Raw genomic sequence first — 72089 nt, 5'->3', positions numbered from 1 at the left:
GCTGAAGTAGGAAGAGTGACTGTCTCTTCTGAATCCTCCTTAAAAGCCTTCTGGTGATTAGATTAAGCATCACTCATTGCAGAAGACACTCCTCTTAGCTGATTACAAGTGCAATCAGCTATGAATGCAGCCAAGGTGGTCATGATTTAAGTCCGTGAATGTCCTCATAGCAACAGATAGGCCAGCACTTGCCCAAACAGAAAACTGGGCACCACTACCTGGCCAAGTTGACACATAAACCTTATCATGACATATGCTTATGGATAAGCTAACTTAGATATCCATTTTAGGCAGCTAAGATTTCCATAGGTTAATTGTAAAAATATTTGTATCTTTATATTTTCCTGAAATCAGGAAAATATTTAATAACATTGGTCATTACTATAGCAATGCAGATATTTGTAAGAACTTTCTACTTGATATTTTGAGAACACAGTTTTGACAGCTGATCAAATGGTATCTAAGTTACTATTTAACAATTAGAATTTATGAACTTTGCTCTCTGAATATGTAGATTTTTTCCTTGTTGTCTTAATTTTAAATTGGTTTATGAAACTTACCGTGTGAGCACCAGCTTTCCAATGATTATATGGATACTTTATTTAAATATGCCTATGGTTAAGCTAACTAAGATGTCCATTGTTGGTGGTTCTAAATGTACTGTTAGTTTTCTTAAATTAAAAAAAATTAACAACAGCAACAAAAAAGAATCAATATACAGATGATGCAAGGCAAAATGTTGTCCTGAAGCAAACCTAAGGATATAGTAAGAATAACATCACAAATCAATCAGAAGAGAGATGATTCTTTTATATCCTGTCCTAAGACTCTTATCCTATTTGGATCATCTTTCCTTGAGTTTGGTTTTATATTGGTCACTTAAAGTTTTATGTGAGAAACAAGAAATACAGACAAATTGGTTGTCCAGGCTCCTATCAAGTAACTTGATAAAGTTTTAATAGTTATTTAAATTTGCACATAACAGTTTTATTTTTTTAGATGAATTAATAAGCAAATAGTTTAATTAGTATTAATTTCTTATATAAGAAATATAGATAAATAAACTCTCCATAACCAATATTTTTCAAGTCCTAAATAATTTTGAAGAGCATAAGGAGTCCAGAGCCCATAAAGTTTGAGATTCTCTTAATTAGATTGATGTACCTCTGTTTTCAACCTCTTTTTGGTGCACATTGTCAGTAGTAAATCATGCATCCATTGATCCCCTTTCTTTTTAGTTAAGCACCATGATTTCTTTTACATATTTCTGATATGAGATCAGTTACAACAGGATCAGCAATATCACCATCAAACAGATTTTAGTGAGGGTCACTTTATTAACTTCAGTGTCTCACAAAATGTCTTTAATTAATACCACATGGTTATATGTTTTAGGGAACAAATCTCCCCACAGAAATAAAATGATGGCAATGCATGTAAACTCCTTTAGGATTTGATGGAAAATATATTTTGCATTGAAAAGAATGTAATATTATCACTGGCCTAATAGTCATCTTCTGGATGCTCATTGTTTAATCCCAGATGTTTTGGAGAACCACATATTTATTTTCAAATTCTGTAAATACAAACACCTTAAAGCAACTAACAAGCTATTGCTAAACCCTTCTCTATGAAATCTTGGTAAGAAAACATTCTCTTTATTTTTGAGTTTCATAATAACATCCATAAATATTTATTTCTCTACATTTATTTATCATTTTTCATTTTTCTTAAATTTCAATTCCGTATTTATCTTCAGGGTAATTTTCTCTAAGTTGAAGACTGTTGAGACTCAGATAAGACACAGTACTGAAATCATTTTTTCTGATTATAAAGTAGACTATCAAAGCATACAGTAAAAGCATTTAGGAACTATTTTAAATAATACATTAATATGCACTGAATGTTATTTCTAATTTATATGAATATTACATGGTTCATATTTAATGATTTAAAAAATGAAGAAAATTTCATCAAAATCCTTTACATTGATGTTGTCATCATATAGAATCAACCAGTTTTTTCTTAAAAGCCTATGTTTTACATCTTCAGATACCTTCTAACACATCACATAATAAAGAGGAAGATAGTATTGAAGAGCAAAACAAAATGTGTTCTCTAAAATCCTAGTAACTTTAAAGAATTGCATATTTTGTAAGAATTGGAAAACTAAAAGCATGTATAAGTTTTGTATTAATTTATAAGTATAGATATTTACTCTCAAAAATTGTACAAGGAAGAAAAAAATAGTAGCAATGAGTCAATTCAGATAAAGTAAAAACACATTTTACAAGATGATTTATTTTAAATAACTTCTTTTTTAGTGTCTTCTTCCATGTTATGAATCTAAATCTGCAGATGTGAAGAAGGTAAGTTACTGTTATATAGTAACTTTATTGTTCGGGTACTAAATACAAGTTCATTTGTCACCAGTGAGCAGATGGAGAAGACATTTGTGTCAGTCTACATTTTTCATAGCATTTTCAAAGAACTATGTCACTATTTTTCTCAAATGCTGCAATCTAATAAACAAATTGTACTTAAAGTATAAAAAAGCAATATATATCAGCCTAGATTGTCTGGGGTATATGAAACATGGTTGAATGGTGAGAATATTGATCACTGCAGTCTGAATTAAACAATTAAAATTTTAGTAAGTAGGATTATATATTAACTGTTTTTAAATAATGGATGGAAACAATTTTAAAATTTTAGCAGGAATAAAGGACTCAAAGCATGGGCATACTGTTTGCTGAAATGAGTGTGGCACTCGAGGTGGAGGGAGATGTAGGTGAGCAATGGTTGGATAGTGACAAAGGTGGAAGAGCAGTTGATAAATGTAGGAAATGAAGATGGAAGTGGATAATGTTGGAGAGAAATTTAAAAGACATTCAAGGAATTAGAATCTATATTAGAGATAACAAAATGCAATGTTTTTCTGGAAGTAGACTGTTGGTTCTGTCAATATCAGTGAATGATGTCCACTGTATTCCAAGAAATATAAATCGATCTGAAAACAATCATGGGAAAGTGAGCTTAAATGAGCAAGCAAATAATAGGGAGCTCTTATGTGATAAGCTGAAAATGCTAGGTGGAATCTCTACAGAGCAAGTCGATAGGGTTAACGATGGGTATTTTTTTTTAAATCTTTTTAAACATAACAACATCCAAACACAAACATTCTTACCATATGATCATTCTATTCTTGATATATAATCAATAACTCATAATGTCATCACATTGTTGTATATTCATCATCACAATCATTTCTTAGAACATTTGCATCAATTCAGAAAAAGAAAAAAAATAATACATACCATTCCCCTTACCCCTCCCTTTCATTGGTCACTAGCATTTCAATCTACTAAATTTATTTTAACATTTGTTCCCCTTATTATTTATTTATTTTTAATCCCTATGTTTTAGTCATCTGTCCATAAGGTATCTAAAATGAGCAAATGATAGGTATTTTTAAACTTCATAATTTGTTCATCATTATGAGGGTATGCTCAGAAGCCTAATAATATCATAACATCAAGGAGAGCCTTAAAGCAAGGAATGGATGTATTCAGGTAAATGGAGAAAAAATGATATTTTAATTATAAATAGTCTTAGATAAATTGTTCTGTACAAGCAGGCATATGTTTCACACTGAGTTGATATAAATATGAAGGTGAAATATACAAACTAACTATTAAATATGTGAATATTTATTTCCCAATATTCTGGGAATGTTTCATAAAAGATGAACTGTCCCCACCCTCATACTTAGTGATGAAATACACTTCCTAAATGCATAAGGAATTTAGGAAATGTGCCATTTTTAAATATAATTCTGAAAGGACAGTATAAAAATGTTTATATGGTGGGAAAAAATACATGTACAAGATCATTGTTTTTAAGGACACTATAAGGATAGTCAATATAAAAACTAACATTGAGATTATGTAAAAATACTCACCACAAATGGATATCCTAGATTTATACACTAACCTTTCATGAATTTATACAGAAAACCTACTACTCTAAAAACTCTCTTTGAAATTATGAAAATATTCCTATGAATCCTGACCAAATTCCTTGAAATCAAACATCAGAACATTAAGGGAAATAATATCTCCTAGAATATATGTGAAATATATTGAATGTATTTTAAAGCCTACAGAAAATGATTGCAGAAACTTGTCTGCCTGTTGTATACACAAACGGAAATTTGAAGGGAAATTAAGATATTCTAAATTAAAATCTCATTTTTCCATTATTTCTATCTCAACAGAGAAGGTGGAGATGACAGAAAGTAACCATTCCATGACAATTGAATTTATCCTCACAGGATTTACAGATGAACCTGATCTAAAACACCTCCTATTTGTGGTGTTCTTTGCCATCTATCTGATCATAATGATTGGGAATCTTGGTTTGGTGGTGTTGATCTATATGGAACATCGTCTTCATACACCAATGTACCTCTTTCTGGGCAACTTGGCTCTAATGGATTCCTTCTGTTCCTGTTCTGTTACCCCCAAGATGTTAGAGAACTTCATTTCAAAAGACAGAACAATTTCCCTCTATGAGTGCATGGCACAATTTTATTTTTTCTGCTTTGCTGAAACTGTGGACTGCTTTCTTCTGGCAGCAATGGCCTATGACAGGTATGTGGCCATATGCAGTCCACTGCAGTACCACACCAGGATGTCGGTGAAACTCTGTGTTCAGATGACTGCAGGGGCCTACATAGTTGGGAATGTGCATTCCATGATTCATGTGGGGTTACTGTTCAGGTTAACTTTCTGTGGCTCTCATCAAATCAATCACTTTTTTTGTGATATGTTTCCATTGTACAGACTTTCTTGTGTTGACACCTACATCAATGAACTGGTGCTACACATCTTTACAGGGGAAGTTCTAAGCTTCACTATCACTATAGTCCTAATCTCTTATTTTTACATCCTCTTCACTGTTTTCAAAATGAAATCCAAAGAAGGACGGAGCAAAGCACTATCGACTTGTGCATCCCACTTTCTCTCTGTCTCAATATTCTATGGCTCTCTACTTTTTGTGTACGTTCAACCAAGTTCAGTCAAAGAAGAAGATAGAGATATACCTGTTGCTGTTTTTTATACTCAAGTAATTCCTTTGATAAATCCTTTTATTTATAGTCTAAGAAATAAGGAAGTAATAAATGCTGTTAAAAGAATTGTAAAAAATAAATCTCAGAACACTCTGAAACAAATATCAGCCCCTGTAAAAAACTGATTTTAATATGGTAACTTTTTTAAAAGGCTAGGGATATTCAGAAGATGTAAAGTAGCTGTTGCATATGAAAATTATTAAATCAGCAAAATTAGATGATATGAAAGCCAGGGAGTCTTGAAATGGATATATACGTTCAAAAAGGAGGGTTCTGGGGGGGTGCATGGGCGGTTCAGTGGTAGAATGCTCACCTTTCATGAGGGAGACCAGGGTTCAATTTCTGGACCAATGAACCCCCTCAAAAAAGGAGTTTTTATACTAAGATATATTGCAAACTTTAACCCAATACAATTCATCAAGTATAAATAAATGATTACTCCTGAATTCACAAATTGTCAGACTGTAATTAGTTTCCCATACTAAGTAAGATGGCATTGTATAAATGTAATATTGTTGGTAAATGTATGGAATCCCTTAACATACAAACTCAAATCCAAGTTCTCAAATGTTAATCTCTTCTTAACCAACATCATCTATCAAATGGAAACTGTGCTTTTGAATTTGATTTTCATTGATTTTGCTCCAGAGATTATGCTTGAATATGGATTCATGCAGAACATGTATTCTCAAGTAAGAACATTATCATCTCTTCTCTTATTTATTTTATTTTCTCAAACTTTCTGAAATAGAGCAACTTTAAAAGGGAGATTTGTCACACTGTTGTGGAAAATGATGTGATATATTGAAATCCCTATAGATTTTAATCTTTTCAGGTAGTTTGATTAGTTGTTTATGGGTGGATGACACTGTGACTCTTGAATGTATCAATTGAGTCAATTATTTGATCCTCTGATGTCATTAACAGTCTTGTTTGCTGTTAGTAATATCATAAGCCTGCAGTGTTTTCAAAGTAAATTGTTATAGTTACACCAGCAGCAGAAAGAGGGAGCTGCTCTGCAATCATCTGAACAAAAAATATTAATTGATCACTTAGAAGTATGAAATGAAAGAGCAGGGGGTGCTGGCACAGTGGCAGAGTTCTCACTTGTCATGCTGGAGACCTGTGTTTGATTCCCAGCACCTGCCCATACAAAAAAAAATTTTTTTAAGTGTGAAATGAAAGAAAAAATAGCTTACTCAGAACCTACTATCTGCTAAGCACTAAACTAAAATATGCACGTGTATTTCCTACCCATGACTTAGTCATAATTTCTTATGCTTTTCCAGAGTAAAACTCACACTATTAAATATTTTGTAGTTTACCTACATCGCCCTTGATAGGGTTGAGATTTGGGTCAATAGTGCCTTTATCCAACCATTTTACAGAAGAAGTCACAGTAGCTTTAATCAAAGTTAATTTCAAATGTTTGCAATATATAAAGTATATTGAATGCACATATATTAATAAAAAACAATGCAGATCATATACAAGCAATTCTTGATTGTGTAAGGTATATATCAAATATTGGAGGTTCAGACATTGGAGACTAGTCTTGCCCAGGGTACTTAGTTAAAATAGCATTAGAGGGCAGGCCATAGTGGCTCAGCAGACAGAGTTCTCTCTTGCCATGCCAGAGACCCGGCTTGAATACCCAGTGCCTGTCCAAGCAAAAAGGAAATAGCATTAGAAAGATGCACAGATGGTTCTGTGGTAGAATGCTTGCCTTCCTGTGCAGGAGACCGGGTTCAATTCTTGGACCATGCACCCCCCCCCAAAAAAATAGTGTTAGAAGTAAATGTATTTGAAGAATGTAAAGCTTTTTGATATTTGTGGAAAGCAAGAATAATAGCATGAGCAAAATTTATGGAAATAAGTCTTGCCTTGGATCATGGAGGTGCACAATGTGGCAGAGTCTTACTGAGAATGTTAGTGAATGGAGGGAAAAAGAAGGAAGTAGATTAGATTAATTAAAATCTTAATGGCACCCTTAGGTATCTTAATTCATCTATGAATCATCAAACATTGAGGTCTTCCTGGCAGCAGAGTAATATGACTGCAATTTCAAAGATTTGATCTGGCAGTCTATTGGAAAGTCGGGCCATAATCAATGAGATTAACTACAATACTTTCCATATATGTAAATAAAGATGAAATTGGAGGAGGCCCTACAAAAGAAGAAGGGTGCATAGATACAACCATGTTTTAAAGAAGGAAAAATAGTAAATTGAAATTTAGTTTTTGTTAATAAAATGAAGTCTTATTTTGTTCTTGTGAGTATCGATTATGTTGTATTTAATATTATGTTACCATTATTTAATGTAGAACCTGATATATGTGGATATTCAATAAATACTTCTAAGTACATCATGAATAAACTAATGTGATATATCTTTGATTAGCAAATTTAAGTGTTTTTCACACATATAATAACCATTTTAATTTTTCCTGAAAATTACCCGCACATCCTGTGCCAACTTTTTCAATGAGATTTATAATTTCTCTCTTGCACTTTTGTGTGTAACCATGATTTGTTTCCTTCTCAACTACTTGTTTGCTTTCTCACTTACCATATGATGTTTTTTGATGTACAGATATTTTTCTTCTAATGTATCCATCTGTATTGATCATTCCTTTGATAATTCTTTGATTCTCTTTCTGTTTAGAAAGTTCCTATTCTGAAAACAAATATTTTCAAATACTTCCTATTTTCACCTTTAATTATTGAATAATTCTGGCATATATTTTGTTTCTTGATCTAAAATACACCTCTTATGCAAATCATAAATGAAGAGCTTGATATAATTACAATTAAGATATCAGAGGTGGCTAGTGAAGAACTAGATAAACAGTTCTAAAACATATCAAGTAGATAAGAAAATAGTGAAAGAGACTGATAACAGATATCAGAAATGATAATGTGTGAAATCTACTATAATTTAAACAAAATCATGTAAGTTCAAGAGTCAATTCACAGAGGGTGCGAGAGTAGTTCAGTGGTAGAATTCTCACCTGCCATGTGAGAGACCTGGGTTCGTTCCTGGCCCAAGCACCCCCCAAGCAACAAAGAAACCAACCAACAAACAAAAATTCAACAAATGGTGCTGCAATAATGGGATACTCACATGGAAAAAGAATGAAATATGACCCTAGCATACAGCACACACACACACACACACACACACACACACACACACACACACACACAGAATCCATTATATAGTAAGAATAATATAAAAAATCAACCAGTAAAGATGGACACTAAGATAAAACATGGACTATAGTTAATAGTACAATTATAAAAATTTGCTTTAATTATTTGTAACAAATGTACCACACAAATGCAAGGTGTTCATAATAGGGTGGTATATTGGAACACTGCATTTTATGCATGAGAAAGATTATTATTTGAAAAACCAATAGGCAGGGCACTGCAATGGTAGCTCAGTGGCAAAAATTCTCTCCTGGAGAATTGGAGACCCCGGTTCAATTCCTGGAACCTGTCATGCAAAAAAAAAAAAAAATGTAAATATAGGTTTCTTTTTATGTCCAATTCTAAGCTCTTGTTTAATCATTAGGATCTTCTTTCTTAGTGTTTTGTTTTACCCTGCTCACTTAAAGTGTTTACAAATATAAACAAAATGCATCTCCATGCATCTCTCACCAGCTTCAATAAATTTTTAACACAGTTACTTAAGTTAACATGTAATAAGTTTATTTTTTTTATTTTTGAAATAATGAATATTTTCCTTAGCTTTAGTTTCTAATATATGTATTACATTTAGATAATATACATTAACAAGCATTTTATCATGTCCTAAATAATTTTTAAGTATGTAAAGTATCCAAAGACCAAAACATTTGAAATTCTCTGAATTAGATGGATTTCTATCCTCTGTTTGGTGGGCATAATTAGTATTAAGCCCTACCTCTGTTGATCCTCTTTCCCTTTTCTAAGCCACCATAATTTTATGTATTTCTTTATCCCTGCATCCCTGAGTATCAATCACATTGATATTCAATGTGGAATATCAGAGTTTGTTGAAAGATAAGTAGGTGACTTGTGGCCAATAAGACAAAAAAAAGGTGATTTTCTGGAAATTTATGAAAAATGTGTTCTATTTATTTAAAAGAGAACTACAAAAATGGAGTCATTCAATCTGTGAATGCATTGTGTGAGGATGTAAAATCTGACATCATCTTTATCCACTTCACCATCAAGGGGGAAGCCAGTCTGGAGATGAACCCAGCACACAATGAAGGATGTATCTGAGGGAAACACTGAGAAATAACACCATACTCACTGCAATAAAATATCTCTTTTAGTTTTGTAATCCAGTAGATTTACTTAATGTTTAAACTGTTTGGAGAGATGTTTTATCTGCAACTGAAGTAATATTATCTGATCTATTCATGGTTCTGATCATATCTTCTGGTTTATTCTTTTCTGTTTTATTTTAAATTAATACTCAACAATTTATTTTTACAAATAAATTTTCAGTGGTTCCATTTTGGCATTATAGCATATCTATTGAGTCATTTAGCTTTATTAGTATATATTACTTTCCAGTAACTCCATTTAAATACATATAAATACCAAAATGAAGCTCAGGAATCAACCCAGGACATCTTGTCTGGAACTTTTTTCTTAACCACTAAGCTATTCTAAGCATAGCATAAGGAAGCAAAAGTAATGTGAATGGAAAACTATTTCATTAGGCTAAGGCATGTTGTTCACAGAGGAATGGAGCAGAGATCCAAGAGAAATGTGGATCAATAACATTTTTCCCCAGAGTATGTTTTGAAATCGTAAACCTACAGAAAAGTTTAAGTAATTCTACAACACCATATATTTTTATCTACCAACTTTAAACAATGTTAATAATTTGCCTTTTTCTTTTCTCTGTGCATATATGTATATAAAAGAGATAACTATAGGTGCTGACCTCATGATATTTTCCCCTGGAATACTCTCAAAAGGGAAAAGACATATATGATTATAATCATAAATATCACTATCATAATCAAGAAACTCACCAATAATTCAATACCATATAATATATAGTTTGCGATAAAAATTTTCCCAAGTACCTCAAAATTATCTTCAACATTATTTTAATTTTCCATCAAGGTTTCAGTTAAAGATCACTATTTACCTTCCATTACCACGATTCATTAAACACCATTAGACTAGAAGTCTCTTGATTGTTTTCCCCAGTCATGACATTTAAATTTTCAAATTGAGCTTATCTTGTACATACATTCCACAATCTGTATTTTTCTGATGTTTCCTCACAATTAGATGCAGTTTAAGATTTTTGGCAGAGTAGGTGTGCTATGCTTCCTTTTTGCATCACAGTGAAAGGCCACAACCTCACAACTATTGATGCAAACTTTGATAACTAGGGCTTAAGGTTGGTACCTAGATCATTCCATGCTAAAACTGACATGTTTATATTATAAGTAAAATAAAATCATTCTGGAAATACATGGAAAGAATGTGAATTTCCAGATTCCCAGCATCTTCCTCAATTTTTTTAAGATCATTTTACAATCTTCACATGAATCTATTTTTACATTGGAGGTATAAAAATAGTACTTTATATGATTTGTACATGATTCATTCTAAAAATTCATTTAAATTTTTTAAATAAAAATGTAAGAACATTTTTTAATTTATAGAAAAATGATGATACCACAGAGAATTCCCATATATGACACACCATCTACTCTCATCATTAACATTAATCTTATATTACTATGGTCTATTTGGTACCATTAATAGCCAGAACAGATTCATTATTATTAATTAAACCCTTGGCTTATTCTGATTTCTTTAGTTTATACCCAGTGTTCTTGTTTGGTTTCAAGATCTCATCTAGGATACCATGTTACATGCAGATATTGCATCTTTGTAGCCTCCTCTTAACCATGAATGTTTTTCAGATTTTCCTTATTTTTAATGACCTTGTCAGATTGAAGAGTTTCTGCTTAATATTTTATAGACTGTTTCTCAGTTGGGATTTGTATGATTTTTTTTCACGTTTAGACTAGGTTTATGTTGAGGGGAAAGAGACCAGAATTGTTCATTGACATTTTAATAACATCTTATCGGTAATATATATTAACATCATGACTTATAATGGTTGATGATGACGTTGTATTTGTCAGATTCCTCCATAAAAAAATAGTCACTGCTTTCCATTCTTATACTGTACTCTTTGGAAAAGGTCACTAATTGAAAAAGGTCACTAATTTCACTAAGTGAAACTGACAAAAGGAATGGGGAGTCATATTACATCTCCTTGAGGACATTGTATCTACCACAAATTATTTAGAATTCTCCTACAGAGAATATTTGTCCCTTTCCCCCATTTATTTATCTATGTAATTATATTAGTATGGATTCATCTATATTTATTTCATGCATACATCTATTTATACATATCTCTGTTGCTTCCTGTTGAAACAGAGCTTGAAGGATATTAAGGAATGATGAGAAAGAGAGAGAGAAAGGAAGAAAAGAAAGACAGACACAAATGGGTTCAGGGGGTCTGAAGCTTAACTCTATATCAGACATCAGACAACTTTATTTCCAGCTAGATCCTGGTTATATACCACAGGATGTCAATAGATATGCAGGCATTTCCTGAGGGAGCAAAGTTCTTATCTTACAGTGTTCTTCATACTTAACATAACCATTTGGGGTGAACATTCTATTCCTCCCAGACTGCTCTACATAACGATCTCCACGGTTTACTGCTGCCATCCTGAGGCCAGCTGCTTCCAACAAATTCTGCAGGTCTTGTTTTAACCCTTGGCTCCTACATTTCCCCCTTTTTATTTTATAAGCCGAGGAAAACAAGAATCTCATTTTTAGGGTGGCTATAAGCAGAGGTGACTGCACCTGTCTTAGGTTGCCCTTAGGCTCTGAAGGAAGGGTCTTACCCATTATTGGCTGCCAGTCAAGCTCTCTGACTTTGATTCAGGAGGGAGCCAAGAGTTTTTGCAAGAATCACATTTTTAGGGTGGTTATAAGCAGAGGTGACTGGCGCCTGTCTTAGGTTACCCTTAGGCTCTGAAGGAAGGGTCTTACCCATCACTGGCTGCCAGTCAAGCTCTTTGACTTTGATTATTTGTTGTTAAACATAGCTGAGGAGGAAGCAAAGAAGTATAAACAGCCCCAAACTTAAGATTTTTTAGCTCTTGGGTAAGTGATTGTGTAACATTACCTCCATAGGCTACATGTAAATTATTCTGAGATAATTCTAATACCCCTTCTTTTTTATAATTCTAAGATATCAGGACTTAAACTATCTGAAAGCCCTAAAAGATGCCTTTTTACTTTTTCCCTTTCTATTTTAGATAGGTTATATGTTAAAAGGGGGTAATACAAAGCTGCTATCATTCCATTTACACTTTAAACTTTGTAAAAAATTTAAATTATACACTTGATTTCCAATATGAACCAATGTCATTTTTATATCATTTAGTCTATTATTAATTTGCTCATCAATGAGATTGTCTGTGTTACAGTTCATTGGTGTTTTTCTAACAATGCTGCATCTGTATAATTTGTTGCAATGTGGTTCCAGTGACTGCAGCCACTGTGATGCTTCCAATGATTCCAATGACAGCTGCAATAATGAGTCCAATTAGTCTTAGTCCTTTTCAGATTTTTTTTTTGCCAAATGGATCAATATATGTGTTTCTGGAGAGGATTGCCAGGATCTTGACCTTTGCACTGGCAGCTAAATACCTCTTCTCCTTGCTGCTATAATCATTTCATTTTTCTGCAACATAAATGCTTGGGGACAAGTGAATAGAGAACAATTCCCACAATTAGAAGTTTGATTTCTTATATGCATATGAACTTCAACAAATATATATGGATTTCTAAAACATATTGGTATATAGTGTTTATGGCTGCTATTTAAAGAGAAGTTACAGTTACTAGAATTTACTACAAAAATTGGTCCTAGTCCTAGGAAAATTCCTCATAAATTTCTTTGAATAATGTATTTATTATCCTAAATTTTGGCACAAATGATCCTCCATGTAATAACTCTGGTTTAGCTTGTCTATCCATATATTCTCAGTTATCTTCAACCCCACAGGGGAATCTTACAATTCCATAGGAATCATTAATTATGATAACTGCTCAATCCATATGACATGACTGCCATCTATTCCAACTTTCTTTTCCATCTAACAGGCAAGTATTCTTTGTATCCATAGAGTTATGCATACAGGTTTTTCTAAAAATGGAAGAATTAAATTTGACACTCGTTTTCTTCTTATTGGACCTGAGAATTCTAAACTTGTGTTAAGGTTATTTTGGTAAAGTTGGATTGGCCCATGTTAGGGCTCACAGACAAACCCAGTAAGTATAAATATGTCTTTCTCCTTCAGCAATCAAAATTGTATGTCCTATAGTATACATTACCCATTTAGTTATTTTTGTCCAGGTTGATATGTCTGGGTTTTATTCTCTTCGAGGGAATCCAAACTGAGGTTCCATCACCTGCAATGACAAGAGCAAATTTGTGCAGGGAATATGGAATTTTGCTGATATAAAGTAGGTTTTGTTTGATCAGAATCTGGGAAGTCTTGAGGGCAAGTGAAGCTTGCCTTCTTTGAAAAAGGGGTGGTATGGGCTACAGTGTAAGAATATTGTGAGCACATAGATTTAACATTTTCCTCATTTGTACTTACACCCTCTTTATTTCTAAGTTTTACTCCCTTTTCATCTATATTTGCTGTTGCAGTCATGCTTTTTTGGGAAAAATTCTCAGTTTCCCCATTTTCACTTTCTGACGGTAAGGGATTTAAGGTTGCCACTATTTGATGTCACAATGTCCATGTTGATAATGGGACCAGCTGCTTCCAACAAATTCTGCAGGTCTTGTTTTAACCCTTGGCTCCTACATATCTCCATTGAGAAAGTTGTACATGAGTGTTTGCAGCAGCATTATTCACAACAAACAGACTAATTCTATACTGTACATGGGATGACAGATGATGAAAATAGACAACATATAAAGAAAAAGAAGTAAAAATTGAGGGAAACACGTTCCTGATTTCAAGACTCATTGTCAAGCTACAGTAAGCAAGACAGCATGGTATTGTAGAAAGAACAGACAAATATTTGAAAGAAACAGAATAATCTTTGGAGGCAGCCTACCCCATGGAAGGTGTGTGATCTTGATGAGGAAACTCCCTTTAACCAAGGCTAAATTCAAGATACAGACTCAGTTGGTACTGTCACCATGAGTGCCCTCACTGCTAAGGAAATCAGGTGGGATCGAATCTGTGAACCACAGATCCACTAAAATCTGTTACTTTCACTGCTCAGATCACTTGTTTCTTATGAGTTCAGGGAATAGCCCCTCAAGATTTCTTTTTTCTGTCCTTTCTTGGATATCCTATAAGAGGAAAGTGATCCTTGAGGATTAACTGCTGCAGAAAGTCTCTAGCCACATTTACATTCATCTACTCCATCTTCTTGATTCTCCTCATCTTTTGGCTACTATCTCTGGCAGTTTAGGTGGCTCACATTTTAGAGTGATACCAACATTAGGTCCCTGAGTGGTCTTAAACCCATGTCACCACACCATTTTCAGAACAAGTCAGTTTCCCCTGTCTATTGAGCATCAATTTTAAGGAAGGAAGTACTGAAGATACCTATTGATCACACAAATGCCAAATATATTCTTTGCTAATATGATTGTGTAACATCATCCTTACTTCTCCCTACTTATTGGGTCAATAATCCTTTAAAGAGTTATGTTCCCTTATCATGCTTGTTGGCCTTGTGCCACAAACCCAAAGTGACCAGATGGCATTTGTTGCTTTAAATATAGTGGGATTCTAGATTTGGTCCTGGATCTCATTTACACTCTGAGAACCAGGACTTTGAAAATGCATATTCTTCAGAAATGAGAAGATTGCAGTGTAAATTTCCCAAGTGGGAAATTCCTAGTCCCATGTATTTGTCCTACTGAAGACATGGTACCATGTAAGTAATGTTCATTGATTTTTGGAATATACTGCACCATGGAGGATGTAGCCTCATCATAACAGTGCATTGACTACAAAATTACTCATCAGTTGTGGTTCTCATGGTCATTCCAATTTTTTTTTTGCATAGACAGGCACTGAGAATCAAACCCGAGTCTCCAGCATGGTAGGCAAGAACTGTGCTTGTTGAACCGCCACAGCCCATCCCATTCCAGAAATATTTTTTCATTTATTTTTTGTTTTTTGTTTTTCCATTCCAAAATATTTTAGGATGTGGATTATAGGGGTTGGGTAGGTGGCAATGTATCAGAAAATATTGATTGTCACATCTTTCTTTGACTGTAAATTAGATTTCTGGATCCAATGCAGTGTTATGCACCTATTTCTCAGGCCTCAGATAGTGGTGTCACTTGAAGCTTTATAGATAAGAGAGGTAAACCATACCTGAGTTAAGCGTTAATTCCAGTCAGATTAATTACCCATCAGAGTGAAAGGAGTTTATGGTAGCCAACTCGCTATTAATGTGGTTAATGGACTCTTGAAACATATTGTCATATTGGAACACTAATTTATTGGTTCACTACTCCGTTTCTGTCAAATTGGAAGCGTGGCACCAACAGCAGCTAGATCAACCATGGAAAGTTGTTGTTGATGCTGTTAGGCACAAGCATGCTTCTATCCCAGCCAATATTGTTATATGATGATGATACATGTCTTTCTTGAATCTCTATTTTCTCAAAAGCCTTTTCCATGTTAGCTAACTCTACTTCTTCATCCTAAGCCTAGTATGATGATGTGGGTGGGAAACATGGATTCTGGAGAAAGATGGCCTGGGTTTCATTCCTTAGCTTCATCTTAGCACATCTTTCATCATCATACAACTGTCATTATATCTTAAAAACATCATACCAAGTGTACATTCTATTAACGTGACTTATAACTGTTGACAAAGAACTTGATCCCTTGCCTGAGGTAATAGTTGTAGTTTCTCCACCCAAAAGTCACTCTTGTCTCCCTTGTCCATGTTGTGTTCTTTGTGAAGACCATAAAATGAGTGAGGAGGAAAGCAACATGTCACGAAGGCAGAATAAATTACAAATTATCTAGATTTTTCTTCGGGGGTTATTAATCTCATCCTCCTTTATTTATGCATCCAATTATTTATTATTATCAGTATGAATTCTTAGATATTTATTTTTTACTTTGATTATTTATTTTTTATGTTGCTCAAATTGTTCTAGCTTTGGCTATTGGGAGCTCATTTGGTTTTCTGTTGTGTTCCCTTGGCATATACCCATCATTTTGTATACAGGTTTGTGGGTTTTTTTCCTAGCATTGCCTTACTTTCGGGCACTATGGGAGGCTCTAGGCTGTTCTTATATATTTCCTTCCCCAATCCTACAATCAGCCACCTCTCGAATAGTCTTGGTTCCTTTTATTAGGGGAGTGGTAATAAAAGCAAGTTCTGCACAATAGTTGTGCTTATAGTCACTGGTAGTCAACGTTCCCAGGTCCCCTCAGGTAGCAGAGTGTGGAGATACATTTGTATTCCTATTGCTCTTTATGCAATCCGGCAATTGAGCTTTTGCAGTTTTTAGGGTTTTGGTCTATCTAATGGATGTATCATTTTAATTTTAATTTGCCATTCCTTAATGACAAATGACGTTCACCATTCTTCATATGCTTATCTGCATCTAGATGTATTCTTTTGTGAGGAATCTGTTCAAATTATTTGTGTATTTTTACATTATATGTTCACATCTACCTCAATAATTAGCTGGAGATATATATATATATATTAACACTGCTAGTTTTCTTGCGAAATTTCTGGTATTTTCTAAGAAAGTTTTATTTTATGTGTAAATGTGTAAATTTAGATGCTTTCAACTCCAATTTTCCGATTTCTTTGCCTTTTATTTATTTTCTTGTCTTATTGCTCACACTAGAACTTCTAGTTCTAATAATCCAGCTTGATTGGATTATCTCCACAGATATGTGACACACCCAATTGTGGGTATTAGCCCATTCCAGATGGGTCTTGATTAGTTTACTGAAATTCTTTAAAAGATGAAACATTTGGAAACAGCCACAGAGCCCTTGCAGCCAGGGACCTTTGGAGGTGAAGGAAAATGCCCAGGGGGGAGATTCATGAAACAAGAAGCCTTGACAGAAAGCTAACCTGGTTTGGCCTGTGCCTCTCCAGTTCAGAAAGAAACCCTAAATGTTATCGGGCTTCTTGAACCAAGGTTTCTTTCACTGGATGCCTTAGATTGGACATTTCTATGGTCTTGTTCTAATTTGGACATTTTTACAGCTTTAGAACTGTAAACTTGCACTTGTTAAATTCTCCTTTTTAAAAGCCATTCAATTTCTTGTCTATCACATTCAGGCAGCTTGCAATCTAGAACAGCTTGTTTCTAAGAATTTTCCATTTCATCTTGATTATCTTTTTGGAAAACAATTGTTCTTAGTATTCCCTTACAAATCTTTTAATTTCAAATTGTTCAGTAATTACCACTGTAGGATTTTAGTTATTTGATATTTCCTTTTTCTCTTTTTCACTCTAGCTAAAGTTTTGTCAATTTTATTGATCTTTTCCAACAAATGTTTTAGTTATCAGTAATTCTATCACTGGTTTTCCATCCTCCATTTTGTTTATCTTCTCTCTAATCTTAATTTCCCTGTGTCTATTAACTTTATGCTTAGTTTGCTCTTCTTTTTCTACTTTCTCAAGTCATGAATAATAGATTATTGATCTTTCTTTAGTAGAACATTTACAGCCATAAATGTCCATCTGTGAACTGATTTCCCTGAATCCATAAATATTGCTAAGTTGTGTTTTCATTTTCATTCATCTTGAAGCATATTTTGATTTCCATTATGATTACTTCTTTGACCCAGTGGTTCTTTAAGGGTATGGTGTTTAACTTACAAATTCATGAATAGTCTCAATTTCCTTTGATTTATTTTTATGTAAATTTCATTGTGGTTAGAGAGGAAACTTTGAGTAAATTGATTTAAATTTTTTGAGACTTGTTTTGTGACCAAACAGGGTCCTTCATGGAGAATGATCCATCCACACTTCTATGCTGGCTTGAATCTGTTATGTACCCCAGAAAACCTTATGTTCTTCTAATCCAATCTTGTTGGAGTAAGCCTATTCTATTTTTGAGTACCACAAAAAAAGAAAGGAAATGAAAACATGGATTTCATTGAAAAGTGAAGAGGTGTCTAAGAATTCTTGAGAATTCCTCACTGTCATTTTTGTTCAATCAGTCAACAAATATGTATTGAGAACTATACTACTCAAGATGTAAAATATACATAAATGAACAAAAGAGACAAAGAGCTCTTCTCCTTAATCCTATATGTTAATGGTGCTGGTTGGAATGGGGGTGATGGGATATGGATGTACCAAAAAGCAACTATATAGTATATTGGTGAGTAATTAGTGATATGAAGGAAAAGCAGGTAAAGAAACTGAAAGATCAGCAGGAATGAACAGAAATACAGGACAGCAATTTCAGTAATTCAAATATGGGTCTAATCAATAATATCAGAGTTATTTCCAAGAGGACTTTGCAGGGTATAAGGACAGACTCACTCTCAAGGTGGAGAAGTCTGTGACCATGAATGAACTGAACACACCATTTAGTCTCCACTATACCAAATCCTAATTATGTTTCATGAACTATATTAATGAATCTTCCTGCATTAAGGGGTTAAACCAGCCTAAACCAGTTTTCTGCACATTTTGGATATTATAAACGGAATAGTGAACAGGTTTGTAATAATGGTGTCATTACAATGGGATCACCAATATCATCATCAAAGATTTTCATGAGGACATTTGAGTTAGCCTTGGTGTCTCATAGAATATCTTTAATCAATGCTCCATGGTTTATATGTCACAAGGAGCAACTCTCCATACAGAGTGCATGGCTGGTTCAGTTGTAGAATGCTTGCCTGCCATGCTGGAGACCTGGGTTTAAATCCCTGCCTGTGCATACACACACAGGAATCTCCACGCAGAAATAAAATGTCAATAGAGGTAAACCTCTTTAGAATTATATGGAAAATACATTTTTCACAGGAAGAAATGGAATCATTAATACTGATTTCTTAATAATTTCATAGATGCTCATTCCTTAATCCCTAATGTTTCAGAGAACAAGGTTTACGTTTTTAAATTGTATAAGTCCTTATACAATAAGGCAAGTAATGAGCTGTAGCAAATCTCTTCTCTGTGAAATATAGGTAAAAGAAACATACATATCCTTGTTTGTAACACAGTAATATGATGATATTTTCAGAGATCTGATATGGCTTTTGATTTGACAGAGAGACTAAACAAATGAGACTAACCACAATAATTTACATAGTAGGTGAAGAAAGTTGACACTGGAGGAGGTTCAATAGAAAGAAAGGAGTGCATAGGGACAAACAAATGTTAAAGAACAAATAGCGAATTGTAACTTTTTTATGTTTTTTTATTAATTAAAAAAATTAACTAACACAACATTTAGAAATCATTCCATTCTACATATACAATCAGTAATTCTTAATATCATCACGTAGATTTGTATTCATCATTTCTTAGTACATTTGCATCGATTTAGAAAAAGAAATAGAAAGACAACAGAAAAATAAAACGATAATAGAAAAAATTTTTAAAAGTAAAAAGTAAAAAATAATAATAATAATAATAAAAAACTATACCTCAGATGCAGCTTCATTCAGTGTTTTAACATAATTACATTACAATTAGGTAGTATTGTGCTGTCCATTTCTGAGTTTTTGCATCCAATCTTGTTACACAGTCTGTATCCCTTCAGCTCCAATTGCCAATTATCTTACCCTATTTCTATCTCCTGATGGTCTCTGTTACCAATGACATATTCCAAGTTTATTCTCTAATGTCGGTTCACATCAGTGAGACCATACAGTACTTGTCCTTTAGTTTTTGGCTAGTCTCACTCAGCATAATGTTCTCTAGGTCCATCCATGTTATTACATGCTTCATAAGTTTATTCTGTCTTAAAGCTGCATAATATTCCATCGCATGTATATTCTACAGTTTGTTTAGCCACTCGTCTGTTGATGGACATTTTGGCTGTTTCCATCTCTTTGCAATTGTAAATAATGCTGATATAAACATTGGTGTGCAAGTGTCCGTTTGTGTCTTTGCCCTGAAGTCCTTTGAGTAGATACCTAGAAATGGTATTGCTGGGTCTTATGGCAATTCTATATTCAGTTTTTTGAGGAACCGCCAAACTGCCTTACACAGTGGTTGCACCATTTGAAATTCCCACCAACAGTGGATAAGTGTGCCTCTTTCTCTGCATCCTCTCCAGCACTTGTCATTTTCTGTTTTGTTGATAATGGCCATTCTGGTGGGTGTGAGATGATATCTCATTGTGGTTTTGATTTGCATTTCTCTAATGGCCAGGGACATTGAGCATCTCTTCATGTGCCTTTTGGCCATTTGTATTTCCTCTTTTGAGAGGTGTCTGTTCAAGTCTTTTTCCCATTTTGTAATTGGGTTGGCTGATTTTTTGTTGTTGAGTTGAACAATCTCTTTATAAGTTCTGGATACTAGACCTTTATCTGATATGTCGTTTCCAAATATTGTCTCCCATTGTGTAGGCTGTCTTTCTACTTTCTTGATGAAGTTCTTTGATGCACAAAAGTGTTTAATTTTGAGGAGCTCCCATTTATTTCTTTCTTTCTTCAGTGCTCTTGCTTTAGGTTTAAGGTCCATAAAACCACCTCCAATTGTAAGATTCATAAGATATCTCCCTACATTTTCCTCTAACTGTTTTATGGTCTTAGACCTAATGTTCAGTTCTTTCATCCATTTTGAGTTAACTTTTGTATATGGTGTGAGATACGGGTTCTCTTTCAATCTTTTGCATATGGATATCCAGTTCTCTAGGCACCATTTATTGAAGAGACTGTTCTGTCCCAGGTGAGTTGGTTTGACTGCCTTATCAAAGATCAAATGTCCATAGATGAGAGGGTCTATATCTGAGCAATCTATTCAATTCCATTGGTTGATATATCTATCTTTATGCCAATACCATGCTGTTTTGACCACTGTGGCTTCATAATATACCTTAAAGTCTGGCAGCATGAGACCTCGAGCTTGGTTTTTTTTCCTCAAGATACTTTTAGCAATTCGGGGCACACTGCCCTTCCAGATAAATTTGCTTATTGGTTTTTCTGTTTCCGAAAAATAAGTTGTTGGGATTTTGATTGGTATTGCATTGAATCTGTAAATCAATTTAGGTAGGATTGACATCTTAACTATATATAGTCTTCCAATCCATGAATATGGTATGCCCTTCCATCTATTTAGGTTTTCTGTGATTTCTTTTAACAGTTTTTGTAGTTTTCTTTGTATAGGTCTTTTGTCTCTTTAGTTAAATTTATTCCTAAGTACTTTATTCTTTTAGTTGCAATTGTAAATGGAATTTGTTTCTTAATTTCCCCCTCAGCTTGTTCACTGCTAGTGTATAGAAACACTACAGATTTTTGAATGTTGATCTTGTAACCTGCTATTTTGCTGTACTCATTTATTAGCTCTAGAAGTTTTGTTGCGGATTTTTCCAGGTTTTCGATGTATAGTATCATATTGTCTGCAAACAGTGATAGTTTTACTTCTTCCTTTCCAATTTTGATGCTTTGTATTTCTTTTTCTTGTCTAATTGCTCTGGCTAGAACCTCCAACATGATGTTGAATAATAGTGGTGATAATGGACATCCCTGTCTTGTTCCTGATCTTAGGGGGAAAGTTTTCAATTTTTCCCCATTGAGGATGATATTAGCTGTGGGTTTTTCATATATTCCCTCTATCATTTTAAGGAAGTTCCCTTGTATACCTATCCTTTGAAGTGTTTTCAAGAGGAAAGGATGTTGAATCTTGTCAAATGCCTTCTCTGCATCAATTGAGATGATCATGTGATTTTTCTGCTTTGATTTGTTGATATGGTCTATTACATTAATTGATTTTCTTATGTTGAACCATCCTTGCATACCTGGGATGAATTCTACTTGGTCATGAGGTATAATTCTTTTAATGTGTTGCTGGATTCAATTTTCTAGAATTTTGTTGAGCATTTTTGCATCTGTATTCATTAGAGAGATTGGTCTGTAGTTTTCTTTTTTTGTAATATCTTTGCCTGGTTTTGGTATGAGGGTGATGTTGGCTTCATGAAATGAATTAGGTAGCTTTCCCTCCACTTCGATTTTTTTGAAGAGTTTGAGCAGAGTTGGTACTAATTCTTTCTGGAATGTTTGGTAGAATTCACATGTGAAGCCGTCTGGTCCTGGACTTTTCTTTTTGGGAAGCTTTTGAATGACTGATTCAATTTCTTTACTTGTGATTGGTTTGTTGAGGTTGTCTATTTCTTCTTGAGTCAAAGTTGGTTGTTCATGCCTTTCTAGGAACTTGTCCATTTCATCTACATTGTTGTATTTATTAGCATAAAGTTGTTCATAGTATCCACTTATTACCTCCTTTATTTCTGTGAGGTCAGTGGTTATGTCTCCTCTTCCATTTCTGATCCTATTTATTTGCATCTTCTCTCTTCTTCTTTTTATCAATCTTGCTAAGGGCCCATCAATCTTGTTGATTTTCTCATAGAATCAATTTCTGGCCTTATTGATTTTCTCTATTGTTTTCATGTTTTCAATTTCATTTATTTCTGCTCTGATCTTTGTTATTTCTTTCCTTTTGCTTGCTTTGGGGTTAGTTTGCTGTTCTTTCTCCAGTACTTCCAAGTGGACAGTTAATTCCTGAATTTTTGCCTTTTCTTCTTTTCTGATATAGGCATTTAGGGTTATAAATTTCCCTCTTAGCACTGCCTTTACTGCATCCCATAGGTTTTGATATGTTGTGTTTTTGTTTTCATTCCACAATGAAATGAGCCTCCATGTATTTGTGAATTTTCTGGCACTCCACCTATTATTGATTTCTAACTTCATTCCTTTATGATCCGAGAAAGTGTGTATGATTTCAATCTTTTTAAATTTGCTGAGACTTGCTTTGTGACCCAGCATATGGTCTATCTTTGAGAATGATCCATGAGCACTTGAGAAAAAGGTGTATACTGCTGTTGTGGGGTATAATGTCCTATAAATGTCTGTTAAGTATAGCTCATTTATTGTAATATTCAAATTCTCTGTTTCTTTATCGATCCTCTGTCTAGATGTTCTGTCCATTGATGAGAGTGGTGAATTGAAGTCTCCAACTATTATGGTAGATGTGTCTATTTCCCTTTTCAGTGTTTGCAATGTATTCCTCACGTATTTTGGGGCATTCTGGTTCAGTGCGTAAATATTTATTGTTGTTATGTCTTCTTGTTTAATTATTCCTTTTATTAGTAGATTCTATCATTCTTTGTCTCTTTTAACTGATTTACATTTGAACTCTAATTGTTGGATATTAGTATAGCTACTCCTGCTCTTTTCTGGTTGTTATTTGCATAAAATATCTTTTCCCAACCTTTCACTTTTAACCTATCTTTATCTTTGGGTCTAAGATGTGTTTTCTGTAGACAGCATATAGAAAAATCCTGTTTTTTAATCCATTCTGCCAGTCTATGTCTTTGGATTGGGGAATTCAGTCCATTAACTTTTAGTGTTATTACTGTTTGGTTAATACTTTCCTCTACCATTTTGCCTTTTGTATTATATATATCATATCTGATTTTCCTTCTTTCTACACTTTTCTCCATACCTCTCTCTTCTGTCTTTTCGTATCTGATTCTAGTGCTCCCTTTAGTATTTCTTGCAGAGCTGGTCTCTTGACCGACACATTCTCTCAGTGATTTTTTGTCTGAAAATGTTTTAATTTCTCCCTCATTTTTGAAGGACAATTTTTCTGGATATAGAATTCTTGGTTGGCAGTTTTTCTCTTTTAGTAATTTAAATATATCATCCCATGTCTTCTAGCTTCCATGGTTTCTGCTGAGAAATCTACACATAGTCTTATTGGGTTTCCCTTGTATGTGATGGATTGTTTTTCTCTTGCTGCTTTCAAGATCCTCTCTTTCTCTTTGACCTCTGACATTCTAACTAGTAAGTGTCTTGGAGAACACCTATTTGGATCTATTCTCTTTGGGGTGTACTGCACTTCTTGGATCTGTAATTTTAGATCTTTCATAAGAGTTGGGTAATTTTCAGTGATAATTTCTTCCATTAGTTTTTCTCCTCCTTTTCCCTTCTCTTCTCCTTCTGGGACACCCACAACACGTATATTTTTGCGCTTCATATTATTATTCAATTCCTTGAGGCCCTGCTCAAATTTTTCCATTCTTTTCCCTATAGTTTCTGTTTCTTTTTGGATTTCAGATGTTCCATCCTCCAGTTCACTAAGTCTAGCCTCTGTCTCTTTAAATCTACCATTGTAGGTTTCCATTGCTTTTTTCATCTTTTCTACTGTGTCTTTCTTTCCCATAAGTTCTGTGATTTGTTTTTTCAGACTTTCCATTTCTTCTTTTTGTTGATCCCATGCCTTCTTCATGTCCTCCCTCAATTTATTGATTTGGTTTTTGAAGAGGTTTTCCATTTCTGTTTGTATATTCAGAATTAGTTGTCTCAGCTCCTGTATCTCATTTGAGCTATTGGGTTGTTCCTTTGACTGGGCCATATCTTCAATTTTCCTGGTGTGATTTGTTATTTTTTGCTGGCATCTGGGCATTTAAACAGATTTCCCTGAGTGTTGGACCCAGCAGGTTGAAAGACTTTCCTGTGAAGTCTCTGGGCTCTGTTTTTCCTATCCTGCCCAGTATGTGGTGTTTGTCTGTCTGCGGGTCCCACCAGCAAAAGATGTTGTGGCTCCTTTAACTTTGGAAGGCTCTCAGTGCTGGGTGGGTGGTGGAGACTTAGGAAAGGTTGTAGGTTGGTTTTAATTTTTTCAAATTGTGGAGTCCTGGGATCTGAATTCCTTGAGAGAGCGATTACACCTGAGTTGCGTTTCACCCGTCCTGCGGGGAAGGTTCAGGTGGTAGAGAGCCCTGAAAGCAGCCTGTTTCTGCATTCAGGGCAGTTGCAACCTGTGTAATCCCAGCGCTGAGCCCAGAGGCAACCAAGCCTCTGTAGAAACAGCTGCAGAAGGCTCTGTTTCGCCCCCTTTCCTCTTTTTCAGTTAGCCCAATCAGCGACTTCTGCCTTGATCAGTTTCTCCTGAGCTAAGGGCCTATTTTTAGTAGTCAGAAGTTGTTCCTTAATGCCACTATTGGTGTTAGGTTGGGCTCAGTCTCTACTACTGTTGGAGACTCTTTCCTTTCCCTCCAGGAAATCGTCTGTAGGGGAGGGTTGCCAGGCACTGCGGCTTGGGGGACTGCTGTTCCAAGGCTCCCAGCTGACCTGGGAAGCTGCGCATGGGAGGAGAGGCTCCTGTCACCGGCCGCTGCGGCTTGGATAACCGCTGTTCCAAGGCTCCCAGCCAGCCTGGAAGCCACATGTGGGAGGGCCGCCGTGGCTTGGGGAACCACTGATGAGGTGCCCAGCCGGCCCGGGAAGTTGCGTGTGTGGAAGGGGCTCCAGTTGCCGGCCACTGAGGCTTGGGGAACCGCCGCTCCGAGACTCCCAGCTGGCCTGGGAAGCCGCACATGGGGGAGGGGAGCCAGCTGCCACAGCTTGGCAAACTGCTAATCCGAAGCACCCAGCCGGCCCGAGAAGGAGGGAGGGAGGGGCTCTGGCCGCCAGCCGCCGCAGCCCGGGGAAGCGTGTGACTATCTGAGACCTCACAGCAGCAGAGTCTCTTAGCTGGTCCAGCCGGTCCAGAATGGGGCACACTTTGTGTCTGGTCTCTGTCATGGCTCTGGAAGCTGTTCTGTACTGTTTCTATTCTTTATTAGTTGTTCTGGAGGAGGAACTAAGACCTGGGTGCCTTACTAAGCCACCATCTTCTCCAGAAGTCCCTCTCAGTACTCAATAAAGTCTTCATTTTCTCACAGGAGTATTAAATGGGGGCACCCAGCTGCATGTTTGCCAGCAAGTGCTTTCTTTATGCCAAAGCTTTCACGACTGTCACCATTTTCAGTCCATTGCAACTGCCTCGTGAGCTGCAGAATTGATGGATTGGCTTTTAATAAAAGAGGATTTATTTTGTTGGTTCGTCAGAGGAAAGGCAGCTAACTTTCCACTGAGGTTCTTTCTTACATGGAAGGCACAGGATGGTCTCTGTTGGTCTTCTCTCCAGGCCCCTGGGTTCCAACAACTTTCCCTTAGGTGACTTCTTTCTGCATCTCCAAAGGCCTGGACTGAGCTGCTAGTGCTAAGATGAGGAATGCTGAGCTGCTTAGCTGTGCTACCTTGCGATCTCTCATTTAAGCACCAGCCAATTAAGTCAAACATCACTCATTGTAACAGACACACCTCCTAGCCGACTGCAGATGTAATTAGCAACAGATGAGGTTCACGTACCATTGGCTTATATCCACAGCAACAAGACTAGGTATGCTCACCTGGCCAAGTTGACAACTGAATCTAACTATCACACATATGCATTGAAAGCCATTTCTAATTTATCTGAATGATTAAATGCTTTATATTTAGTGTTCAAAAATAAATACTATGTAAAATTTCAGTTGCAGTATTTACATTGATATTGTCATTATAGAAAACTCTCCAGTTTTGACATAGAAATTACATGATACCCATCTTCAGATAACACTTCCTAATGCATCTCTTATGTATAAACCTGAAAGTAAAAGTCTTTAAAGGTAATTTGGTCTCAAAAACATTTACAGGATTTTCACTTTTTGTAATAATTAATTGGAAAAATATGAATAAAGGAAAATGTGTTTATATATTTAATTTATAAACTATAGTGTTATACTTCAGAAAATCTTATAAACATCAGGAAGCAGAAAAACAATAAGAATAAGTTAGGTCTAATAAATGAAAGATAGTTGAATTTTTAAAAATGATGCGTTTTGAATAATTTCTTTTGTACATTCTTCAAATTAAAAATCTCTACAGACAAAAGAGTGGTGACTTCTATCTTTGGAAGGATACTGAATACAAATTCACTTTTCAAGGGTGATAAGAGTGGAGCTAGTATTTGAATTATTCTGCCTTTTCTTTAGCATTCTATAAGTCATCAAAGCAGTATGTCACCATTAATCTCAACATTGCAAGCAAATAAAAAAATTGAGCATGAATGTATAAAGCAAAGCTATGTAGATTACCCTAGATTGTTTTGTGTGTATAAAGCATGCTCAATATTTTGAGAAAGTGGAGATAGGTGTGGTCTGGAATATTTAGTTAAATTTTTGTAAGTAGCATTGTATATAAACTATGCCTTAAATAATGAATGGAAATAGTTATAATAGTTGGACAAGAACAAGAGAAATAATAGTATAAGCACAACCACTGTTTGTGGAAATGAGCGTGATAATTGGATGGACGTAAGTGACCAATGGTTGCAAAGAGAGGTGCTCCTATTGCATGTAAGAAATTAAAATGCTGATGGATAAAGTTAAAAAGAAAATTAAGTTCCACAAGAAAGAATTAGAAGTGATCTTAGAGGTGCCAACGTTAAAATTTTTCTGAAGAAAGCTATTGTACCTGCCAAATCAGGAAATGATGGCCTTTGAATCTCAATAAAGATACATAGATCTGAAAATGGTCAAAGGAAAGTGAGCTTAATGGAATAATCAGATGATGGGCAACTCTTCTGTGATAGGCTAAGAATGTTGGGGCTCTCTATGGGCCAAATTGGAAGGGTACACAATGAGCATTTTAAAATCACATAAATTATTCACCATTATGTGGTGATAGTCACAGACCTGACAATATTAGAAAACCAAGGAGACCCTGAAAGCAAGTAATGTATGTATTCAGAAACTGGAGAAAAAAATATTATGCTAACAAAGAGTCTCAGAGAAATTGCTCTGCACAGCTATGAATAGGTTCTACAATGGTTTGATATGAATATGAAGGTGATACATACAAATTACTTATTAAATAAAATGTTTTGAGTTCATTTATGAACTTTCCAGTATGCTTCATTAAAAATGTACTGTCTCTGACTTACCCTTTATGATCTCTATGCAATTCCTAAGATTATGTGGCGGTTTGCAGCTATGTACCCCAGAAAAACATATTCTTAAACGTAAAGCTTCATGACCCAATTCAGTTAAGGTGTAGTTCAATTCCATCCGAATGTCTCTTAATTTATTGCTATACTATATTTTAAGCAGAATAAAACTCAGACATATAGAGAGCCACCAAAAAGGAAGCCAGAAATTGAATATGAACATAATCCAAAATAAAATGGAGAAGCCAGGTGAAGTCATCATGTGCATTGGCATGTGACAAGAGAAATCAGAACTAAATATCACCTGGGGCCATCCCCAGAATGCAAGTCCTCACAAAGAAAGTATTGTCTTTATGATGCCCTGTCTTGGAATTCTCCTAGCCTTAAAATTCTGAACCATTAAATTCCTGTTCTTTAAGGTGATCCAGTGCGTGGTATATGCTTTAGTGGCACAGTAAACTAAAAAAGAATTCGGTACCAAGAAAGAGAGGGGCTCATATTGCAAATAGCAAAAATGTGTGCTTGACTTTAGAGTTAGATAATGGGTAGGAGGTCGAAAAAATGCGAGGTGCTTCACAGAGAAAGCATAGATTGCTTTGAAGAGACTGCTGTTAAAAATATGGATATTGACTTCCTGGAAGATGGCGGCTTAGTAAGACGCGCGGATCTTGGTTTCTTCTCCAGGACACCTACTGGGGGAGTGGAGGCGGTGCAGAGGGCGCCCAAGGCCACAGCAGAGATAGAGAAGACAGCGTGCCCCATCCTGGAGCGGCTGGCTGGCTGAGAGAGGCAGCTCGGGTGAGATCGCCGAGGCGCGCGGGCCTTACCGGGTGGGGTGGCAAGCGCCGGAGTTACTCCCTTCCCCCTTCCCGGGCCGGCTGGGAGAATTGGAGAGGCGGTCCCCTGAAACAAAGACGGCTGGCGCCCACACCACGCGCAGCCCCCGGACCAACTGAGAGAATTGGATCGGAAACCCCCAGGCCGCGGAGAACGGTGACGGGTGGGGGAGGCCCCTTCCAAACCCGTGACTCCCGGGGAACGTGCACTCTCTCGGGCGGGCTGCTGCCGCTGGCGCCCTCCCGCCACGCTTGTTGCCCAGTGCCGACTAGGAAATTCGGACGGGCTCTTTCCCTGGCTGTGGCGACCAGCAACCCTCCCTGCGTTCGGACCCCGGGCCGGCTCAAGCCGCTTCGGCTAGCGAACCCCCGGACGGCGAGAGTTTTCCAAAGTTTAAGGTCCCACAGCACCTTTTACTGGTGGGACCCACAGACAAACGGGTGCCACGAGCGCCACCTACTGGGCAGGATAAGAAAAACAGAACCCAGAGATTTCACAGAAAAATATTACAACCTTGCTGGGTCCAACACCAAGAGAAATCTGAATAAATGCCCAGACGCCAGCAGCAGAAGATAACTGTCCACGCTCAAAAGATTGAGAATATGGCTCAGTCAAAGGAACAAACCAATAGCTCAAATGAGACACAAGAGCTGAGACAACTAATGCTGAATATACGAACAGAAATGGAAAACCTCTTCAAAAATGAAATCGATAAATTGAGGGAGGACATGAAGAGGACATGGGCTGAACATAAAGAAGAAATAGAAAAACTGAAAAAACAAATCGCAGAACTTATGGAAGTGAAGGATAAAGTAGCAAACATAGAAAAAATAATGGATAGCTACAATGATAGATTTAAAGAGACAGAAGATAGAATTAGTGATTTGGAGGATGGAACATCTGAATTCCAAAAAGAAACAGAAACTATAGGGAAAAGAATGGAAAAATTTGAACAGGGTATCAGGGAACTCAAGGACAATATGAACCGCACAAATATACGTGTTGTGGGTGTCCCAGAAGGAGAAGAGAAGGGAAAAGGAGGAGAAAAACTAATGGAAGAAATTATCACTGAAAATTTCCCAACTCTTATGAAAGACCTAAAATTACAGATCCAAGAAGTGCAGCGCACCCCAAAGAGATTAGACCCAAATAGGCGTTCTCCAAGACACTTACTAGTTAGAATGTCAGAGGTCAAAGAGAAAGAGAAGATCTTGAAAGCAGCAAGAGAAAAACAATCCATTACATACAAGGGAAACCCAATAAGACTTTGTGTAGATTTCTCAGCAGAAACCATGGAAGCTAGAAGACAGTGGGATGATATATTTAAAATACTAAAAGAGAAAAACTGCCAACCAAGACTCCTATATCCAGCAAAATTATCCTTCAAAAATGAGGGAGAAATTAAAACATTCTCAGACAAAAAGTCACTGAAAGAATTTGTGACCAAGAGACCAGCTCTGCAAGAAATACTAAAGGGAGCACTAGAGTCAGATACAAAAAGACAGAAGAGAGAGATATGGAAAAGAGTGTAGAAAGAAGGAAAATCAGATATGATATATATAATACAAAAGGCAAAATGTTAGAGGAAAATATTATCCAAACAGTAATAACACTAAATGTCAATGGACTGAATTCCCCAATCAAAAGACATAGATTGGCAGAATGGATTAAAAAACAGGATCCTTCTATATGCTGTCTACAGGAAACACATCTTAGACCCAAAGATAAACATAGGTTGAAAGTGAAAGGTTGGGAAAAGATATTTCATGCAAATAACAACCAGAAAAGAGCAGGAGTGGCTATACTAATATCCAACAAATTAGACTTCAAATGTAAAACAGTTAAAAGAGACAAAGAAGGACACTATATACTAATAAAAGGAACAATTAAACAAGAAGACATAACAATCATAAATATTTATGCACCGAATCAGAATGCCCCAAAATACGTGAGGAATATACTGCAAACATTGAAAAGGGAAATAGACTCATATACCATAATAGTTGGAGACTTCAACTCACCACTCTCATCAAGGGACAGAACATCTATACAGAGGATCAACAAAGAAATAGAGAATCTGAATATTACTATAAATGAACTAGACTTAATAGACATTTATAGGACATTACATCCCACAACAGCAGGATACACCTTTTTCTCAAGTGCTCATGGATCATTCTCAAAGATAGACCATATGCTGGGTCACAAAGCAAGTCTTAACAAATTTAAAAAGATTGAAATCTTACACAACACTTTCTCGGACAATAAAGGAATGATGTTGGAAATCAATAATAGGCAGAGTGCCAGAAAATTCACAAATACGTGGAGGCTCAACAACACACTCCTAAACAACGACTGGGTCAAAGAAGAAATTGCAAGGGAAATTAGCAAATACCTCGAGGCGAATGAAAATGAAAACACAACATATCAAAACTTATGGGACGCAGCAAAAGCAGTGCTACGAGGGAAATTTATTGCTCTAAATGCCTATATCAGAAAAGAAGAAAAGGCAAAAATTCAGGAATTAACTATCCATTTGGAAGAACTGGAGAAAGAACAGCAAGCTAACCCCAAAGCAAGCAAAAGGAAAGAAATAACAAAGATTAGAGCACAAATAAATGAAATTGAAAACATGAAAACAATAGAGAATATCAATAAGGCCAGAAGTTGGTTCTATGAGAAAATCAATAAGATTGATGGGCCCTTAGCAAGATTGACAAAAAGAAGAAGAGAGAGGATGCAAATAAATAAGATCAGAAATGGAAGAGGAGACATAACTACTGACCTCACAGAAATAAAGGAGGTAATAACAGGATACTATGAACAACTTTACGCTAATAAATACAACAATTTAGAGGAAATGGACGGGTTCCTGGAAAGACATGAACAACCAACTTTGACTCAAGAAGACATAGATGACCTCAACAAACCAATCACAAGTAAAGAAATTGAATTAGTCATTCAAAAGCTTCCTAAAAAGAAAAGTCCAGGACCAGATGGCTTCACATGTGAATTCTACCAAACGTTCCAGAAAGAATTAGTACCAATTCTCTTCAAACTCTTCAAAAAAATCGAAGTGGAGGGAAAACTACCTAATTCATTCTATGAAGCCAACATCACCCTCATACCAAAACCAGGCAAAGATATTACAAAAAAAGAAAACTACAGACCAATCTCTCTAATGAATACAGATGCAAAAATCCTCAATAAAATTCTAGCAAATCGTATCCAACAGCACATTAAAAGAATTATACATCATGACCAAGTAGGATTCATCCCAGGTATGCAAGGATGGTTCAACATAAGAAAATCAATTAATGTAATACACCATATCAACAAATCAAAGCAGAAAAATCACATGATCATCTCAATTGATGCAGAGAAGGCATTTGACAAGATTCAACATCATTTCCTGTTGAAAACACTTCAGAAGATAGGAATACAAGGGAACTTCCTTAAAATGATAGAGGGAATATATGAAAAACCCACAGCTAATATCATCCTCAATGGGGAAAAATTGAAAACTTTCCCCCTAAGATCAGGAACAAGACAAGGATGTCCACTATCACCACTATTATTCAACATTGTGTTGGAGGTTCTAGCCAGAGCAATTAGACAAGAAAAAGAAATACAAGGCATCAAAATTGGAAAGGAAGAAGTAAAACTATCACTGTTTGCAGACGATATGATACTATATGTCGAAAACCCGGAAAAATCCACAACAAAACTACTAGAGCTAATAAATGAGTACAGCAAAGTAGCAGGTTACAAGATCAACATTCAAAAATCTGTAGCATTTCTATACACTAGTAATGAACAAGCTGAGGGGGAAATCAAGAAACGAATCCCATTTACAATTGCAACTAAAAGAATAAAATACCTAGGAATAAATTTAACTAAAGAGACAAAAAACCTATATAAAGAAAACTACAAAAAACTGCTAAAAGAAATCACAGAAGACCTAAATAGATGGAAGGGCATACCGTGTTCATGGATTGGAAGACTAAATATAGTTAAGATGTCAATCCTACCTAAATTGATTTACAGATTCAATGCAATACCAATCAAAATCCCAACAACTTATTTTTCAGAAATAGAAAAACCAATAGGCAAATTTATCTGGAAGGGCAGGGTGCCCCGAATTGCTAAAAACATCTTGAGGAAAAAAAACGAAGCTGGAGGTCTCGCGCTGCCTGACTTTAAGGCATATTATGAAGCCACAGTGGTCAAAACAGCATGGTATTGGCATAAAGATAGATATATCGACCAATGGAATCGAATAGAGTGCTCAGATATAGACCCTCTCATCTATGGACATTTGATCTTTGATAAGGCAGTCAAGCCAACTCACCTGGGACAGAGCAGTCTCTTCAATAAATGGTGCCTAGAGAACTGGATATCCATATGCAAAAGAATGAAAGAAGACCCATCTCTCACACCCTACACAAAAGTTAACTCAAAATGGATCAAAGATCTAAACATTAGGTCTAAGACCATAAAACAGTTAGAGGAAAATGTTGGGAGATATCTTATGGATCTTACAACTGGAGGCGGTTTTATGGACCTTAAACCTAAAGCAAGAGCACTGAAGAAGGAAATAAATAAATGGGAACTCCTCAAAATTAAACACTTTTGTGCATCAAAGAACTTCATCAAGAAAGTAGAAAGACAGCCTTCACAATGGGAGACAATATTTGGAAATGATATATCAGATGAAGGTCTAGTATCCAGAATTTATAAAGAGATTGTTCATCTCAACAACAAAAAGACAGCCAACCCAATTACAAAATGGGAAAAAGACTTGAACAGACACCTCTCAGAAGAGGAAATACGGATGGCCAAGAGGCACATGAAGAGATGCTCAATGTCCCTGGCTATTAGAGAAATGCAAATCAAAACCACAATGAGATATCATCTCACACCCACCAGAATGGCCATTATCAACAAAACAGAAAATGACAAGTGCTGGAGAGGATGCGGAGAAAGAGGCACACTTATCCACTGTTGGTGGGAATGTCAAAGGGTGCAACCACTGTGGAAGGCAGTTTGGCGGTTCCTCAAAAAGCTGAATATAGAACTGCCATACGACCCAGCAATACCATTGCTAGGTATCTACTCAAAGGACTTAAGGGCAAAGACACAAACGGACATTTGCACACCAATGTTTATAGCAGCATTATTTACAATTGCAAAGAGATGGAAACAGCCAAAATCTCCATCAACAGAAGAGTGGCTAAACAAACTGTGGTATATACATACGATGGAATATTATGCAGCTTTAAGACAAGATAAACTTATGAACCATGTAATAACATGGATGGACCTAGAGAATATTATGCTGAGTGAATCCAGCCAAAAACTAAAGGACAAATACTGTATGGTCCCACTGATGTGAACGGACATTCGAGAATAAACTTGAAATATGTCATTGGTAACAGAGTTCAGCAGGAGTTAGAAACAGGGTAAGACAATGGGTAATTGAAGCTGAAGGGATACAGACTGTGCAACAGGACTAGATACAAAAACTCAAAAATGGACAGCACAATAATACCTAATTGTAAAGTAATCATGTTAAAACACTGAATGAAGCTGCATCTGAGCTATAGGTTTTTGTTTTGTTTTGTGTTGTTTTGTTTTGATTTTACTATTATTACTTTTATTTTTTTCTCTATATTAACATTCTATATCTTTTTCGGTTATGTTGCTAGTTCTTCTAAACCAATGCAAATGTACTAAGAAATGATGATCATGCATCTATGTGATGATGTTAAGAATTAATGATTGCATGTGTAGAATGGTATGATCTCTAAATGTTGGGTTAATTTCTTTTTTTCCGTTAATTAAAAAAAAAAAAAAAAGAGAAGGGATAATTGGAGATGAAGGGATACAGACTGTACAACGGGACTGGATATAAAAACTCAGAAATGGACAGCACAATACTACCCAATTGTAATGCAATTATGTTAAAACACTGAATGAAGCTGCATGTGAGGTATAGGTTTTTTGTTTTTGTTTTTTTTGTTTTTTTTTCTTTCTATTATTGTTTTAATTCTTATTCTGTTGTCTTTTTATTTCTTTTTCTAAATCGATGCAAATGTACTAAGAAATGATGAATATGCAACTATGTGATGTTATTAAGAATTACTGATTGTACATGTAGATTGGAATGATTTCTAATTGTTTTGTTAATTCTTTTTTTAATTAATAAAAAAAAATCATTATGAAAAAAAAAAATATGGATATTATAGTTACTTCCAAAGGAATCTTAGATGGAAATTATGAATGAATTATGAGAAACTGGAGGAAGGCTGGTTCTCATTTGTAAGTGATGGAGCACTTGACAGAATGAGTTCTGATGTCAGGTGGAGGGCAGAATTTTATAGAACTGAACTTGAATTTAGCTGAAGAGATTTCCAAGCTACGTGTGGAAAGCACATCCCTGTTTCTCTTTGTAGCTTAGAGTAAAATGTGACAGACAAGGAGATAGACTGAAAACAGAACTCTTGAACACAAATAAATCAATAACGAGTGACTTAGAAAATTCTGAGCCTGTCCAGATAGTGTGCTTTGAGACTAGGGCAGAAGCAAATGTATCAAGGACCTCCCTGACCTTCCAGAAAGTCAGTCCTCAGAATATAGGGCTCTCCATGTGAGATTTTAACTGAACATGGATACAGCTAGGCATTTCAGTGGAAGTCTGGATAAGAACTGCAGTTATGCAGCAAAGATATGTGGAGAGTTCTATTGTTTGATAGTTTTGACCCCCTGTGAATTACATGCAAAACCCACAAGATTTTTGCAAAAGGTTTATGGCAAAAACTGCCAGCCAGGACTGAAAGATACAAAGAAGGGTCACACTGAAGGAAGAACGATGTCAAGGGTAGAACATGGAGCTAAGCAATGGTCAGAAGAGATATCCTAAGACCAACAAAGCAGGCCCACTCACATGTGTTTGGAAAGGATAGGACCAACCATGGGCTTAGAGGTGGAAGGCCATCTGCTCTTTTTCATGGAAGTGGTGGGCTTATGCTCTGTTGATCAGGAAAAGTGCTGTCACCCCCAAGCTTGGAAATGATATTATCTGTACACTGACATTTGCAGAGGGCCTGGTCACAACCCCTGTGGGGGAGAAGCTGGAGACTGTGCCCCAGGGATTGTAGAGAGCCAAACAGCCATCCTGATATTCAGACAATAATTGGAAGGGATGTAGCTGACTCTTCATCAGGAATAGAGGACAAAATCATGGATCTATAAATGACTTTCAAACCTTGAAACATAATGGTGCTTGCCCTGTTAGGTTTCAGAATTGTTTGGTACCTGTGACCCTTGTTTTCATTCCATTACTCCCTTTAGAAAGGGAAATGTTCACCTTATTCCTTTTCCTCCATTGCATATTAGAAGCAGATAACTTGTTGTCTAGGTTTCACAGTCCAGAGACAGGAAAATTGTTCCTGAGCCAGACCATACACATAACATATTTGGATACAGTTTTGAACTTAACATTTTTTCTGAAATTATATAAACCTTCTGGGGCATTGTGATGGAATGAATGCATTTTGTAGGTAGAAAGAATAGGTCTTTGGGAGGGGCCCAGAGAATAGAGTCTAGTGATTTAAAATCATGTAACCTAGAAAACATGTTCTTAAATATAATCTATTTCTGTGGATGTGAACTTATTTTGGCTAGGACCTTATGAATAGGTTACTTCAGTTCAGATGTGCCCAAACTGAATTAGAGTCTATTAATCCTGTTACTGGAGTCCTTTACAAGCAGAATGAAATTCAGACAGATTGAGAGAAAGTAACAGGGAAAAGCCAGAAGCTGAACATCAACAGAATTTAAAAAAGAAGAAAGAGGCATGTGCATTGCAACGAGGAAAGGAGCCAAAGACCAAGGATCAGCCATCTCTAGAACACCAGTCTTTGGAAAAATCATCACCTTGATGATGCATTCATTCATACTTCTACTAGCCTCAAAATTGTAAGCCAATAAATTCACATTGTTTAAGTCAATAGATTGCATGATTTTCCTGAGCAGCCAAGGAAACCAAAACTGTATATAAAGTACCTATTGTGTGCAATCTTCAAACATAATTCCAGTGGTAGAGTACAAGAAAAAATTTTATCACTGGACAAAATACATGGACAGGAAAAGTGCTTTTAAGGAAACGAAAAAGATATTCATTACAAAACATCCATTAAAATTATTTGGAAATAATGAAGTAAGTGTGGGCACCCTATATTTGTAGATTATCTTGCATAAATTCATAGAGAAAAACGTTCCTACTGCAAGCACTCTCTTTGTAGTTATCAAAATACTCCTAAAAACTCTGACCTCTGGCCTGAGATCACCGAACTGAAGCATAGGGTAAATAATGTCCCCTAAAAGATTGTATGCCTTTATTCAAAAGACAAGGGAGAAGAATTAAAGAAGCTCTTCTGCCTGTTGTACAAGGGAAATTTGGAGGGAAAATTATGTACATCCCATATTAGAACTTATTTTCCCATTATTCTATCTCAACAGAGAATGTGAAGATGACCAAAGATAACCACTCCATGACAACTGAATTTATCCTCACAGGATTTACTGATGAACCAGAGCTGAAGCCCCTTCTCTTTGTGGTGTTCTTTGCCATCTATCTGATCACGATGGTGGGGAATCTGGGTTTGGTGGTATTGATCTATATGGAACGGTGTCTTCACACACCGATATGCATCTTTCTGGGCAACCTGGCTGTAATGGATTCCTGCTGCTCTTGTGCTATTACCCCCAAGATGTTTGTATGAGCCAAGGGTTTAAAGCAAGACCTACAGAATTTGTTGGAAGTAGCTGGCCTCAGGATGGTGGCAGTAAACTGTGGAGATTGTTATGTAGAGCAGTCTGGGAGGAAGAGAATGTTCACCCCAAATGGTTATGTTAAGTATGAAGAACACTGTAAGATAAGAACTTTGCTCCCTCAGGAAATGCCTGCATATCTATTGACATCCTGTGGTATATAATGAAGGTCTGGTTAAGAATAAAATGGTCTGAAGTCTATCTGAAGTAAACTCAAGCTTCAGACCCCCTGAGCCCATCTGTGTCTTTCTTTCTTTCTTCCTTTCTTTTTTTCTCATCATTCCTTAATATCCTTCAAGCTCCATTTCAATAGGAAGCAACATTTGGCACCCAACGTGGGGCTCGAAGAAGAAGACTCCAAATCAATATTAAGGAACCAAGGAAAAGTCTCATTAGAGGCACGTGTGTCCAGCCAATAGAAGAGTACTCGAGTCATATTGGTAAAGTAAGCATTTTCCTTGGATCATCAGGGTAACGTAATCATATTAGGCAGCTGGAGGAGTATGTGTGTGTGTTAAAGCTACTGGGGTGCCTGTTAAAACATCTGAATTAGTAAGCTTATTTGATCTCATTCAAAAACATTGTTGTTGGTTTCAGCCTTAAGGCCATAATGTTTTAAATCTTAAGTAATGGAAATTGGTTATGAAGGCTTTGCAGTGAACATAACAAAACGGGGAAAATATTCCTGTTTCTATTTGGTTATTGTGTTCAGTCAGGCAATGAACTACCTGGCTCATGCTTTGCCTTAAACTCTAAGTTGTGTTTCTTCTCAATCTCCCACTACCACTTCTTACCCTGTTTCAGCAGTTGCTTGAGCGGGACTCGGCAATTGGTGCCCAAACAGGGATCTAATAAGGGAACTCTTAAAGCATAAAGTGAGGACATGCTCCAGGGACATCCACTACAAATACTACAGGCAGGCCTTTTTGGGTTGAGCAGTGGCCCTTATCTGTAGAGAGGTTTGAGGCTCCCACTCGGTTGATTTGGGAACAGTTTGGAGCAGGATGTTTAGAGGAGTCTCATGGTTCTTGGAATTCTCCAATATTTATTGCAGGAGGGAGGTCAGGAATATGGAGAATGTTGACTGATTTGATAAAATTTGATACTGTGGTTCAGCCTATGGAGTCATTGCAGCCTGGCTTGCCCACACCAGTTGTAATTTCTAAGAACTGCTTTATTATGATAGATTTTAAAAATTGCTTCTTTGCCATGCCTTTGGCAGAGCAGGATAAAGAAAGATTGGTTTCTGGGCTTCTTCTTGATGGGCTACCTTTATATAGGGATTCATGTACACCTGAGTCAGAAAGTATTCAGTGAGAAAGATGCCATACCAAATGGGGGTCAGTGCTCATTGATGGTTCCTGTGGCACATTGGTCCCCAAGGGGGCATGCACTTCGGGATTGTAGTTCTGACTCAAGGTATTCTGTTAGGTTACCTTTGTTTAGTCTGAATGATTATTCTATGAGATTTATACCGATGCTACAGGTAAAGTCTTGTGACAGAGAGTGGGAATGGTAGCCCCATCTTCTTTTGTTGGCTTAAATTCTCGACAGGCAGTGGTTTGGAAACTGGCCATAAGTTTAGCTCCTATTCATAATTTAAAAAGAAATATCTTTTAAGAACTTTAAAACTAAAAATTCTTGTTAAAAACTATATATTGATAGTTAATGCATATTTGAAACATTAACTAAAGTATTTTTAGTATTTAACATTATTCTAACAAATTTAATTTTGATGGTAATTATATGTGGTAAAATATTTGTTCAAAGTACTGATTTAAGTGTGAAAAATATGAAAGATGTATTTTTCTTAATAGGAAAATAGAATAGTTTTATCCTAAAATGAATAACTGTTACTAAATGAGAAAAATATGGGACAAAGTCTAAACTAATATAATAAGTGCTGAGGGTTTGTAAAAATGGAAATTATGGTTAAAATCAAGAAAGATTTAATGAGTCTAAAATGACAATGTTTTCTTGGATTCTTAGGATGTGCTAATGAAAAGATAAAAAAATTTTTTTCTAAATAATTAGGTAAAAAGCAAAGAGTCTGTGTTTTATCAAAATAACTTATATTAACTTTTATCATGTTGTTATCTGTATAAAAAATACTGATTTTCAACTGGGTATCATTATACTGGCAAAAACTGCTTCTTGCCCTAAACCAGGTGGCTTAATCTATTAATCTAAGTACTATTACTATAAATGAATCTGTTACTGACTAAATAATATTCAAATCATATAAATACCTAAATTCCTTTAAGCCAAAATACTTTTGTAAAGAAGGATTTTATAAAACTTAACAGTAGCTAACTTTTCTTATGTAAAGAAGGATTTTATAAAGAAAAGAGTTATGGGCCCCATCAGGCTAAAACAACCCGGGACTTCCCAGGGGCGGTTATCTGCTGCCTTTGTTATGCAAGGTTTTCTGCTGCCTTGGTTATGCAAGGTTGTAACTGCCAGAGAAAGTTTATCTAAGAATGCAACTGAGAAGGTTGAGTAAGGGAGTTTTGCACGAGACAGCTGCTTCTTGCAAGAAGCAGCTCCCATGACTCATGCGCGAAAAATGTTTGTTATCTGCTTCTTGCAAAATGTTCGTTATCTACTTCCTGCATAAAGCAGAACCTGTAACTAATGTTCAACCCTCAAACCCCACACCCTTATCCTGGCCCTCAAAAGGCTTCCCAAAACCCAGGTTCGGGGCTCTCTGTTCCTGCGTGTTCAGTGAGCCCCACGCATGTGTGGTAAATAAACCCCTTGCGTGTTGCATGAGAGAACGTCTCTTGGAGTCCTCCTTTGCGCGGCAAAACTCTCAAATTCTTACACTTTAATGCTTTGTCCAGTGTTTATAGAAACTATATATGTATAAACTAAATTTATCCCTCCATGGCTTATATTGGAAGCAGATCAGATTTGAGAGTTGAATGCAAGGAAAAAATATACTTGTGGAGTCTTTTTTGTTCACCTGATGTTGCTGTTACATGCAACTGATGTTGCTACCACATGACCTTGGTAAAAAATAGTTAAAATGTACACTCTAGCTGGGAGGACTGGCTATCCCCCTAGAAGGAAGTGTACTTTAATAAAGATATCTAAGTTCCAGGAAGCTCCTCTTGGTCCTTAGCCAGTTCCCAGAGGACCCAACTGGGCCGGTCATGTAAGCAAATCAGAATTTGGCCACTATTGTGAGAAAATATCATAAAAACTGCATGCAATAAATTTAAAATTAGCAAAAATGCACAACCAATTATAAAGAATCCACATTCTTGCATTCTTTTTCAATCAATCCAATGAATTCAATTAAAAAAATCTGGTCATTTACTATGGGTACACGTCACTATTGACACTCTGCTTTCATTTTTGCTACCTGCCACTTTAGGGATTCCTAATTATATGTTACAAAACTTATTTGATATTTTACAAGGAAATTCTGATTTATTAAGCAAAAGGCAGTTGACAGCTGCAGCTGAACGAGAGTTACAATTAATTGAACAATGCATTCAAAAAGGACAGCTTGTTCAAATAGATCTAAAGAAGCCTGTTGATTTTATTATTTTCTTTACCTTGCAATCTCCCACAGGCCTATTTTAGCAAGATGGTGTTTTAAAACGGATTTTTTTTACCAAACAACTGACAAAAATGTTTAAATACATATTTGCAAAAGATTATTTCTTTAATAGCCAAAAGTCACCAAAATATTATCAATTAAGAAATCATGTCCTAATCTCATAGTGTGTGATCTCACAGGGGAAGAGGTTCAAAGTCTATATATTTTCAATATATCTTGGCAAATAGCATTAAATAATTTAAAAGAAGAAATGAATAATCATTTGCTATATCAAAACTTTTACAATTTTTAAAAATGAACGCAATGGATTTTGCCTAAAATAGTTCTTTCTTCCCGGCTAGCTATTACTGTCTTTACTGATAATAATATTAATGGGAAGGCTACATATGTCATCCCAGTGGAAAACAAGTTAGAAAATGCCTTATACCTCAACCCAACATACTGAATTAGCAGCTGTAATTCAAGTATTGCAAAGTTTTCCACAATCTCTTAATATTGTTTCTGATTTTAAATATGTTTGCCAAACAGTTACTCACATTGAGACAACTTCTTCGTTTGAAAGAGATGAACTCTCCTGAATGTTTTTACATTTACAAACATTAATCAGAAGTCAAATTAATCCTTTTTATCATGCATATAAAGAGCTCATACCAATCTTCCAGGTCCTTTGTCATTACAAAATCAGCAAGCAGATAGTCTTGTGAGTTTAATTTAAGATCCCACTACATTTCACAAATTGACTCATATCAATAGCAAAGGGCTGTGAAAGAAATTTCTGTCTTTATTTAAACAGCAAGCTCAGGACATTGTTAGGACTTCTCAAAGCTGTGGACCTTTAAATGCACTCCCATTTGCATCAGGGATTAATCCTAGAAGTCAAAAAGCAAATGAATTATGGCAAATGAATATTGCTCATATTTCACATTTTGGTAAAATGCAGTATATACAGGTTATCATAGATGCTTGTTCTCATTTCATCTGGGCTACCGCACAATCTGGAAATCGTTTTTGCCATGTTCAATCACATTTACTTAATGCTTTTGCTGTTATGGGATGCCCTCTGTCTATTAAATGGACAATGGTCCTGCTTATACAGGAAAGTAATTTCATAAATTTTGTACTACTTTTAATATTACTCATATCACAGGAATTCCTCATAATCCCTCAGGGCAAGAAATTATTAAATGAGCAAACTGGATGCTAAAGTCTATGCTCTTTAAACAAAAAGGGGGAGATGATGATCAGGAAAATTACGTTATGAAAATAAGTACACCTAAAGATCAAATAGCAAAAGCACTTTTTACTTTAAATTAAAAAAAATCATTTTTAATAATTTATCAGACTCCTGCAGAACAACATTTTAGTAATTTGGGAAAGAAAAATGATACAACCCAAACAGAACTGCAGCTGCAGCCAATCTATTGGAAAGATGTTAAAGATGATTTATGGAAACCAGGAATGGTAACGGTGTGGGATAGGGGATTTGCCCTTGTCATTGCAGATGATGGAACCTCGGTTTGGATTCCCTCGAAGAGAATAAAACCCAGACATGTCAACCTGGATGAAAATAACTAAATGGGTAATGCATATTATAAGACATATAACTTTAATTGCTGAAGGACAGGGACATAGTCATACTTATTCGGTTTATATTCCTAACCCACCTCTGCTGTGGGCCCTAACATGGGTCAATCCAACTTTACCAAAATAATCTGAATACAAGTTTAGGATTCCCAGGTCCAGTAAGAAGAAAACTGGTGTCAAATTTAAATCTTCCATTTTTAGAAAGACCTGCATGCATAACTCTATGGAAACAAAGGATACTTGCTTGTTAGATGGGAAAGAAATTTGGAATGGATGGCAGTTATGTCATATGGATTGAGCAGTTATCATAATTAGTGATTCCTATGGAATTGTAAAAGATGCAGCCCCTGTGGGGTCTCCCATCTCTAACTTGAAGATAACTGAGACAGTATGGACAAGCAAGCTAAATCAGGGTTCAATTCATGGAGGATAATTTGTGCCAAATTCATGGGATGATAAATATAGTATTAGTCAAAGAAATTGACAGAAAATTTTCCTAGGACTGAGACCAATTTTTATAGCCAATTCTAGTAACTATAACTTCTTTTTAAATAGCAGCCATAAACACTATATACAAATATGTATTAGGGATCCATATATATTTGTTAAAGTTCATATGCATATAAGAAATCAAACTTCTAATTGTGGGAATTGTTCTCTATTCACTTGTCTCCAAGCATTTATGTTGCAGGAAAATGAGATGATTACAGCAGCAAGGAGAAGAGGTATTTGGCTGCCGGTGCAGATGTCAAGATCCTGGCAATCCTCTGCAGAAACACATATACTGATCCATTTGGCAAAAGAATATCTAAAAAGGACTAATAGACTAATTGGACTCATTATTGCAGCTGTCATTGGAATCATTGGAATTATCACAGTGACTGCAGTCACTGGAACTGCATTGCATCAAACTATACAGAGCAGCATTGTTAGAAAAACACCAGTGAACTGTGGCATAGACAATCTCATTGATGAGCAAATTAATAATAGACTAAATGATATAAAAATGACATTGGTTCATATTGGAGATCAAATGTATAATTTAAAATTTTTAAAAAGTTTAAAGTGTAAAAGGAACAAGAGCAGTTTTTGTATTACTCTCTTTTAACATATAACCTGTCTTAAATAGAATGGGAAAAGGGAAAAAGGCATCTTTTAAGGCTTTCAGATAGTTTAAGTCCTGATATCTTAGAATTACAAAAAAGGGGTATTAGAATATAAATTAGAATAATTTACATGTAGCCTATGGAGGTAATGTTACACAATCACTTACCCAAGAGCTAAAAAATCTTAAGTTTGGGGCTGTTTATGCTTCACTTCCTCCTCAGCTGTGTTTAACAACAAAGAATCAAAGTCAGAGAGCTTGACTGGTAGCCAATGATGGGTAAGACCCTTTCTTCAGAGCCTAAGGGCAAGCTAAGACAGGCACCTGTCACCTCTGCTTATAACCACCCTAAAAAGGTGATTCTTGTGAAAACTCTTGGCTCCCTCCTGAATAAAAGTCAGAGAGCTTGACTGGCAGTCAATGACAGGTAAGACCCTTCAGAGCCTAAGGGCAACCTAAGACAGGCACGGTCACCTCTGCTTATAGTCACCCTAGAAATGTGATTCTTGTTTTCCTCGGCTTATAAAACAAAAAGGGGGAAATGTAGGAGCCAAGGGTTTAAAGCAAGACCTACAGAATTTGTTGGAAGTAGCTGGCCTCAGGATGGTGACAGTAAACTGTGGAGATTGTTAGGTAGAGCAGTCTGGGAGGAAGAGAATGTTCACCCCAAATGGTTATGTTAAGTATGAAGAACACTGTAAGATAAGAACTTTGTTCCCTCAGGAAATGCCTGCATATCTGTTGACATCCTGTGGTATATAACTAGGATCTGGTTAAGAATAAAATTGTCTGAAGTCTGTCTGAAGTAAACTCAAGCTTCAGAACCCCTGAGCCCGTCTGTGTCTTTCTTTCTTTCTTCCTTTCTTTTTTTCTCATCATTCCTTAATATCCTTTGAGCTCCATTTCAATAGGAAGTGACAGATGTTAGAGAACTTCTATTCAGAAGATAGGATGATTTCCCTATATGAATGCATGGGACAATTTTATTTTTTCTGTCTTCCTGAAACTGTGGACTGCTTTCTTCTGGCAGCAATGGCCTATGACAGGTATGTGGCAATATGCAGCCCACCGCAGTACCACACCATGATGTCGATGAAACTCTGTGTTCAGATGATCATAGGGGCTTACATAGCTGGAAACCTGCATAGCATGGTTCATGCAGGGTTACTGTTCAGATTAACTTTCTGTGGATCTAATCACATCAACCACTTTTTTTGTGATGTGTTTCCATTGTACAGACTTTCTTGCATTGACCCCTACATCAATGAATTGATGCTACCCATCTTGGCAGGTTCAATTCAGATCTTTACTAATATCACAGTTCTTATCTCTTATCTTTACATACTTTTCACTATCTTCAAAATGAAATCCAAAGAGGGAAGAGGCAAAGCCTTATCTACTTGTGCTTCCCACTTTCTCTCTGTTTCAATATTTTATGGTTCTCTTCTTTTTGGGTATGTTCAACCAAGTTCAGTGAAAGAAGAAGATAAAGATATACCAGTTGCTGTTTTTTACACTTAAGTAATTCCTTTATTAAACACTTTTATTTACAGCTTAAGAAATAAGGAAGTAATACATTCTGTAAAAAGAATTGTGATGTATAAATCTCATAGCATTCTGAAAAAGCATAAACTCTGTTAACAAACTCCTTTTATTTTGTATCAACTTTTGTCAAAGTTCAGAGAGGCAGATAAAAATGTAAAATGGTCATTTGAAATATACAATATTAAAACTACAAACTATGATGATGTATAAATTAAGCATTATATAAATGGATACATATGTTTAAATAAAAGGTCTTCTACTGAGATATGTTTCAAAATAAAAGCTGAGTCCCTAAGTCAAAAGAAAATGATTTCTCCTGAGTTTACGAATTGTGTCAGAGAGTCATTGTTTTCAATGTTCAACAAATTCAAGAAATCCTAAGAGAAGATCATATACACACTCAATATGGTTGGAAAATATATGGAATGCCTAATCATACAATCTCAGCTATACTCCATGTTTTCAAATATTAATCCCTTCAAAAACACCACCATTGATCAGATGTAAACTATTATTTTGATTTTGATTCTCAATGGTTTTTTTGCTTAAAAGGTTATATTTCAATGTGGATTTATGCAGAATATGCATTCTCAAGTTCAGAAAATTGTCATCGCTCATCTGAGCTGTTAATCCTTTTCAGCTGTCTGAATACCCTATCTTTATAATCAGAATTTGTCATTCTGTTTATTAAAAATGATGCAACTTATATTAAAATCCATATGGATCGGAATGTTTTCATGTTGTTTGACTAGTTATCCATGAAGAATGACATTGAAATCTTGAATATATCTATGAAATCAACTATTTGCTCCCCTGATGTCATTACTTGGCATTATTTGTTTTGTTATTAAGAATATGATTAAACTACCTTGCTTCCATTATATATTATTGTTATAAGTATGCCATTAGCTGAAAGTGGGAGATTGTGTACAAGCATTTGAACAAAATTAATTTTTTACTAGTTAGTATAAAATGAAAGAAAGAAAGAGCTTATTCAGTGCCTATTAGGCACTAAACTAGAGCTTTTCATAAATTGCATACCAGCATTTTTTATGCTTTTCTACAGTGAAAACTCACACAATGAAATATCTTATACCTTAAACAAATTCTCTAGGTCCCCCAGACATATGGTTGGGATTTAGTTCAATACTTCCATTGCCTCCTAGCATTTTACAACTCCATTCACAGTACCATAATTTATAGTTAATTTGAAATGTTTTCAATGCAATAAACACATTGAACAAACATATATGGATAGAAAGCAATGTAGCTTATGCACAAGCAATTCTACATTGATGGGACATGAATAACACGTTTGAGAACTCCAACAATGGAAATCGATACCTGGGGTATTTAGTTAAATAAGCATTAGAAGTAAATGTAACTTAAAGAATGAAAATATATTGATATTTGGTGGAAAACAAGAATAATAGCATTACTGTTACATAGCAGAGTCAATATTTATGAAAATGTTTGGCCCTGAAGGTAGGGAAGGAGGGCAGTGAATAACACAGAGAGCGTGAGTAGCTGTTGGTTAGAGCTTTTGATGAATGTGAGAAATATGGATGGAAATACAACAAATTCTAGGATTCTTTATGCTACCCTAGGATTCTGAGTTTATCTTAGAAACATCAAACATTGAAGATCTCTTGGGAGCACAGTAATATGATTATATTTTCAGAGATCTTATCTGGCTTTGATTTGAGAAACTAAAATAAGACTAAACACAATAATTCATATAATAGGTGAGGAAATCTAAAATTAGGGGAGATGCTGCAAAAGGAGAGAGGAGCATAAATATAAGCACATTTAAAAAAAGAATAAATAGTAAATTGGAACTTTGAATAATAAAATGAGGGCTTATTCTATTCTTTTGTATATCAATGACTTTATATTTATATTAATATTACCAATATTTAACACAGTGCCTGAATATTTGAGCACTCAATAAGGATTTCCTGAGTTCATGATGTATAAATTAATGTTATTAAATCTGTGATTGCTAGTGAATATAAGCATTTTTTCATACAATTATTAACCATTTTTATTTTTGCTGGAAATCATTGTTCATGCCCCTTACCAAGTTTTTCATTGAGGCTTAATATTGTCCCAATATTTATTTACGCAGTATACATCAAAAGATTATTGAACTTAACTGTGGGATCCGTCCTGTAACTACTTGTTGAACAGTGCTTTGAAAAGCATTGCTTTTTTCCTTTCTTTGCTTTTTATATATGTTATATTATACAATTTTTTAAAAGTTAATTTAAATAAATGGTTATTGAACTTGTATATGTAGCTGTGGATCATTTTATTCTCATTAATTTGTTAACCTTCTAATTTTGCTTAGGATGTTGTGTTTTCCTTTTAGGTATTCATATCTATTGATCACTAACTTTGTAATTTCTTTGATTCTCTTGCTGCTTAGAAAGAAGATTTCTTCTTATGAAATCTCATATTCATTTATATTTTCTCATACTTCTACATTTTAACCTTTAATTGTTGAATCATTCTAGGATATATTTCATTAATGATCTAGAACAAATCTCTAATGCTAGTTAGTTAGTTTTCTTAAAAAGTGAGTTTGTTGTAATTACAGGCAAGATATCACGGGTGGAATAAGAAATAGGTAAACAGATTGTAAAATCATTCAAGTAGATAAATCAAGAAAATATTCAAAGAGACTGGTATCAGATAATAAAATATGTGATAAAATTCAGTAACTGTAACAACTTCTATTAGTACAAGAATCAACGTACAGTGATTCAAACAATATGTTGTCATGAAGCAAACCAAGAATATCATTAGAATAGCATCACAAATCAATCTAGAGAGAAATGATTCTTTTCTATTTGTTCTTAGTTTCCCTTATTTGAATCATCTTTCCTTGTGTTTTGTTTTATACTGTTCACTTAAAGTTTTATACTGGGAAACCAGAAATATATACAAATTGGTTTTCCAGACTCCTATCAAGTAACTCCATTAAAGTTTTAATAGTTATTTAAGTTTGTACATATGTGTTTTCTCACATGAATTAATAATTGAATATTTTGTCGGTTTTAATTTCTTATATAGAAAATACAGAAATATAAAAATCCCCATAAACTAATGTTTTTCAGGTTTTAAACAATTTTTAAGAGCACAAAGGAGCCCAGAGAACAAAGTTTGTTATTCTCCTACTTAGATTTCTACCCTCTAGTTCTTGAACATTGTTAGTAGTTAAATCATGCATCCATTGATCCCCTTTCCCTTTTGCATGGCATCATGATTTCTTTTACGTATTTCTGATATGATATCAATTACATCAGGTACAGCATTACCGAACAGACTTTAGTGAGGGTCAGTTTATTAACTCTAGTGTCTCACAAAACTTTCTTAATTAATACCCGATGGTTTATTTGTTTTAGAGATCAAATCTCCCCATAGAAATAACATGATGCCAATGCATGTAAGCCCCTTTAGGATTTGATGGAAAACATATTTTGCACTGAAAAGAATGTTGTATTATCACAGAACTATTACTCATCTCCTAGATGTTCATTGTTTAATCCCAAATGTTTTAAGGAAAGCATATTTATTTTGAAATTCTATAAATACAAATATCTTAATTAAAGCAAGTAATGAACTATTACAAAATGCCTCCCTGCGAAATCAAGGTAAGAGAAATATTCTATTTATTTTGCTTTTCATAATAACATTAGTGACTATTTATTGCTCTAAATTTGCTCATCATTTTTTCACTGCTCTTAGATTTCCACTCCTTATATATCTTTCAAGTTTTTCTCTAAGTTGAAGATTATAGAGACAAAGATGAGACACAATACTGCAATGACTTTTTCTGATTATAAAATAGAATACCAAAGTATACATACAGTAAGAGCACTAGGAATTATTTCAAATAATACAGGAATATGCACTGAAAGCTATTTCTAATTTATATGACTGTTAAATGGTTCATATTAATGTTTAAAAAAATCAATAAAATATAATCAAAATATTTCATATTGATGTTATCATTCTGCAAAATTAACCAGGTTTTTATAAATAAACTACATGATTTACACCTTCAGATAATAACTGCCAATGCATCATGTAAGAAAGAGTGAAGATAGTATTGAAAAGCAAAAAAAATTTGTTCCCTAAAATTCTAGTAAGTTTAAAAGACTATGTTTTATTTTAAGAAATGGAAAAATCAAAACATGTTTAACTTTTCATATCAAAGTATGGGTATATACAAGAAAGCAAAAAAATAGTAGTGAGTGAAATGAGATGAAAGAAAACCATATTTTACAAAATGATTTTTTTTAATAATTTCTTTTTTTAGTATCTTCTCCCAAGTTAAAAATCAGAATCTGCCCATCATCAAGAAGGTAAGTTACTATTATTGTTGGGCTATGAAATATAAATTCATTTGTCACAGGTAATCCTAGTCGAGATGGTATTTAAATCATTCTCCATTTTTTGCAGCATTTTAAGGGTGTTTGCAAAGTATTATGTCACTAATGTTCTCAAATGCTACAGTCTAAGCTAATTTTCTCAAATCCATGCATGTATGTATTTAAAAAGCAAAATAAATTATCCTAGATTGTTTGGGATATATAAAACATACTTGAATGTTTAGAATATGGAAATCATTGTGGCTGGATATTTAGTTAGATTTTTAGTAAGTAGCATATTATATATAAACTTTTCCTTTAATAATGAAAGGAAACAATTTTGATATTTTAACAAGAATTAAAGGACTAAAAGCAATGCATAGTGTTTACTGAAATGAGTGTGGTATCGAGGTGGAGGAAGGTTGTAGATGAGCAATGATTGGACAGAGTGAAAAAGTTGGAAGAGCAGCTGAAATGAAAATGGAACTGGATAAGCTTGGAGAGACCTTTAAATGACACCCAAGAAATTTGAATCTATCCTAAAGAAAATAAAGTATAATGCTATTATGGAAGCAGGCTTTGCTTCTGTCAGTATCAGGAAAGTAGGTACACTGTATTTCAAAATAGATCTGAAAATATTAAGGGAAGGTGAGCTTAAATGAAAATCAAGTAATTGGGGGGTCTTATGTGATCAGCTAAAAATGTTAGGGGGAATCTCTATGTAGCAGGTTGAATAGGGTAGATGATGGGTACTTTTTTTGTATACTGTGTGGTGGGGGTCACATTTGATTCTTTTTCTGTGTGACTATGCTGTTATTGCAGCACCATCTGTTGAATCTGGCGGGTGGGGGGAAGTTCATGGGCCAGGAATTGAACCCAGGTCTCCCCATGGCAGGTGAGATGATGGATATTTTTAAACTTCATAATTTGTTTACCATTATGAGGGTATTCTCAGAAACCTAATAATATCATAACATCAAGGAGAGACTGAGAGTAAGGAAAGGATGTATTCAGGTAAATGGAGAAAAATGATGATTTATTTCTAGTAACCTTAGAGAAACTGTTCTTGTACAGGCACACATAGATTCCACATTGTGTTCACATAAATATGAAGGTGAACTATACAAATTAATTATTAAATATATGTGGATATTTATTTCCCAATTTTCCAGATATGTTTCATGAAAGATGAACAGTCCCCCATTAATACTTAGTAATCTATATCCACCTCCTGAATGTATAAAATAACATATCTACTGTGTGCCATTTTTAAACATAATTCTAACTGGATAGTGTAAAACATGTTTAATCAGTGGAGAACAATACATTCACACAATAATTGTTTTTAAGGATACTATAAAGATATTCAATACAAAAACTGACATTGAGATTATTTGAAAATACTGCATCACATATGGACATCCTAGATTTGTACATTAACTTTCTGTAAATACATATGGAACACCTACTACTCTCAGGATTCTCTTTGAAATTATGAAAATATCCTATGAATCCTGATCAAATACTTTGAGATCATAGATGTGGACTATAGGGGCTATAATATATATATATTTATAGATTTTGCATATCAATACCCCCGAGAATACGTGTGAATGTAATAGAATGCCAAAAGAAGGTGATTGAAGGAACTCCTCTGCCTGTTGTACAAAGGGAAATTTGAAGGGACATGTAGACATGTTCTAAATTATAATTTTATTTCTCCATTATTTCTATCCCTACAGAGAAAGTGGAAATGACAAAACATAATCACTCCATAACAACTGAATTTATCCTCACAGGATTTACTGATGAACCAGAGCTGAAGCCCCTTCTCTTTGTGGTGTTCTTTGCCATCTACCTGATCACCATGGTGGGGAATCTTGGTCTGGTGGTACTGATCTATATGGAGCATCGTCTTCACACACCGATGTACATCTTTCTGGGCAACCTGGCTGTAATGGATTCCTGTTGCTCTTGTGCTATTACCCCCAAGATGTTAGAGAATTTCTATTCAGAAGGTAGAATGATTTCCCTCTATGAATGTATGGGACAATTTTATTTTTTCTGTCTTGCTGAAACTGTGGACTGCTTTCTTCTGGCAGCAATGGCCTATGACCGATATGTGGCCATATGCAGCCCACTGCAGTATCACACCAAGATGTCGATGAAACTCTGTGTTCAGTTGACCATAGGAGCTTACATAGCTGGAAACCCACATAGCATGATTCATGTAGGGTTACTGTTCAGACTAACTTTCTGTGGATCTAATCGCATCAACCACTTTTTTTGTGATGTGTTTCCGTTGTACAGACTTTCTTGCATTGACCCCTACATCAATGAAGTGGTGCTACACATCTTTACAGGGGTAATTCTAAGCTTCACAATTACTATAGTCCTAATCTCTTATTTTTACATCCTCTTCACTATTTTCAAGATGAAATCCAAAGAAGGAAGGGGCAAAGCCTTATCAACCTGTGCATCCCACTTCTTTTCTGTATCAATATTTTACGGTTCTCTACTTTTTGTGTACACTCAACCAAGTTCAGTCAAAGAAGAAGATAAAGATATAGCTGTTGCTATTTTTTATTCTCAAGTAATTCCTTTAATAAATCCTTTTATTTATAGTCTAAGAAATAAGGAAGTAATAAATGCTGTAAAAATAATTGTAAAGAATAAATCTCAGAATATTCTGAAGTAAGTATCAGCCCCTGTATCAAACTGATTTTAATATGGTAAATTTTTTCAAAGGCAAGTGATATGCAGAAAATGTAAAATGGCCATTTTGTACATAAAATACTAAATCCATAAAATTAGATTATATGGAAGTGTACTAATCTTTAAATGAATGTATACATTCAAAAAGGAGGGTTTCTAACAAGATGTATTGCAAACCCTATGCTAGTAGAATCCATTGAGTACAACTTAATGATGATTCCTGAGTTCACAAATTGTGTCAGACTGTAATTAGTTTCAATGTTCAATAAATACAACACATATTAAATAAAGATCACATTATATAGATATAATATTGTTGGTAAATGTATAGAATCCCAGATCACACAAACTTAAATGCTGGTTTTCAATTATAAATCCCTCCTTAGCAAACACCATCGATAAGATGGAAACTGTAATTTTGAATTTGATTCTCATTGATTTTGTTCTAGAGATTATGTTTGGATATGGATTCATGCAGAAAATGTATTCTCAAATTAAGAACATTTTCGTCTCTTCTCTTAGGTATTTCTCTTCCCAAAATGTCTGAGATAGAGCATCTTTAAAAGGCAGATATATTATTGTGCTGTGGGAATGATGTGACTTATAATGAAATCCCTGTGGATTTGAATGTTTTCAGGTAGTTTGATTAGTTGTTCATGAGTGATTCACACTCAACTCGTGAATATATCAATTCAGTCAGTTATTTGATCCCCTGATGTCATTAATAGTCTTGTTCGCTGTTAGGAATATCACAAACCTGCACTGTTTTCACCATAAGTTATTATTATCACACCATAGCACAAAGAGGGAGCCTTTAAGGAATCATATGAAAAAATATTTGTGTATTATTTAAAAGTGCGAACTGAAAGACAGAATAACTTTGAAACTACTATCCACTAGGTGATAAACTAGAATATGCACATATACATACATTGCCTGAACAAGATTTAGGCATTATTTTTCATCAGTTTCCAGGGCAAAACTCATACTAGTAAATATTTGCTAGTTTACCCAAGTTCATCTATGTCATCGTGGAATAGAATTGAGATTTGGGTCAATACTTCCTTTTATCCAAGCATTTGGATTTAATTCACGGTAAATTAAATCACAGTTATCTCAAAATGTTTACAATCAAGTAGTATATTGAACACACACATATAAATACAAAGCAATGCAGACAAAACACAACCAATCCTTGATTGTGTTGGATGTATATAACATACTTGGGAGTTCAGTTATTGGAGATGAGCCTTGCCCAGCATATTTATTTAAAATAGCTTTAGATTAAATATGACTTAAAGAATGTAAATCTTCTTGATATTTGGGGAAGATAGGAATAACAGCATGGACAGAATCAAAGTTTATATAAATGAGTTGGTCCTGGATCGGGGCAGTGCACAATGTGTGGACAGAATGAGAAACCTGGCAGTGCTGTTGCTATGATTCTTGTTGAATGTGGAGAGAAAAGATGAAAATAAGAATCTTGACACTATCCTAAAGAATTGTAATTAATCTTAATTCATCTAAGAAGGATCAAAAATTCTGGCAGACAATGGCGGCTCAGTGGCAGAGTTTTCACCTGCCATGGCAGAGACCCGAGATTTGATTCCTGGTGCCTGCCTATGTAAAAAAAAAAAAAAAATTAAAGTCTTCCTGGCAGTAGAGTAATATGATTGTAATTTCAGAGCTCTGATCTGTCATTCAATTGGAAAGAGAAGCTGTAATCAATCACAAAAATTCCCATAATACATAAAAAAAGGTGAAACTGGAGAAGACCCTCTAAAAAGAAGAGGGGTGCATAGATACAACAATATTTCAGAGAAGGAAAAATAATACATTGTAATTTACTTTTGATTAATAAAATGAAGGCTTATTTTGTTCTTCTGAGAATTGATGATGTATTTGATATTATGTTACAAGGATTAAATACAGCCTAAAATATTTGGGCATTCAGTATGTGTTTCCTAAGTACATCATGTATAAACTAAGGTGATATATCTTTGATTAGTGAATGGAAATATTTTTTCATCAATACATTGACTGCTTTAATTTTTCCTGAAAATCATCTGTTCATGCCTTATGTCATTCTTTTCAATAAGACAATTTCTTTGAATCTATTGCACTTTTGTATGTAATTGTGGTTCATTTTTTTTCAATTGCTTCTTTATCTTCTCAGTTTCTTTATGAAGTTGGCGTACAGAAATTTTCCTCTTGATGTATTCATATATGTTGATCATTCCCTTTGTAATTTCTATGATTCTCTTCCTGCTTAGAAACTTCCTATTCTGAAAACTCATGTTCATCGATATTTTCAGATGCTTCCAATTTTACCTTTAATTATTGAATAATTCTGCGTATATTTCGCTTATTGATCTAAAATAAATGTCTAATGTCAGTCAGATGCTTTATCATAAATGAAAAGTTTGATGTAACTACAATCAAAATATCAGAGGTGCCTTATGAAGGACTAGGTAAACTGTTCTACCAGGTAGATAAGCCAAGAAAATATTGAAAGAAACTGATATTAGATGTCAGAAATTAAAATGTGTGAAAAATCTACAGTAATTTAAACAAAAATCATATTAGTTTAAGAATGAATGCTCAGTATATAGAAATAAAGTATTGTCCAGAAGTCAACCCAAAGATATGGTAAGAATGATATAAAAAATCAACCAGTAAAAATTGAACCCTAAGTTAAACATGGTTCATAGTTAATAGTACAATTATAAAAGTGTGCTTTCATCAATTGTAAACATGTACCACACCAATGCAAGGTGTTCATAATAGAGTGGAATATAAAAACTCTGTTTTTTATGCATGATAAAAATTAATATTTAAAAAAACCAAGTAAATAAACATCTCTTTTATGTCCCATTCTAAGGGTGTTTAACTATTTGTATCTTCTTCTTTTGTGTTTTGTGTTACCCAGTTCACTTATAGTTTTATTATGGAAAATGACAAATACAAACGAAATGCATACTGCTGCACCTTACCAGCCTCAATAAATGTTTAATACGATTATTTAAGTTAGTTTGTAATGGGTTTTCATTTTCATTTTTGAAACAATAAGCAAAGATTTTTAATTCCTCTGTATTAATTTCTAATACAGTTAATACAGTTAGATAAATGCAATAAACAAATATTTTATTAGGTCCTAAATTTTTTTTTCTGTCTTTCTTTTTTTTTTCTTCATTTCTTATTGGTCCTAAATCATTTTTAAGCATATAGAATAATCCAAAGACCAAAACGTTTCAGATTCTCTGAATTAGATGGATGTACACTTATGTTTCCACCCTCTACTTGGTGGGCAGAGTTCGTAGTAAGGCTCCCATCCATTAATCCTGTTTTTTTAAAGCACCATGATTTTGTTTATGTATTTATGCATCCCTTTATCCAACCTTTATCTACATTGAAAATCAGAATTTGTGAATCGTTTGTGGCCAACAAGACAGAAAAGGTGATTTTCTGTAAGTTTACCAGAATTATGATTTATTTATTTAAAAGAGTTCCTCAGACTGAAGTCATTACCCTGTGAATTCATTGTGTGAAAATGTGAAATCTGACATTATTTTCATCCACTTTGCAATCAAGGGGGAAGCCAGTCTGGGCATGAAATCAACACGCAATGGAGGATATAACTGAGGGAATCACTGAGGAATAGAACCACTAAATGAGATGAAATGTTTCTTTTGTGTTTGCAATCCAGTAGATTTTCTTACTGTTTAAACTGTTTGGAGAGATATTTCATTTGCCACTGAAGGAATAATATCTCATATATTCATGGTTCTTATTTTACCTCCTGGTTTATTCTTTTCTGTTCCATTTTAAATAAATACTCAACAATTTTTTTGGAGGGGTACATGGTCGGGAATCAATCCCAGGAGATCCACATGAAAGATGGGCATTCTAACCACTGAAGTACCCGTGCACCCCCAACAATTTATTCTTAAAAATAACTTTTCAGTTTCCATTTTGACATTATAGCATATCTGTTGAGTCATTTATTTTTATTAGCATATATTACTTTCCAATAACTCGATTTAAGAAAAATTTAAGGGAAAACTATCATTTTAATTTGTGCACAGAACTAACAAGGTGAAGCTCAGGAATCAACCCAGGCCATCTTGTCAAGAACCCTTGTTCTTAACCACTAAGTTATTCTATGCATAGCAAAAGTAACAGGAATGGAAAATTCTTTCCTTAGGATAAGGTGTGATGTGCACAGAGAAACAGAGCAGAGAGCCAAGAGAAATGTGAATCAATGACATTGACACAAAAACGTGTTTTGAAAAATCTTAAACTCAGAGAAGAGTGTAAATAATTATAGAAGTAATACCATGTATGTTTTTGACCACGATTAAACTGTTAGTAATTTTCCTTTTCCTCTCTCCATCTCCGTATGTGTGTGTGTGTGTGTGTGTATACATATATATGTGTATATATATATATATATATATATATGGATGGATATGTATATATAAAAGAGAAAACTATAGGTTCTGACCTCCTGATATCTTGCCCTGGAATACTCCAACAGGTATCTCAAAAGGACAATATCCTACATAATCATAATATTATCATAACCAAGAAACATACCAATAATTCAATACCATATAATATATAGTGTGTGTTAAAATTTTTCCCAATTGCTTTCAACATGTATTTAAAATTCCAACAAGATTTCAGTTCAAGGTCAATATTTCCTTCCTGTTACCATGAGTCATTAGACACCATTAGATTAGAAGAAGCCTCTCGAGTTTTTCCCTTTCATGACATTTAAGTTTTCAACTGCTCAAGACAGCTTATCTTGTATATATACCCACAATCAGTATTTTTCTGATGTTTCCTTACAATTGCATATTAAGCTTTTTGGCAGAGTAAGTGTGTTATGTTTTCCTTTTGGCATCACAATGATAGACCATATTCTCATAACAGGTGATGCAAACTTAGATAACTAGAGGTTAATGTGGTAACCAAACCATGGCATGCTAAAGATCACGTTTATTTTATAACTAAAATTAAATTAGTGGTAATACATGGAAACAATGTGAATTTCCAGATTCCCAACCTCTTCAGTGCTTTTAGGGTATATTTAGACACCTCACTTAAATCTTGGGGTATATTTACTCACCTCACTTAAATCTGGATTCTTGGACATTAGTCTTATACTTTGACTTATAACTCAACTACTTAATCCATTTAGTGTCTCAAATTATACCAGCTTTGGTTTTGGGGTGCTAATTCAGTTTTCTTTTATGTTCCTTTGGCATATATCCATCACCTGGTATATGGGTTTGTGGGGGGGTTTTCTAGGACTTCCTGACTTTCTGGCACTATGCGAAGCTTTAGCCTTTTCTTGCATCTTCCCTTCCTTATTCCTAGAATCCGTCATTTCTCCAATGGTCTTGGCTCCTTTTATTGGGGAATGGTAATAAAGCAAAGCTCTGTACAATAGGTGAACTTATAGTCACCTGGCAGTCATTGTTCCCAGGCCCCTGCATGTCGCAGAGTGAAGAGATCTATTTGTATTCCCATTGCTCCAATCCAGAAACTGAGACTGTAGTTTTTAGGGTTTTAGCCTTTCTAGTAGATGTTTCATTGTTATTTTAATTTGCAATTCCCCAATGGCAAATTATATTCACCATCTTTCATATGCTTATTTGTATCTAGAAATCTTCTTTAGTGAAGTGTCTCTTAGGTCATTTGTCCATTTTAAAATTGTATCTTCATCTTGTACTGCAATAATTAGCTGAATATCTGTATTACTACTACTAGGATTCTTTGAAATTTCTGGGGTTTTCTCTAGCAAGGATTATGTTATGTGTAAATGTAGATGCTTTCAATTCCAATTTTCCAATTTGGTTTCCAATGTCTTACCTTATTGTCCACGCTAGAACTTCGAATGCGATATTAACAGCAGTGGTTGAAGTTGGCAGCCTTTGTTTGTTCTGGATCTTGTAATCAAGAAGTTAGAATTTAACGAATGATTATTACTACTGAATTGTTATGTAGCTATTTCCTTTTACTTTCTAGTATATTAGAAATACAAAGAGAAATACCTGAAATTGTGAGCGGTATTCCAGCTGCCTTGATAATTATTGCATAACTTACAGACTTATCTCCTCATCTTGTGATTGTAAAAACCTGTGGATCTCTGAATCTGGTCACCTGGTCAGGGTGACCCCAGCCTGGCTCCTCAGCCCGACATTTCTCTTCAGCAACTAGTAGCAGGATTGCAAAAAAACAGATGCATAATTTTTGTGTGCACAGCAGCAGTTTGAACAAAAATTTAAGCAAGAGAAAGCAAAATTTAAGAATTATTATCAGCTAAAGAGGGGGCTCCAGAAAGGCAAATACAGTGTGACAAACTGCAGAGAACTATGTGCCACACCTTCAGACACAGCTGTGGGAAACCCAGGCAGAGATGGAAAATATCAAAGCCAGTGCTGCAGTCTCTGAGAATACCGAGGAAGAAGATGCAGATAAAGTGAAGAGACAAGGGAGAGAGGAAGTTGTCTCACTTCAGGCGGTTATAAAAGAAACAATTCATGACTATGAACACCAGTTCCACCTCAGGCTCCAAGAGATGGACTTGGTATCAAGAATCTACACAGAGGGAAACTGCTGATTTAAGAGGAAGCCTGTCCAAAAGTCAAGAGGAAGAAAATTTAGAATATGAAATGAAAAGGCCGAGAGGATGCTGGAAAACTCAGGTCTGTTATGATGCCCATAGAGAAGGAAATTGCAGCTTTGAATGATAAACTAAGAGAGGCTGATAACAAGGTTAAAAAATCAGATGCCTCAAAGTTTAAAGAATTGAATCATTATCTGGGAGCCAAGAAATCTTGTAGGATTGATTTAAAGATGTATGTAGGTGTATGGAACATACAAAAATCTCTTCTACAGGAAGATACTGACAAAGTGCAGAAAGAATTGCATAAAATTTGTTATCTCTTGGAGCAAGAGTGACAACACAACCAGTAAAACACACGTGGCAGAAGCCAATGACACATTTCTGGAATCTCAGCACTTGTCAATGAGATTACCAGTGAATGGAGTTTGTAATAACCTCAGAACAAATCTTAAAAGTTGAAAAGCTGAAGAAGAAAGATCAGGAGGAAAATGAAGGAAGATTTACTAAAACAAAAGATCGAAAAAAAACAGATGTTGAAGAAGAAGCAACAGTACCATTAGTATATGTTGTAACTCACGAAGAATCTTCAATCCAGTTACCAAATAAAGAGGAGCATTTAGAAGCACTAATCCTTCAGTCCAGTCCTTAGACACAGACTTACTGTTGCCATCTGGAGATTCATTCAGTAAATCAGACAATGACATGTTTAAGGATGGACTGAGGAGAGCACAGTCTACAAAGCTTGGGAACCTTGGGCTCATTGCAATCTGAAGCTTTGGGTTATAACTACCATGCAAAATCTGTCAGAAACTTGGATGAATCATATTTTGCACCATTGGTAGGTGAAGACTTTGTCTCTGAGAATTTTGTGACTGCCTCCCTTGGGTCATTGCAAATGCCAAGTGGGTTTATGTTAACCAAGGATCAGGAAAGAGCAATTAAGGCAATGACACTGGAACAAGAAAAGATGGTTCCCTCCTCTTCAGTGTCACCAGGGTGTAGAAAGCACTTATGTCTCCCCCAGGGGTTGCCACATTGTCAATGAGATGGAATGGAATCTGCTGCAGAAAGAGGTACAACAGGCTGAAAACAACCTTTCTAGAAGTTGTGATATGTGTTCCAATCATAAGAAAGAGTTATAAGGACTTCAGATTCAGAAGGATGAAACAAGAGCCCAAGTAAAAAAAAGTGAAGGTGACGCCCATTAAAAATAATGACTAGCTAGAGAAGGCAATGAAAGATAAGCAGGAGATGGAAGGGTTCATAAAACAGAGCACTGAAAATTCAAGTCATCAGATCTATGCACTTGTCCCAAGATCCCAAGCATCTGAGATCTTATTGGAAGAGTTACAACAGGGGTATTCTCAGGCAAAGAGAGATGTTCAGGATGGCAGTGCTGATGCAGTCATGGGAAGAGGTTTCAGAAGAGCTTACAAGGCTACAGAAAGATAATGACAGCCTCCAGGTAAAGCATAGCTTGCATCTGTCATTACAGCAAGCAGAAGACTTCATCCTCTCAGATACTATAGAGAACTCTGGGAGTTGGTATTAAAATACTGTGGGAACATCATTAATGTACAGAAGGCAGCAGACAATGTGGAAGAAAAGCTGAAGGATGATATACTGCTTCAAAAAGAGCAGAACAATGTTCAAAAGAAAACCTTGAAGAAACTAAGCAGCTATAAATAGAAAACTACAAGGAGGAGATAGCTTCAGTTTCTAGCCTAAAAGCTGAATTAGAAAAAATAATAGTAGAGAAAAGACAGTAAGAGTCTCCCCTAAGAGAGAAGTCTCAACAGCTTAGAGGCTTCAGGAAATGAAAAATCAGTATAGAACAGTTAAAGAAAGACTAATGCTAAGAGTACTGTTGAGCAATTGATGTGTGAGGAGAAGAACAAATCTCAGAGACTGCAAGCAGAATAAGATGTCAGTGAGCAAGTCTAGAGAAATTTTGAAAAACTTTCTCAGATCTTTCTGGAGCAGTTAGAATGGATCCAGCATGCAGAGGCCTTGGAGTGAATCTGGATTATTCGGAGTGACACCAAACTGACAGACATTAACCAGCTTCCTGAGACACGACACCTGATAGTAGGACCCTCGCCTGCACTTTTGGTTTCTAACTCATCTTTAAAGCAACATTAATTATTATTTAACTCTTAACTGAAGAAGTAGAAGTCACAACAAAAGGTAGTGCTTATTTCTAATGGGAGAAGACTGCACAGTACAGGAGCAGCAAGAGCCGGGGAGATGTGCAGTGAAAGAACTTTCAGAAGAGAACACCAAGGAGACTCCAGATGGACTTCAGCAAATGTGGGATCAGATTTAGTGATGGAAACAGTGCCGTTTCCTTGTTACTCTAACCAACATAGATTTTTGGAATACGTTTCTCAGCCTTATAATAGCATGCCGAAAGTCTTTGGAATTACATTTTCTGTTCATAGATATTGTAAGCAAGAGGTTTTTTTCTAGCTCATCAGTAACAGTATTGAGCTAGCAGACAGAGATGTCATATGCTATATGAGTATTCTATAATAAAATATGAAGTCTTAGAGCAGGCCACGGGTCAGTGACAATTTTTGAACCATTTTGTCTTATGTTGGAGGAGTTTATGTTCTATCAATGCTTGCCTAAGAACTATAAGACTGTGGCACACAAAATCAATTCAAGAACTGAGTTACGGGAATTTGAAAACTTGGCCCTTGTGATATGTATTAGAAAAGAGGTTAAAGGAAAAGCACAAGAACTGTTAGGAAGCACTTTTTACTGCAAACTTGGATGATCTTTGGACCCAGAAGTACCATACACAAGTTGAAGTGGCATCTTCTACTCTGTTTTGAAAACTGTTTTAGTTTAGTTATTGGGTCTGTGGAAAAAATAGTAAAACAGGCTATGCCTCACAAAAAATACCCAGAGTAAACTAGTGACTGACTCCCACTAATACCCCTTTATCTTGTCTTTTAAATTTTGAGTCTTATAATCACTGAAGACAGGCCCCTAATGTTTACTAATGAAAGATCTTGAGTAAGCCAGAAACTAGCCCATCCCAGTTCCAAACTTATCTTCCTAAGTGAAGCTGGATCTAACCAATAATGGCCCATCTGACATGTGTCGTAGCTTAATCTTTAACTTATTAGTGCCCTATACCTCATTATAGTACTAAAAATCACACCCATCCTCACATTAAGGCCACCATTTTCTTACCTACATTTTGTGAGTAAAGCATATAATCAATTTGTGCATGATCAATAATTAGATCATCTCTAATCTCATCATTTTGAGCCATTGCACTCATTATCCTAAAACCTGCTAATTTTTTTGGTACTACAAAACCATCAAAATTGCAGCAGATTTTTTGGCCAATAGGCCATCTCATCTCCTTCTTCATACCTAACAATAAGTTCTTTCAGTCTTTGTAACTCTGCTATCGAAGGAATTATTCTTTGAGTACATCTGACAGAGAACCCTTGCTTTGATTGGTGTCAATCTTAAGGAGAATGATTTCCTTAAATCTTGCCATTGAGTATTATTATTAGTTGTGGGTGTTTCATGAGTGATTAGTATCATACTGAGGGAGACCCTTTCTATTCATAGGTTAACAAGTGTTTATCAAGTAATGGTATTTGATTTTGTAAAATGCTTTTTCTGTGTCAATTGAGATGTTCATGCGTGTTTTCATCCTTTCATTCTAATGATGTGGTTATTATGTTGATTGATTTTCTGAAGATTAACCACCATTGCACCTGGGAAAATCCTTCTTATTCATAGTATCTAATCCTTTTACTATGCTCTTAGATTTGATGTACTTTTAATTTAGGGGGTGGAATTTGCATCTATACTCACAAGGGAAATTGGTCTGTAATTTTCCTTTCTTTTGCTGTCTTCTATGGCTTTGGAATATGGGTGATATTGTCTTCATGCAATAAGTTAGGTAGAATATTCTTCTTCAATTTATTTGAAGGGTTTGTGAAAAACTGACTTTAACTCTTCTTTGATGATTGATAAAATTCACTGGAGGATTCACCTGGTCCTAGACTATATTTGTTGGGAGGATTTTGATAACTATCTCAATCTCTTTACTTATCTATTGAGATTAATTTCTTCCTGAGTTAGTTTGGGTAAAATGCATGTTTTTAATAATTTTCCATTTCATCCTGATTATCTTGTTGGAAAATAATTGTTGTTGTTATTCTCTTATAAAACTTTTAATTTTAAATTGATCAGTAATGACCCTACTTCAATTTATGATTTTAGTTATTTCTTACATCTCTCTTTTCTCTTTTTCACTTTAGCTAAAGTTTTGTAAATTTCCTTGACTCTTTCTAAGAAACATTTTCAGGTTTCAGTAATTCTGAAAATTTTTCCCCATGTTCCATTTCATTTATCACCTCTCTAATACTAACTTCCCTGTGCCTATTAACTTTAGATTTCAGTTTTTCTTTTTCCTACTTTCTCAGTTTGTGAATATAGATTATTGATCTTTCTTCATATTGAAGTGGGCATCTGCAACTATAGATGTCCCTCTGTGAACTGCAACCATAAATATTGTTGCGTTATCATTTTCATTCATCTCTAAGCATCTTCTGATTTCCATTATGATTGCTCCTTTGACCCAGTGGTTACTTAAGGGTGTGCAATTTAATTTACAAAAATTCACAAATATTCTGGGTTTCCTTTCACTGGTTTTTACATAAATTCCATTGTGGTTGGAAAAGAATCTTTGAGCCAATTGATTTAAATTTTATGAGATTTGTTTTTTGACCAAACATGGTCTTTCAAGGAGAATAATCCATCTGCACTTTTGTGCTGGTTTGAATCTGTTATGTACCCAAGGAAAGCCTGCATTCTTTTGGTATAATCCTGTGGTGGCAGACCTATTCTTCAGTAGGAACTTTTGATTAAGTTGTTTCCAAAATGATGTTTTCTTGCCTGTTCAATGCGGGTCATAATCCACTTGTAGGAGTCCTTTAACAGATCTGTGAGAATGCAGAGAAATTAAGAAAGCAAATGCCCCAGTGAGAAGTCAGAAAACCACACCAGAGCTGAAAGAATCATTTGAAACCAGAAACCAGGAAAGAATGAGAGGAGACATTGCCGTGCACCTTATCATGTGACAGAGGAACCAGGATCTCAGCTACCTTTCCTCCTAAAACATATCTTCAAACAGGTGATGTAATTTCAATGTTTTTGTGGACTTAGAATTGTAGCTTGTAACTTCATACATTCCCTGGGTGAAAAACAATTCATTTTAGGGATGTTGAATTCCCGCAGCATTCAAAAGTGAAACAGATTTTCATACCACAGAAGTGGGGTGCTATGATTTGCAAATATCAAAAATGGTGGAATGGCTTTATAAGTGGACAAAGAGAAGATTATGAAAAATTTGTGAGGAGATTGATAGAAAAAGCCTAGATTGGTTTGAAGAGAATGTTAGTTGAAACATGGATGCTTAAGGTACTTCTGATGAGGCTTGAGAAACAAAAAATGAATGAGTCATTGCCAACTGGAAGAAAGGCAACCTTTCTTTTACAGGGACATAGATTTTGGCAAAATTGAGTACTGGTGTTGCATTGAAGTGGAAAACTTAAATGATGAGCTGAAATACTTAGGGAATGGATTTCCAAATTAAAGTAGAAAGTGCAGCCTGGCTTCCCCATGCACCTTATGGTGAAATGTGAGAGGAAAGGGATAAGCAGAAAACTGAACTTTTGGGTAAAATGAAGCCAGAAATTGATATTCTGGAAAATTCTGAGCTTCCAGAAAGTGAGACCCCAGAAAATAGTGCCCCATGTGAGGATTCAAAAACTATGGAACCACTGAGCCATTATACGACAATATGATTGGAGATGGGGTTATCCTAGAAGTATTAGTGGAAGTTCCTATTGGCTGATTGTTTTGACCCCTGTATGCTCCATGACAAGCCAACAACATTTAAGTGAGGTCTGCATGGACAGAACCACTGCCATTCTGGACCAAAAGGAACAGAAAAGGGAAAGATTGAAGGAAAAAATGCCTTCCTATGTAGAACCATGGAAGCTAAGGTCTGGAACCAAGAAATCTTGGGTCAGGGACGTAGACCCATCCATGCATGTGGAGAGGGTGAGTAAGCCATGGACGGAATGAGCCTTCTGCCTCAATGTTAAGAAAGAGTTTGGTACTCCACACCTCAGAAATGATGGAAAAAATTCTGTGGGATTTTGGAGATCCTATGCACCACCCACTGTTCTGAAGGAAATGCACCAGCGTCCCAGAGATGGCAGAGAGTCCAAATGCCTAAGGAGGGTGGAGCCAAGTAAAAGGTGATCTCCCTAATACTCCCCAGTGTTACAACTCTCACCCCAGTGTACAGATAGAACATACTTAAGCTGCTACTTGAGCCCTTGGAGAAGATGGGACTGCTGCTCTCTCAAGCCCCAAGGATAAAACTTCTTTCTATAAATGTCCCTCAGACTTTAAAATCTAATGGAGTTTGCCTTGCAGGTTTTTGGAATTGTTTGGGATCTTTGACCCCTGTTTTCATTCTAATTTCTCCCAATGAAAATGGGAGCATTTATCCTATGGTATCTATTTTAATTTGCTAAATCTACTGGAATGCAGTATCTACCACAAATGGAATGGCTTGAGTAAAGGGAATTCATTTAGTTACAAATTTGGAGGTAAGGCAGCTGGCTTTCCTCTGGCTTTTTTTGTTATATGGGATGGCACATAGCGATGTCTACTAGCCTTCCTTCCCATCATTCTGGAGTAAAACTCCATTCTCCTGGGTGGTTCCTTTCTGCATCTTCAAATGTTTAGGTCTAAGCAGGCTCTGAGCTCCTCTCTTCTGAGTTCTTTTAAGGTTCAATCTTTGCAGAAGGCACGTCCCTTAGCACACCACAGATGGAAACACTTATAGATAAAATTCACACACTGATGATTTAAGTCCACAGCAACAGAATTGGGCACCATCACCTGGCCAAGTTCACACTTAAAACTAACTACTACACTGTCCTTCCTTTGTATATAGGGGGTAGATAATTTGTTCTGAGTTACACAAGTCCCCAGACAGAGGAGAATTTTGCCTTAGGAATGATCATGCCTGTAGCAGATTTTGTTCAGGCTTTTACTATATTTGACGTTGCATTGTACTTATATTGTTACTGAAATGGTTAAAGGCTTTTGTGATATTGGAATGAAATGAATGTATCTTGTATAAGGAAAAAACATGTCATTTTGGGGTCCAGAGAGTGGAACATGTTGGTGTGAATCTGTTATTAATCCAAGCAAAGCCTATGTTCTTTAAATCTAGGCTTGTGCTGTCAGAATTATTGTTGCATAAGACCATTTGATTGGGTTATTTCCACTGAAATGTGAATTCACCCACTGAAAGTAAGCCTTAAACCACTTGCCAAAGTCCTTTAAGAGAGCCAAGAGAATTTAGAGAAGCTAAGAAAGAAAATGCCCATAGGAGAAGCAAGAAAGACACATGGGAGCTGATTGAGCTTTTTTTTTTTTTTCTCAGGTGCGTGGTCAGTGAGTCAAACCTGTGTCTCCCACATGGAAGGCAAGCATTCTACCACTGAACCACCCATGCACACTGACAAAGCTTTTTCAAACCAAAAGCTGGGAAAGAAGGACAACAGACAACACCAAGTGCCTTCTCATGTGACAAAGGAACCGTAGATGCCAGCTGCCATTCCCCTGAGAAAGTATCTTCTAGTTGGTAACTTAAATTGGACATTTTCACAGTCTTAGAATTGTTACTTGTAACCTAAAACTTCCCTTTTATAAAAGCCAAACCGTTTCAGGAGTATTGCATCCCAGCAGATTTAGCATACCAAAACACATGTACAGTTTGGTTTCTGATGTTAATGAAAGAGCATGTTCAGTGAAGTGGTGGGGGCATAAAAAATGTGTGGAAAGAAAACAATTGAACAATTTCTGATCTAACTTTATATTCACTCATATCTCTTTTATGCATTTCTGATCCAACTTTCTATTCACTCATATCTCTTTTATGCATCTTCCTATATAATGGACTCTCAGGCTTTATCCACACTTGTTTAGCATACTTGTTAGGTTGAAGCAAAAATCATGTATACAAATAAAAAAAGATGTTTTACATCTCAATCCACATTCTTTTCAATGTGGTGCCATTTGGATATAAGACTTTTGAAGGCATGTTATCTGCATAATAAATGAACTCATTTATGAATAGTCTCTTTTAGGTATAGATCCTATTTGTTTTTATGCTTTTTTCCAAACAGAATCAGACTGTGCTTTAATTTGATTTACTGGATGACTTAAAAAAAGGATCAGTATTGATACAGTCAGAGAGAGCCACAAGGGGAAACCAAGTCATGGAGCCTAATGTGGAAGCCAAAGAACTCAAAGTTTGTGACAGCCAGCACAAGAAACCTACTGATACTTCGGTATAGCCCCTCCAGACTTTGATGTTCAATTTCTAGCCTCCTAAACAGTGAACCAATAAATTCATATTGTTACATTGACAAGAGTGTGATGTTGCCACAGCAGCCCTTGTACACTAAGAAATTGTCTAATTTCTGCTTATACTTTGCTCTTTCAAGTACTCAGATCTTCATTTACTCATGTGGTCCCTCAAGAAACAGCCCTTCCAATAGCTTTTCACCTATTAAAAAACAACTTATCTGAAATGTTCATCTGAAGTGGCACCACTTTTGAAAATCTTTCCTTCAGTTCTCTGGTCACTCTGACATTCCCAAATAATATGATTATACTTCTTTATATTACTTATCTCATCTTGTATTGCATTCTTGATAGAAATCTATATTTAATTCCCCCAATCTAGACCATGAACTTCTTTTCATCAGTCATTTTTATAATCTGTGAAATTTTCAGCCTCATCCTTCTCATGCACTGAGCCCCCAATACTCTAATACCCAGTGCATTACTATAACCCAGTATGTTTTAAATATTTGATAAAGGTTTAACTGGCCTGAAAGTTTATCAGTCAATTGAGAATACATGTATTAAGGATCTTGCTCAGATTGCAGTGTGAAACAAAAATGCTGCATGGCATGATTCCTTTGTAATGTTATTTAATCAACATACATATATATACGGTTGGAGGACACATGGTTCAATCCTGATGATGGGGCCAATAGATTATGAACCATGTAGAAAAAAGTAGAGGGAAAATCAATTGAACTAAAGGACTTTGGAAAGTCCTAATGGAGGGGGTTATATTTGAGTAGAGTTGGTTGGAGAGAGAGGGAGATCCATGGTAAGTAGGACTGAATGGAGAGAGAGAGGAAGAAAAAAAGTTCTAAGTAAGGGAACAAGTATGAGACATTTCCTTGAGTGAAGGCTGCAGCAACTGCATAGCAGAACAGTTAAGTAAGCACAAGGTCAAATTCCTGCAGCCCTCAGGTGAGAAGATGAAGGACAGGTATTAGATAATATACAAAACAGACTCTGAAGTATCTGGAGTACCAAAAAAGTGAAAAGAAATAATGGATTGGTTTGAAAAGTAAAGAGGGGTCAATAAAAATTCTTGAGAAGATTTCCTCTGTGTCATTTTTGTTCAGACAAAAAAATGTTTACTGAGAACTACAGTGGTCAACATATGAGAATGCACAAAAGAACAAAACATATAAAGGACATATTCCTTTAATCCTATATGTTAATGGTGGTGTTTGGGATTGGGATGATGGTTTACTAGATGTGCCAAAAAGCAACTATATGATGACTGATTAGTGATGTGAAGAATAGACAGGGTAGGAAACTGAAATATCAGCCAGAGTGAACAGAAAACACAGGAGAACAGTCTCAGTAATTCATATATGGGTCTAATCAACAATATCAGAGTTATTACCAATGGGGCTTTGCAGGGTAGGCTGGCAGATCCACTCTCAGGGTGAAGTCTTGACCATAGATGAACTGACCACACCTTTTAGTCTCTACTACACCAAATCCTAATTATCTTTCATAAACCATATTAATTCAGCTTCCTAGAGTAAGTGGTTAAACAAGCCTAAAGCAGATTCTGCACATTTTAGATATTATAAACAGAATAGTGAACTGGATTGTAAGAATGATGTCAGTTACATCGGGAGCAGCCATATCATCATCAAAAGATTTTAGTGTGGGCATTTCCATTAACCTCAGTATCTCATAGAATGTCTCTAATAAATGACTCATGGTGTATGAATTGCAGGGACCAAATTTTCACACAGAAATAAAATGATGACAATGTAGGTAAGCCCCTTTAGAATTTGATGGAAAACATTTTGCAGAGTAGAAATGGAATTATTAATACTGACCCATTAGCCATCCCATTGAAGTTCATTCTTTAATCCTTGAAGATTTACATTTTGAAATTCTGTAAGTTCTCATACCATTAGGTGGGTAATGAGCTGTAACCAATCCTTTCTCTGTGAAATACAGGTAAGAGAAACATTGTCTTCATTTTGGCTTTTCATAGTAACATCTAAGAATATTTATTTCTCCCTAGCTTTTAGCATTTAAATTGTTCTTAGATTAAAACTCCTTACTTTTTCTCTTTCTAGTATTTCTTTGACTAGGAGACTTCAGAGACCAGAATTACATATGATAGTGCAATGACTTTTTTCTGAATATAAGGTAAAAATTTTAAAACTAAAGTTCAAAAAGTAATTATTTTAATAAATATATGCATGTGCATTGAAAGTGATTTCTCATTTATTTAAATGAATAAATGTATTGCATTTAATGTTTTCAATTAAACAATAAAATGTCAGCCACAGAATTTATGTTAATGTAGTCATTAGGGGAAATTATCCAGTTTTGACTATAGGATTTTCATGAATCTCATCTTCAGATAATATCTCCTAATATATCACTTAATAATTAGTGAAATAGGTTTATAAAGCAAAACAAAATTTGCTCTCAAAAATCCTAGTAAGATTTAAAGTAATTTATTTTCTTAATTAGAAGAACAATAAAAATAAAAGAAAGCGGGGCGGGTCTCAGTGGGTCAGCAGGCAAGAATGCTTGCCTGCCATGCCAGAGGACCCGGGTTCGATTACCAGTGCCTGCCCATGTAAAAAATAAAAATAAAATAAAATAAAGCTTACTTTTATGTATTATAAACTATAGCGATATACTCTAGAAAATCTTATACTCAAAGAAGCAGAAAATAGCAAGAATGACTCAATTCAGAGAAAGGAAAGATAACTACATTTTTCATAATGATGTGTTTTGAATAATTCACTTTGCAGTCTCTTCTTCAAAGGTAAAATCTCAATTTGCAGACCTCAGAGAGGTTACTTATTATCACTGGTGGAACACTGAATACAAGTTCACTTGTCACAGGTGATTAGAGTCAAGATAGAATTTAAATCATTCTGCCTTTTTTCTTAGCATTTTATAGGTCTTTCAAATCAATACGTCACCATTAGTTTCAACTTTGCAATCAAATAAGGAAATTGTGCATGAATGTATATAGAAAAGCAATGTACAATATCTTAGATTGCTTTGCATACAACGAACACCCTGATGATGTAGAAAATGGATATTGGTGTGGTCTGGAGGATTTCTTTAAATTGTGCAAGCAGCATTAAATGTAAACCATGCCCTAAGTAATGGATTGAGATAATTTTGATATTTGGACAAGAAAACAGGCATAAAAGCATACAGAATCAACACTGTGGAAATGAATGTGGTACTCAGGATGAAGGTAGGAGGTAGGTGTTCAATGTGCGTACAGAGTTACAAAGATGAAAGAATATAAAAATGATGATGTAGGTGGATAAAGTTAGAAAGAAACTTAAATGCCAAAGTAAGGAATTTAAATTTACCTGAGAGTTACCAATGAGATTTAAAGTTTTAAAGAGTTTCTAGAAGCATGTTGTTGCATCTGTTAATATTAGGAAATTATGGTCTGTGAATCCCAATAAAGAAAAGTAGACCTGAAAATGATCAAGTGAACATGAGTAATTAAATGAGTAATCAAATATTAAGGAATTCTTGTGATAGCTAAAAATGTTAAAGGACTCTCTACTATAAAACAAGTTGGGTAGTGCTTCAGTTTGCTAAAGCCGCCAGAACGCAATATGCCAGAAATTGACTCGCACTTACAAAGGGGAAGTATTAAGTCACAAGTTTACAGTTCTGAGGTCATTAAAATGTCCAAGTCAAGGCACCAACAAGAGGATACATTTTCTGAGGAAAGGCAGGCAGCACCTTTGTCAGGTGGGAGGCCATGTGATAGCATCTGTTGGTCTTTGCTCCTGGCTCACTGCTTTCAACTTCTGATTACACTGACCTTCTCTGTCCAGGTGCATCCTTCTCTCTCTAAGCCTCTGTGGGTCTAAAAGCTTCTCTATGGCAAACTCTGGGTTTCATCTCTTAGTTTACCATCTCCAAATGTCTTTGTCTTAGTTTCATCTCTCAGCTCTGCATCAGTTTACCAAGCATCTCCAGCAATCTGTGTCCACTCTTCTAAGTAGTCCATAAACTAAATAAGGCCCACCTTGAATGGGAAGGGACACAACTGCATCTATCAAAGTTCCTGCTCACAAGTGGTTGGATCGAATCCCCTTGGAAATAGCCTAATCAAAAGGTCCCAGCCAAACAGCAGATTGGCCATCACAGGATTAGGATTAACAGAACATGGCTTTTCTGGGTTGCATAAAAGTTTCAAAGCAGCAGAGACAGGGTACACAATGGGTATTTTAAAATCTTATAATTT

General features: G+C 35.3%; 3 protein-coding genes and 1 pseudogene across 3 annotated transcripts; all 4 read left to right on the top strand.

Moving 5' to 3' along the window:
- The first annotated feature begins 4287 nt into the window (after window positions 1-4287).
- Window positions 4288-5256, top strand: LOC143647903 (olfactory receptor 5K1-like). Its single transcript, XM_077117586.1, has one exon. It carries the CDS (start codon window positions 4288-4290, stop codon window positions 5254-5256), a length of 969 nt encoding a protein of 322 aa, XP_076973701.1.
- A 32317-nt stretch (window positions 5257-37573) lies between these two features.
- Window positions 37574-45652, top strand: LOC143647902 (olfactory receptor 5K1-like). The gene is made up of 2 exons (XM_077117585.1): window positions 37574-37819; window positions 45053-45652. The coding sequence occupies exons 1-2, from the start codon at window positions 37574-37576 to the stop codon at window positions 45650-45652; spliced, it is 846 nt and encodes a 281-aa protein (XP_076973700.1).
- Window positions 45653-51805: 6153 nt separating this feature from the next.
- LOC143647901 (olfactory receptor 5K1-like) lies at window positions 51806-52750 on the top strand. The gene has a single exon (XM_077117583.1). The coding sequence runs from the start codon at window positions 51806-51808 to the stop codon at window positions 52748-52750; it is 945 nt and encodes a 314-aa protein (XP_076973698.1).
- A 6214-nt stretch (window positions 52751-58964) lies between these two features.
- LOC143647653 (rab GTPase-binding effector protein 1 pseudogene) lies at window positions 58965-61543 on the top strand (annotated as a pseudogene).
- Window positions 61544-72089: the final 10546 nt, after the last annotated feature.

Source organism: Tamandua tetradactyla, chromosome 10, assembly GCF_023851605.1.
Source record: "Tamandua tetradactyla isolate mTamTet1 chromosome 10, mTamTet1.pri, whole genome shotgun sequence".
Taxonomy (NCBI): Eukaryota; Metazoa; Chordata; class Mammalia; order Pilosa; family Myrmecophagidae; genus Tamandua; species Tamandua tetradactyla.
This window is presented reverse-complemented; position numbering and strand designations above follow the sequence as displayed.

Coding starts and splice junctions, on each gene's coding strand:
- LOC143647901 (XM_077117583.1), top strand. CDS start 51,806: ATGACAAAACATAATCACTCCATAACAACTGAATTTATCCTCACAGGA.
- LOC143647903 (XM_077117586.1), top strand. CDS start 4,288: ATGACAGAAAGTAACCATTCCATGACAATTGAATTTATCCTCACAGGA.
- LOC143647902 (XM_077117585.1), top strand. CDS start 37,574: ATGACCAAAGATAACCACTCCATGACAACTGAATTTATCCTCACAGGA. Junction 37,820..45,052: donor CTATTACCCCCAAGATGTTT/GTATGAGCCAAG, acceptor AGGAAGTGACAG/ATGTTAGAGAACTTCTATTC.